The 72,089-nt window shown below is 33.1% G+C and overlaps 1 protein-coding gene across 1 annotated transcript; it reads left to right on the top strand.

The window, feature by feature from the left end:
• Window positions 1–32,579: 32,579 nt before the first annotated feature.
• Window positions 32,580–59,274, top strand: Smp_162810 (dentin phosphoryn, putative; the record flags this gene model as incomplete). Its single annotated transcript, XM_018790973.1, has 6 exons — window positions 32,580–32,675; window positions 41,790–41,881; window positions 43,769–44,123; window positions 49,557–50,183; window positions 51,972–53,050; window positions 58,965–59,274. The coding sequence occupies 6 exons, from the start codon at window positions 32,580–32,582 to the stop codon at window positions 59,272–59,274; spliced, it is 2,559 nt and encodes an 852-aa protein (XP_018645824.1).
• Between the last annotated feature and the right edge of the window lie 12,815 nt (window positions 59,275–72,089).

The following is a 72,089-nucleotide window of genomic DNA, read 5'->3' as shown; positions in this document are numbered from 1 at the left end:
CCAGTTATCTCATGTTCAGTTTTGAAGATTGTGTGGTTGGGACCAATACCACCACACGTCTGTAGTTCTTTTATTGATGTTTCATTCTATCTGTACAAAAGATTTTAAAATCTATCTGCTGAGTAAAGATTCGCTAATTTATCCCATTTCGAACCAATAAGCTTTTCTGGTAGTTGATAATCACTTGCCCTGTCTCTCCACTATTTATCTTTTTCTTAATATATCTGCAGCAGGCAGCTAGGGATCGTTTACGTAAGCTTTTGTAACATAAACTATTTTCAGCATCACCGTTTGTAAGGTAAGCCCCGTTTAGGATGCTTTGGAAAAACAGCTAACTTATGATGCAGTCCTACCACACAAATCTATTCAATGCTTCGTTCCTATATCGTCTTACATATTTAGTTGAAAGATCTCATTGATTTAGTCATGTTATTAACCATACGGAGGAAGTGTCTCAGTTGCCGAATGACGATATAAATTACAATTCATACCCGTGAAAATGACTTGGCTTGACATGTCAGAATTAAACATTATTTCATATTAACACTAGTATTTTAACTGAAAAGTTGGACACTGTTTTACATTTTAAACAACACTGAGTCCTGGTTGCTCCATTTTTCGAAACCCAGTTTAACTATAAAGCATGGACTCTACATGCTACCTCAAAGTTCACTTTTCATACAACATTTTTACTTAATTACTTACATACGCCTGATACCTATCGAGAAGGAACATAGGCCACCCACTAGCATTCTCCATCAAACTCTCTCCTGAGTAATCCTTTCTAGTTGCTACTCATTCTTTTGATGTCTGCTTCCAATTCACGACGCTGTGTATTCTTCCGCCTTCCTCTTTTCCATCTCCCGTCATGACTTCAAGTTAGGGCTTGCCTCGTGGTGCAGTTTGATGATTTCTGTAATGTATGCCCTATCCACTTACGACATCTTTTCCTAGTTTCCTCTTCACTTGGAAGCTTGTTTGTTCTCTTCTACAGTATGCAGTTTCTGATGGCATGCATCCAACGGACATTGAGTATATTACGTAGACAGTTGTTTGTACCTTTCTGATGATGGTTGTGGTAGTTCTCGAAGTTTCAGCCTCGTACATTAGAACTGTCTTGACGTTTGTACTGAAGAATGTGACTTTGTTGTTGGTTGAAAGTTGTTTTGAGTTTCATATGTTCTCCAATTGTGGAAATGTTGCCCTTACTTTGCCAATCCTTACTTGGAATGAGTCTGTCAGCTGTGCTCCATACACGAGTTTCCAGTATAGTCCATTACATGATTTCCGTATGATGTCGATGATCCTCTCGGATACTAACACCATAGTGTTGAATAAAGCTTCCATCACATTCTCCTATCCACACTATCAAATGCTTCCTCATAGTCAAGAAACTTGATGTATAGTGACGAACTCCATTCAATTGATATTTCAACAATCATCTGTTGTTAGCAGAGATGGATAGAGGCTAGCAGTGGAATCCAGGACGCGCGTTTCGTCCTATTTGGGACTCGTCAGCTGGATGTACCTGCTTTTCAGAGTTGATGTTCACTCTGGGACTCGAACCCAGTACCCTCGCTTCAAACGCCATCGCGTTATCCACTCGTCCACTGAGTCCTGATAGCCACTTGCTAGGACGAAACGCGAGTCCTGGATTTCACTGCTAGCCACTATCCATCTCTGCTAACCATGCTTGTGAATTAAGGTATATCGAGGCAATACGCACAGTATGCACATATGCCAAATAGAGACTGACCAGATGCAGTCCTAACAAAATCGATGGGAAGATCCAAACAAGTAATACGAAGTGAATCATCTGTTGTGTCTCGATTTGCACTACCGATCGTTACGGAATCTGGTCTGTTAATCTGGAAGTTGGGCAACTACAGAATCTTTCATCCGGTTCAGAAGCACTCTGCCGAAAACCTTTCCTGATGCCGATAGTAGTGTGTTGCATCTGTAATTTTCACACTAACTCAGATATCCTTTTTCTGGTATCTTGATGAAATATCCTTCTTTCTAATTTGTCTGTGACACTTGTTCTTCCTGAATAGAACGTGGAGCATTTTTGCAGCTACTTTTATGTCTGACTTCAGTGCTTTGGCTGAAATATTGTCAGGTCCTGCTGCTTTGTCACTCTTGATTGGTCTGATGGCCATCCTGATTTCTTCGATCGTTGATGGAGTGTCATCTCCGGGAAGGTCTTTGTGAGCTGCTTCGATATCCAGTGGATTCAATCGACCTGTTCTGTTCAAGAGTTCCTCGAACTATTCTACCCATCTGTTCCTCAGTTCTTGAATCTCAGTGATTGTCTTGCCTTCTTTGTTCTTGACTAGTCTCTCTGGTTCACTATATTTCCCTGCTAACTTCTTCGTCGTATCATATAGTTGTTTGATATTTTACTGACGCAATCATGATTGATCTGGTTAAGTGTAGCTGGGTCTGTTGATACCTATGTAGCTTAGTGTATGTGTTTGTGTGGGATTATTGTGCTGCCTTTAACCATTATGTTGAATCCACATAAATTTGTAAATCTGTCAACATTTTCGTTTGTTTCTCCCAGTCAGCCCATGTAGTCCCATGATATCTTCATACCCGGTGTTGTTCATTCAGATTTTGATGTTTAGGTCTCCCATCGGGATGGTCAGGTCCTTTCCTGAACATATCGATGTGATCGATTGCAGCCTCTTGTAAAGCTAATCTTTATCTTCTACACTGCTTTCATTGGTGGGTGTATGACACTAGATAACATTCATTGTGAAACCCTTCTTCTTTGTTTTGAAGGATGCTCCCATAATCCTGGATCCATGAGATTCTCATCCTACATGTGCATTTTGTGCTTCTTTGGACAGCACCAGAGCAACTCCCTGAATGTGTGGAGCATTTCGTTCTTCGTAACCAGAGTACAGCAGCATCTTTCCCGAATCTATCCCTTTCTTTCAGCTTGTGTCCGATGGTTTTCTCTGATTACGAACACAACCAATTTGTATCTCCTCATTTCCAGAGCTATTTGGTTGGTATTCACGGTCTCTTACATTTTCCAGGCATCTCATGTACCTATATTAATTGTCGTTGTGGTTGTTAGAAGGGACGTTGGTCCCATGACTTCCGAAAAATATGGGTTTTCACCATGTGGCGTCATAATCCTTCTGATCAAAGATCCTTCAACTCGGAGAACAGAGTTTAAATGGTTTAATTTGTGTCCTCTAGTTAGCATTTTTTATGAAGATTGTTTTCTACCCAATGTAGATGCTGGTTCCATACCAACCCTCCCATATTCTGTGAACTTCGAACCGTCAGTAGCCGTAGATGAGCCACAGGCGGAGTTCCAGTTTTACCAATGCTTACCCTGTTTTTACTCACCAAAACAATTTTACCTGTTTCTATAGAGATTATGTATTGCCACTTGTAAACCACTTTAAAGTTGTACGAATTCCATCCTGCCTATGAACTGGGATTTCCAACGCACGTATTTTAGTTTAAGAATACATTGTTTTTGTCACTATTATGTGACATATTGTTAGAAAGTGTGTCAGACAATTTTTGTTGGTTAAAAGCTAACCAGTAGCTTTCTATTGTCGATTGCACTTTATCGTAAAATAGTACACTTCTTCATTTTGTAGAGGTAATATAACTTTGAATTTTTCCTCGGGATCGTTCGTAAAGTCCCTCGTCATATTGGTTGAGATGGCTTCTATTTTTTTGAAGGAATAGAGGGCAGGTTGGGGAGCTTTTGTGTGTTGAGCTTTCGCTGACTAAAGGTAAGCTCGATCGGGTAGTTGAGTTAGAAGACAATGAGAGAATGGGACGCTTAATCGGTGATCTTGAAAAAGAAACATGCTTTTGGAATGATTTAAAAATAAAGGTGTTTTTTTAGCATAAGCGTGCTTGATCTTCACAAACAGAATGCAACCACAGTCAACGACAGCATAATTCAGAAATTTATTTTGAGACGTTCAAATCTTTTCTGTGACAAAACAGATCACACTTATAAGTTTCCTCTTAGTCTCAAGAATCCGATCTTTGTTGTACAGGACTATTTTTCCTATGTTGTTTAGGATACAAGTCATAACTGACAATGTTTTTTGTGGAAGAGTTGAGAGGAGAAGTTGTCAAAATGCCTTTGCCGAATGCTCATTAGCTAGTTACCTCTTCATCATTATTCTCAAGAAGCCTTCTGTAATTTACTTATGCAGGGAATTATTCAATTCATCTGTTTAGTCTTCGGTGTACATTAGAGTATTTTTGAAAGGTAGGTTAGTTTGGGGAACATCAGCATCAAGCATGGTTGATATAACTTATCTGTTTAATTTACGCTGTGACTCACAAAAAGTAGCCTAGAAATTAATTTCTTTCGAACCAACAGGTTTTAAATAAGTTTAGAATGGCTGTAGATATATTTAGTTCAAGAGTTTTGATATACAGCTAGCAATGTTTAACAGTGATTCACGGTAGATTACCTATTTAAATGAGGATAAAAATCATAAAGCTCGTATGTAAGGATTTGTAGTAGGTGTAGAGTTGCGATTGACTATGATCACCATTATAGGAATATTACGTACCAGGTACTAGGTTGGATCCCTGAGTAGGCCAAAAACCAGAAGGCAGTTGACGGCTGTAATAAGATAAATTTGTTGGTGATCTCGTGGTATCGAAAGAATACCGAGATCGTACCAAACTTTACAAGCATAACTACTAAGCGTTCGCGAGTCCGTACAAAGTCACAGACCACGGAAGAATGTGTGTGTTTTGTACACTTAATCAAAAAGGTACAGTAAAACAATCACTGATACAATCGATTATAATAATAATTGTTTCCATTATACCAATTACGTACTCGTCATAAAAGTGGGTCACCACAGGAGCCCCTACTAGAAAGGGTTCACACTTTCTATACGTAGCGGTTTCGTTCGTAGGACTGATTGGCGAAATGCCATTGTAGGACGAAGGGGTCGGCAAAACAGGAAGCGATCGTTAATCCTGGAGTTGCCACTGAAGATCTTTCACGTAAAACGGTACCACAAGAAATGTGATGGATTTGTTGCATCAGTTAGCGTGTCACACCAGAGTGGTTTGTATCCTGAGGACCTGAGCATAGCATTCGTAGGGGCTCAGATTAGAAAATGCTGCAGACGAGGGACGGAACCACATTGAGCCAAGAAACCAGAAGCGACCGAAATAAACAAGTTCTAGACCAGACGCATGTTAGACGTATTCTGAACCAGAAATATCGACTGAATGCGTTGACAAGTGTGTGTGTGATCAGGCCTGTTTTCTCCAAGATTGACCGAAGTCGACGGTACCGACCGGACGTTGGTTGGAGGCATGGGCTCAGGATAAGGAATTCAAAGTAAGAAAAACAAAGGTGTAATATGCATGAAGTATGTGGATAGAGTCCTATATCGTACCTGTTGTTGCTCGAGGGGTAAGTCCCGAAAGCGTGCGGGTAGGCGTATTCGACGACCGGAATGTGAGACGGTAGCCTCATTCGTATCTCGTGAGACTGCAATCTCATCCGGAGTCGAGGCGGCGTGGTCTGCTGATCTGGGCGTGAGACTAAAGTCTCGCCCGTAGATGGTGCAGATGACACATGCTGTTGACTGGGGCGTGAGAATGAGATCTCTGATGTATCTGGTGCAGGGTTCGAAGTAGATGCAGAGATCCCGCTAGAAGGGTTGATGGGTCTAGCATTGGGTCTCGACTCATGAGGTAGGGCGCTGTCATTGACTTGGCCATATCGATCAACCTTGAAGGTCTTTCCGTGACGGGAAGTCAAGTAGAAAAGTCCTCTGTAAGGCTGTTGCAAAAGTTCGCGTACTGCTTTTAAAATTGTTAACAAGTAGATAACTCTCGAGGGAGAGCGACCTGTCGATGCCGCATTCGATTTGACAGCGGAGGCAGTGTTCGCATGTATTGAGACAGTCATAGGGCGTAGTCTGATTTACCAAAATTTTTACTGTTCCGTGGTGTAAAAAAATTCCTCAGGCAGACTTAATGTCGTGCCGTATACAAGCTCAGCGGCGGAACATTGAATACCTGACTTTAGGCTCGTTCTGATACCTAAGAGGACGAGCGGTAAGGTTTTGTACCAATTGTCGTTTTCGTGTGCTCGAGGTGTACTTTGAATTCGGCGATGAAACCGTTCAACTAAACCATTTGATGCTGGGTGATAAGCGGTTGTGCGTATGCGTTCCATACCATGCAGCTGGACCAGCGAGGGGAATAATTCGAACTCGAATTGTTGTCCTCGGTTAGTTGTGACAGTTGAGGGACAACCGTACAGTGCTATCCATCGTTCTACGAAGCGATGAGCAACTGTCTTCGCCGTAATACAAGTGATGGGAATAGCTTCGGTCCATGTCGCTAAACGATCGATGAACGTGAGTGTGTGATCAAACACATGAGATGGTGGTAATTGTCCCAAAATTTCTACATGAATGTGATCGAAGCGAGCATCAGGCGTACCGAAAGTGCCATCAGGGGTAAATACGTGCCTGTGCACTTTTGATCTTCGACATCGTAAGCATTGCTTTACTCACATACTGTCATCTTTAGTCATGGACGGCCAGAAGTATCGTGCAGCGATTCGGCGTAATGTGACTGCGATAACTGGATGGGAAAGTCCAGGCAGGGCATGGGTTGGTGAAAACCAGTAGAAGTATCACACAGGACAGTACTTGAGCTAGTAGCTAGAGATACTTCCCAGGCACTGAAGAGATGTTGAATGTTGTGTTTTCGTACAGGAGTAATCGCTTGCTTGGGCGTTGGCCATAGCAGGGAGACCAAGCACCGGTGAAGCAACTGCATTTGTGCATGGAGAACAGCTCACTAACTTGTTCGAAGTAAAGACTGGTGTCAGGCAAAGTTGCGTACTCTCGCCTTTACTCTTTCTCTTGGTGATCGACTGGATTATGAAGACGTCAACATTTGGAGGGAAGCATGGGTTACAATGGACGGCTAGGATGCAGTCGACAGATTTAGGCTTCTTAGATGATCTGGATTTTCTATCGCACACGCAACAACAAATGCAGAAGACAACCAGTGTAACAGCAACCTCAGCAGTAGTAGGTCTCAATATACACGAAGGGAAAAGCAAGATTTTCCGATACAACGCAACATGCATCAATCGAATCACATTTGACAGAGAGGCTTTGTAGGATGTAAAAACCTTTACATATCTGGGCAGCATCATTGATGAACACAGTGGATCTGGTGCATATGTGAAGGCGGGGATCGGAAAATCAAGAGCAGCATATCTACAATTGAAGAACATCTGGAACTCGAAACAACTGTCTGTCAACCAACAGCAAGATCAGAATTTTCATTACAAATGGGTTGAAAACTTGGATTACTACAACAGCCATCATCCAGAAAATACAGGTGTTTATCAACAGTTATTACGCAAGATACATCGAATCCGCTGGCCAGACACTATCAGCAACATTCTACTGTGGGAGACAACGAACCAGATTCCAGCGGAAGAAGAAATCAACAAGAGGCGCTGGAAGTGGATAAAGCACACGTTGAGGAAATCACCCAACTACGTCACAAGACAAGCCCTCACATGGAATCCTGAAGGCCAAAAAAGAAGAGGAAGACCAAAGAACACATTATGCCGAGAAATGAAGACAGACATGAGAAGAGTGAATAAAAGTTGGACAGAACTAGAAAAGAATGCCCAGTACAGAGTGGGTTGGCGAATGCTGGTCGGCGGCCTATGCTCCATTGGGGGTAACAGGCGTAAGTAAGTAAGTAAGTACAAGTGATTGCAAGCGTTTTCATAAAGTCGGCAGATAACATTATAAATAAATGCGTCACCTACTGTATGGTTTCATCAAATAATGTGTACGAATGTACTGTACATTAAAGCTTATTTGGATAAAAATCATTGAAATATACCGTCCAACAGTCGCAAAAAATAGTCTAACTGCACTACTGAAGCACTTGATTGACCTATCAAGACCTGAGCTGGAGCACTTCAAGCTTTATTATGATTCATTTAGAGCTTCAAATTGAGTTGTCATCACTTTTCTGTTCTGTGTTCTGTTTCAAGTCACAATTTAGTATCCATTTTGAACATCTGGTAGACAGGAATATCATAATATTTGTCTTTTATTTCTAGTAATAGTAGCATCAATATAAATTGGTTTTTTCTATACATGTGAGAATACTTTGTTTACTTTTCTAACCATTTTTATAAGCATTTCACTCTACAACTAAATTTCGCAATTTACATATGTTCATTTACTGAACATTGTTTTGCTTATTTTTCATCTTAAATTATTGGTACATTCATTTTGATTTAATAACAGCTACTTATTTTTAAAACTTAAAGACTACGATGTTCTCTAAATCCTTGAAATCTATGTTTAAAATCTCACTGAAACATTACTAATCACACCAAGATTTACAATCATTACGTCCATATTCTTTTTTCCAGAACACAGTTATATCAACTACTAGTGTACTTATTATCCAAATTAAATATTTTTAGTTATTGAAAACGAATAACAGAAGAAACTTCTGTTTGTTCTCTACCCTTTCATCTCTCTAGAATTTTGAATAAAGTTGAATATATTCATAATTATGTTTTGAAATTTTTGAAAGCTCTTCGGGGTTTAAAAATTTGACCAACTTTACTATTCCATAACAACTATACCTTTAATTACATTTCGCATCATTACTAAATGAATTATGGTGATTGTGTTAAAATGGATTACTTCCAGACAATTCATGCTAGATATATGATCAATACTGTCATAATACACAACAACGAATGCTCATGATTTCAAAGCTGATCATTTGAATCTCTGATGTCTGTGTGTTTCTCATCAGTTCTATTGGAAGTGAAGCTGTATTATTTCTATTAGCTCGAACCTTTATTTTTTCTTGAGAGTGAACTATTGAAACAAGTAAAAACATTGTAGCTCTAGGTGTTCGTACGTCCATAGTAAACAGGCAAAACTAAACTTTGCTTTAAGGTAGTTGAGGGCATTTTTGATGGGCTAGCCTGACTATAAAATGATCAAATCAATAAAACTTTGATAAACCGTTTTAGAATACCTGAGTAAAGTGTGCTGAATTACTTTTTTAATCGACCACTTAAGTGAAATAGTAAAATCTTGTAAGTAATCATGAAGTTTTGGAGTAAGTAAATAGACTTGATGAAGGATATCATGTATTCAATTTAGTTTATCGACATTATTGGTTCCAGTGGCTTACTCACTTTTATGTGAAATATCTTAAAATATTTGGTATGTAAGTCTGTCTTAAAGGATAAAGTTTTGTAATTTAATTTTTTCTTTCCAATCCAGATCTGCCTCGTTTATAAGGTCTAGTCGAGGCAAACTATCCTGAAATATCCAATGGATTACGCGACACTTGTAGTATAATACTATAATTTACGTAACGCTGAAAATATTAAGTTCTCTTAATTTTATCTCTTGGTTGACAGCTTGTTTCTCCCCGGCTCATTTTTTTGCTTTGCAATCTTCATTTGGACATAATATTGATAATTTGAATTCCTCAAAGTACTTGAAACTTTGTTAGTTAGCATCAATTATTTTATTCTGACTGTTATGGAGGCGTAAAGAAATTATATAACTTTTTTCAGTACATTCTTAAGATACTTCCAGAAAAGATGTGTCTGGAACTTTTAATGTATAATTCAATAACTTAGGAACCATGCTTTTAAAAAGATTCCTGTTATGCTAAGATTCAGATTCAGATTTGTACATTGAAGACAGGCCTATGGCCTGTGTTAGTTCTTTTCTAGTAAGCTTTTGAGTGTCTAGTCTTCTATTGAATGAGTAAACTGAAAGGGTGGACAACAATTCTTTGTATGACAGGTTCAAGGAATTGATAAAGCGTTGTGATAATCTGTATGCCACATGTAATTTGTTCCTTCTTGGCTTTTGTACTCGCTTGTTATGTCTCCTGAATTTTCCTGATCTTACGGCAAGAAAAAGAAAGTATATTTCAGGCCCAAAATCATTTCTTAGTATTCTATACATCAAAATCGGGTCATGTATTAACCTGCGGTAAAACAGAGTAAAGAGGTCAAGCTTCTCATGCTTTGCTTTGTATGGTGAACCTCAGAGTTCTTGAATTGCCAACTGCCCACTATACTTTATCCAAGATATCTTAGCTACCCTTTAAACAGAGGCTTGCAGCCTGAATGCAATTATCAAGTTTAGATCTCACTAAGGTTATTTAAATGTTTTAATGTTAGAAACATTTTAATAATATGTACATAGGTAAAATGGTACACAGTACGGAACAATCGATTTTTTCTCTACATACTGATCAATAAATACGTACATTTATTAATATATTAGCAACAGCTAATATTTTACATTCATAATAATTAAGAATAGGCTAAGTATTACTTAATGTCTACTGTGTGCTTCAGTCTAGACTAATTAACTAATAGCATTTCATCTATTGCAAAATTGGATTACTGTAAACTCATATCTTCAAGCAATCAAACTACCTATTTAAAATCAATAATTAATATTTGATAACAATCAGTAAAAATATTTTCTAGCATTCACAAAAGTTTGTATACATATATCAGTTATTGATTTATTACATTGGTAAATTAATCCAGGTTTCACTAATACAAATGCAAAACACGAATACAGGCATGAAGAATGAAATAATAATTTGGAGAAATTATAATGTAATTACATAATGCATATACATCGCCTTCAATCATCCATTTTCAGCTCTCGGTGTCTTCTGCCATCTGAATTGTCTTTTCATCTGGTCTCCTGGTATTCTATCAACGTCCTACTTTTGATACATTAAAACTCTTTATTACGTCTGACGACTACTGTAACTTACATGCCACTTTTCGCTGCATATTACTCACAAAGATCTTTGTAAGTAGCATTCATTACATAAGTAAGTAAAGTCATTTTACAAATTAACCATAAATCTACAAGGTATTACTAATTCTGAAATTCACACTGATTAGTTCTAATGGTATTAATCCTTATGAAATTATCTGTGATAGGTAATACATTCGAGTTAGTTATTCGGTGCATTTTCTTGATAGTATCATCATTGTATGTAATACTAAATTAAGTTTTTAACTAAGATTCCAATTTAATATATAGGCAGTATTAAAATTTACACTATGCAAATACACAATTATGTTTTAAACAAGAGTTAATCAATCAATTTTTAATTGTTAATGGGTGCATGAATATAATTGGTATCGCTGATCAGTAGTGTGAAACTATTTCATATAAAGGTAACTTAAATAATGATGGAAAATAATAATAAAATGAATATGTTACGTTGACCGGTTCAGGAAATATTAAGAGATAACTTTAGACAAAATTATTTGAATTATCTTAACTTCAATACAATAATTCTATTTACACTGAAGTTAGTGCTACAAGCTAACCCCCATACATCTTAGGTTTAAGTGGAAAGGAACTGTCATTCAACTGACAAGTCAATCTTATAATTATAGTAAAAAGATTAAAAGCTATTAGTGGTAAATATACTATTAACTAAGTGATCATGGAATGATCAGTGATTTTATTGATTTTCCATGTACCCATAGCGGTACTGAGCAGTTTCTGAGAGGTTACATTAAATCAAAAAGAACTTTAAGCATCACATAACCGGGCGAATAAATACTAAAATAACCATGTACAAAATTGTTAACCCAATCTAAAAACTACATATACCTTAAAGATACAAGTAACTAAGTTGACGATATTGTAATTTAATCCATAAAAAGGAATACCAAAGTTACAAATAAAAATTATCAATACAGTAAAACAAACTCAGTTCTGATTTTCATAAACAATCGGAAGTTTAATATCATTTAATACATTATCAGTTGACTGGTATTGATTAGAATATTATAGTAAAATGTACAAATTAATGTAGAACTTCATTAGAAAACGTGTCGAAAATGCATATTTCTTCTTCTTCTTCCTATTTGTACTAAACAAAATTGAAAATGATTTTTTCTACATTAAATAAATTGATCTTAAGATGAATCTGATTTGGTTTTTTAGTGTAATCATCTTGGATGCATAATTTTATCTCTAGATAATAGTGAGTAGTCCACATTGCTTTTTTTTATAAATGTACACAGTTACCATTTATATTTAGTAAGATACTTTGTAACAAGAGCATATAGTAAGTTATTAAGTTTACAGTCTGATCCTTTAAACTATTCCCGACTGTTCATCATGAAATCCCAATTTTCAGTATCATGAAAGCATATTCCTGTTTTACTTTGAACTGAAAGTTATGCAATCAATAATGGAGATTATATCGAGTTTCGATGATGTTCAAATCATGCCTTTATAAGAAAGTTCAACTCAAATGGACATAGTATAAATTATCAAAATATTTAGTCATTTACCATATAACTCGTTCGATAAATTTGTCCTAAGTAAGGACAACCACTGAAGTAGAATAATAAAAATCTATAAAATTAAATAAATGTACATTCTTCTATTTTAAAATTTATTTTAATTGAATTATATCAAGGGAAGAAAATGTATATTTTGTTATCTGCCTGCTTGAACATATGAGCTACCTGTTTCTGCCCTATAGATATTTCAACAAGTTATCTAATTTTGTTTGTTTTAATACAACATTACGGCTATTAATCGTATAGCCTAATCATTTGCGTTTCTGAAAAGTGTATTACTTTTTGTTATACAGGTTACAAAAGGACCCAAACAGAGATTCATTGTTGCTGACAATATGCAGCGAAAAGAATGTACATTATGTAGATGCCCATTGACTGCACTGTTGACCTCTAACTGGCGATCACTCAATATTTATCTTCAGAATCGATCAAGATGTCAAAAAATGGAAACTTGTTGAAACACTTTGTGCTGAGAACTCTGCATTGTACCAAAAATATAATATTGAATAATGTTAATTATACAAAATAAAAGATCTGTCATAAGTGATATAGATCTAGACGACAATTTTCGGATTTTGTACTTTGAGTTCATCTGTATTCATAAAAATAATTAAAATAACAAGGAAAAGGGATGAAAGGTTAAGTACAAAACATTTATACAGTTTAAATATCAAACCATGTGGAGTATCCATTTTTTTCATACTTGACTTGAGAATATACATTTACATAAAAAGGTTGACACTGTGAAGAATAGTAATATTGGTAATCAAATCATCTCAAAGAAAGAAATGCAAAATCGTTTATTAATATGCCGTTTTCAATACCAAGGACAGATATTTTAATAGATAACGACTTGTATATATGTATGATTAAAGTAATTGATTAATGAGTTTTTTTTACCCAAAATAGCATTTAACTCTTCAAGTTTGACAATGATCTTCACACTAAGCTACAGAATTTATGTGTTGAATAATATCTTCCTATTAAGTAAACTGAACTGAAACGGATAGCGGCTAGCAGTGGAATCCAGGAAGCAAGTTTCGTCCTGTTTAGGACTCGTCGGCTGGCAATACGCACAGTATGCACATATGCCAATAAGAGACTGATCAATTGCAGTTCTGAACATCAATGGAGAGATTCAAACAAACAATACCAATTGAATTTGAACTGGAATGAGTTTCTTATGAATTCCTCTGTTTTCTATTTAGCAAGTAGTGTTGTTTTAGATAACGAACATCTATTCAACTAGTTCTACACATGAAACAAGTTTCACTAGCTTAAAATTTATAAAAGAAAAAACACAACCTTTTACAGTTTCTCGTATTATCGTTAAGTTTCTACACTACATGAAAAGTATAGTGGGTTAGAAACAAAGTTAAAAAAATGCAACTTCTTTAAAATATTAGTATTTTCAATTCTCAATTTTTGTATTTAAACCATTTTTCGGGAAAATATAAAAGTTTGATAACGATTGAAATCCAAAATACACAGAATAGGTCGCGCAACTTGGTCCGGATCCCCTGTGTTAGTGAATCCACATTACCAGGGAGTCTGATTCTTGGAGAAAATAGTTGTTTAGTGCTTTCTAGCTTTCAATGGTTGTCTAACATCGATCAATTCGTGAGCTCAGTAACTATGCCCGTAAACAACTTCTACTAACGAAGCATTTAATTCTTTTCAAAAGCGTCGAAGAAACAGTATAACAGTCGAAGAGTAATAGTTAACATAAATTAATGTAGTCACCAATAAGAGATAGAAATAAAAATGTGCATTTATACTTCAAAACTTTTTTGTCATAAAAATGAATATACTAAATCACATAAATATGAAAAGGAAGTCGGTAACGATAAATGTGTAGTTTTTTTCTGCCAAACGTTTTTTATTAATGAATCCATGGAATTTACCTATTAAGTTATTTGAATGAAATATATGCAGATATATGAATGAATAATATTCTTTCCAATAAATCCCCTCCGGATTCTACAATTATATGGGCAAATTAATATTCTATTAAGGGCCCAGATTTAAGGCAAGACACAACGTCTAAAATTATAGCATGTGATTTTAGGATTGTTTGTAATATACAATAAATCAAAATCGTTAATGTTGGGTTGACCAATATGAAGTGTTGACTTGAGTCAATTTATACGTTAAACGAAATTGTGAGATAAATGATCGGAATAAATATGGTTATCATGAAATGAGAGAGACAATAATGCAATTGCAAGTTGGAAATCACGTCATATATTTTGAATAATATAAATTAAATACGACGAATTAGTAAATAGGGGTGGTTGCTGAATAAGTTAGTCAAGGGGTTTTTTCAAGTGTTATAATGATAACAACAGTGATAATAATCATAATGGTAAGATGTATGAAGATAAGTTTCACCTATGAAAATACAAAGAAGGTAGTTGTATGAACATTAATTAAATTGTCACCAAATCATAAAGATGATCATTAACTAATAAGGCCAGAAGTTGGCTAAAGTAAAACGAGCAATTGGAGATATTTCTTCTAAACACGAAGCTCTGGCTTCCTAATTCTAATAGCTACTTCTTGGGCTATCTGATTCTTAATTTAACGGAATTAGGTAGATTGTTCTTAACACGATATAATATTGTGAATGATTGCTCCATGTTGGCTGTATGGCACATTTTTACTAAATAAGCTAGGATCGAGCATTTTACATTTTGCCGATGGTTACTCTGAGATTGAAAGATAAATTACTTTGACTAGCCACTTTGACTACCTATTAATTCAACTGCTCTCGAGGAAAGAGTTATATTAGCAGATGTTCTAGGAGCTTGTATTTACGTGATCGTGAGCACGTGCTATGCAACCATCATGGAGCAATACTTAGTACACAAACTTATTTTTACAATTATCATCATTGAAATAATGAAAAACAATATTTGTTTAATAAACTTAGTTTCCATGATCACATAATTTGTTGGATTTTTTCTTGCCAAATCTCGATTATTTATTATTAAATATGCTAATGCAAAATTTTTGTGCATGTGTTTTGGGCGTTGTTCAATTTAATTACAATATTGACTAGAGATAAATTACATGTTCTAAATAAATATCCTGTGAATATATTGTCGGTCGGTCGATATTTCCCGAAAGCATCAATCTAATGTTGAAAATCCTTTAGAAATACTCAGTTTATTCATTTCTGTGTCTGAATCAAACAGGTGAGCAGACATTTGGGGAGCTGCTACAAAGTTTTTTTATTTGTCTTAAACACGTACGATATGAACAAAATATTCGTTTTGCTATCGAGGTTAGATCAAGTTATTTATCTAAGAAATGCTTATTGAAAAATACATTGGTTATCAGATCAGTAACTGTTACAATTTCTCCATCCATTTTACTTATTCTTGCAGTAGGGGGTTGATTGATAATTCTCTGGAAATAACAGTACACAAACGAGAATATGTAATGGAAACATTACGAATATCTTTTTAACAATGATGAAGTAAAGTTTATTAATAAGTGAGCTAGTACTATATAGAAGGTTGTTTCACATTCAACTCATAAATAAAATTAAGATAAGAGGATTGATACTTAAGATTTACTCAGTAGCTAGGTGGATAACGTAATGGCGTTTGAAGTGACCGGTACTGGGTTTCGAGTTCCGGGTTAAACATCAACTCTGGAAGGCAGGTAAATCCAGATGATGAGTCATAAATTGGGCGAAACGCGCAACCTGGATTCTACTACTAACGGATTTTACCAAGTGTAGATCCATTTTTTTCTATGGTCTTGAAATCAACTTTTATTATCTGTTACGAGTATCATGGTAATAAAAATTCCGGCAATACCACAAATCACTTAATTTTCAAGCGTCAGTCCTGTTTATTTCGAACGTTTCTCATTTCGGATCACGACAATAAACGTTGAGGTATTTTAGTTCAGAGGCATTAAAGTATGCCGTACTCGACAATTAAACCAAAACAAGATAATGTGTATTCAGTTTTTGTCCAACAAACTGCTTCTGTGATAAACAACATAAGGACGGAGCTTAACAAGACTGCTTTAGGTGTACAAGGTGGGACTTAGGAAGTAGGATTTACAAATACGGATGGACGTGGCTCAGTGATTCCTATCTTGATTTTGATCTCATTATAAGTAATAAGGGGTTCTGTAGATTTTGTCCGGTGTTAGACGTAGGACTCGGATACTTCTACAACTTGTCGTTTTAAGAGCGCGCCACAATTTTTATGGTAGCGCCACACCCTTTTACAGATTTAGTTCTTTATAAAAATCCACAACAACAACTCACGTATCTTATTGTACTAAATGTTTGTTAAACAACTATTTTGTACTATAACTATATTCTAATTGGTATCAGCAGTAACGATAAAGTTAAAATGAAGTCTGTATGATTTCGCCTTACTTGCCGTTTTATTGAGTGATTGTATTCTTAAGAAAAAGTTCCAGAATAACTAGATTGGAGCTTAGTCTTTATAGAAGCGGCTTTTTGAACCAAATCTTTTTCATTAAGACAATAAAACAGTACCATTTATTTTCGAAAATGAACTGCACTTTACGAAATCGCCAAGTTGTAGCTTTCGTAGCTTGTTACCAGTAAATCAGGCGATTCATTTCAAGCCTACACATTTACACGAATGAATTTCGAAGTCTGGAACATATAATCACTTTCTATCTACGAAGTCAGTCAGCCACCATTGTATAAACGGTAGATAAAAATTATTTCTTCTAAAGCCACCTTGAAAACTCCTACACAAACGACTGTACTAAAGTCCACCAATAAAATTATATTTATGATTAATGTGTGAACACCATTCTGAATGAGTCTATGGAAACCTTGCTTGCATATGTTTATTTTATGCATTAACTTTATCATAAGCACATATTACGAAAACCTGACATAATACCTGGTTTATCGCAAATCTTACTTCTATTGTAGTGTGCTCTACTTATATCCATATAAGTAGTATATGGTGATGGTCAGACATAGAATGTATTTTGGCAGAAGACCGATAAGGAAAGAACTGAAATGAAGCGCAATTGGTAGGAAAATGCATGAAAAATGGAATTAGAGAAGATGAACTGATATTTACAGAAGAAACAGTGAAGATTGAGATAATTGGTTGTTATTTTACAAATTAACTGTTTGTTATATGGTTATCAGAATTTAGTGAGATAGTCTGTAATTTGTGTCTAAATACATTCGATTGTCCCCAGTTGTGTTTTGTTCACTACACTATCACCTACTTAGTTAATATGATGTTGTATTATAAGAACATTTATCTACGCACAGGTTTTATCACATTAGGCTTTTTTCGGCGGTAAAATACTAGAGTGTATTAAAAATCCTATATCAATTAATGTACATTTGTAAACACTGGTGTTTATTGAAAACGACATTGATAATAGAACTTCAGTTACCATAAAATTTCTGGAAAAGATTATAAGAATAATTGAAGAATGAAGTAGCTCCTTGAACCTTTTTTTTCTTCATGAAACTTAGTTACTAGTATTTCCTCTTCCACATTAAAAAAAACAAATTTTCTTCCACTTGATTGATTTTCATAATTTTATTTCTAAGCCTATTCGGAGTAATAATTATAGGGAGAAAAAAGAAAAGTTGAAAGACAAATATAAGAGAATCAATGAATCCTATTTGTAGAACAATCAATGATATGGTAAATCAATTTTGAAACTGTGAAACTTATTTCTCTTCACCGTCGTGAACTATATCTGTACATTGATTTTTTTAAGGCTCATTAGTTTTCTTCACAGTTATTTATACTGAGCTATACAATAACAAAATTACTTATCTCCCAAATGGTAATAGAAATGAATATGATAAGTCGACTTTTACTCAAGCATTCTGTCTATGAGTATTACTGTCAATAAATTATTTTTATGAACAAATAATTTAGATTTCCGTCTTCAAAGGTTTATTCCACTAGTTGGTTAAAAAAAGTAACGTCAAACCAAATAAAAATAGGATTTTCTAAAAATAAAGATAAAAGATATAGCAATATTCTATTTCGTTACTTATGGTTAGTTTAAGAAAATACAATAAGCATCTATAAAATTTATCACCAGGTACCTGAGAAAATATTTCATTATAAACTATTTTATGATTCGTTTAAAAAAATGAAATAGTTTAGCCTAAAAATATTGTTTTCACTAAAATGTAAACAATAAAATATCTGGAAGAACTGGACAGCCGTTTCGTTTTATTGTGGGACTCCTCAGAAGTGCGCATCCATGATCCCGCTAGCGGGATTCGAACCCAGGGGCTTCAGTCTCGAGCGCGAACGCAATAGGACGAAATGGCCTTCCAGTGCTTTCAGGTTTTTATTGGTTATCTAACATCAATCGGTTCATGATCTCAATCAAAAAAATAATAATATCCACAGTCTCATATTGATAATAAAATATCCCTCTAATAACAAGCAACATCTACGTTATAATAGCAGTAGGTAAATTCATGGTTAACAAATAAACTTGGACTATCATCTATGAATGGATGATTGTATTGTCATTATGAAAGTCAAAGGAAATGTCATTTTATTATTCATATTCATTGTATAACAATTAAAGTTAGCTAGTTGAAAGTAATTTTTTGTACTACCTAATGTTTTTGTTTTTAACGGCTGTAGTCAGGTGAATAACAATCATTTCTATAATGGAAATTTAACTTTTTTATTGCTTTACTTTAATTCTATTTTAGTCGAAAAATCGAGAATGGATGTTTTAGATTGTCAGCTAAAATAATTCCCATGACAAACTAGGTCAATGATAGTGGAAAATTACATAACTAAACAAAACTGGAACTGGGTAGCTTGAGAGACAGGCTGATCAATTGCAGTCCAAAATAACAATGGAGAGATATAAGTAAACAAGAACAAGGGAATATAACTTCACCCTATTGCACAAGCAAGTGGATATCAGGACTCAGTAGCTAAGTGGATAACGCGATGGCGTTTGAAGCGAACGGTACCGGAGTGAAAATCAACTCAGATGCAGGTACATCAAGCTGACGAGTCCCAAATAGGATAAAACGCGTGTCCTGAATTCCACTGTTAGCCACTATCCATCTTTGCCTATAGTGTTTGTGATTTCAGGCAATATCGAGGCAGTTCGCATAGGAATGATAAGTTGTAGTCCAAAATAATAATGAGAAGATACAAGTAAACAACAACAAGTGAAAATGTAATGTTTGTTTGAAATAATAATGTAGTGAGTTTTGATCAGTCAATTCTATATACTTTGACTGAGTATTTTATTATAACATTTGAATGTGATAGTTATGAGTGTTACCAACCCTAAAGTCAAAACTAAGAGTTTCAGGTAAAATAATTATAGAAAGAAATATGAGCACAAATTTCAAGTATTACTTTAAGGTGAAAACTAAGGTTATGAACCAAGAGAAGGAAATCTAAAACATTGTCCTTTTGTATGTTTAACCGTAGTCTTAAATTTCAGATAACTAACTCATTATCAATCTAACATGTTTAGGAGAAAATTTTAATGTATAATGAATGAGATTTCATTGCTTATTCTGAAAGAAATAACTATAAATGAATGTTAAGGAACAGCAATTGTCAGTTTGACAAAGTCTTGCACTATAATTTACAGTTAGGATAATGGTTAAATTAAATACCAGTGATTATATGCATGTGGCTTTATTAAAAAAAAAACAAAAAAAATTATAAAAGCCAAATGTTTGTTATGTCTTTTTGCACTGAACTACTGCACAAAATCTTTTGATTACATTTAAATACCAAAAAGATATTCATAAAAGAATAAAGTGAAATTTGAAAAGATACTTGAAGTTTCATTTCATTGTGAAGTTCTGAAGTCAAATGTTAACTAAAGCATAGTGTATGTCAGTTATTTGAACAATATCAATAATTATAATAATCGAACTTGGGACAGATTAAAAGATGTCAATTCATTTGTTCCACAGAAATTATTCAAATGCTAACCAGTAATCAAGTAAGTGAATTGGAAGCACTTACAGTGATGAGTGGTTTTCTAATGAAAGAATCATAACCAGTTAAAGAAAAAAAGAATAATATTCACAAATACAAATACATACTTTTGAAAGTGTTAGGATGGCTCGTTGGCAAACTCAAAGAAGCCCAGAAAGAGCCGAAGACATTCCATCAAATCACCCGCTAGGGGAACAATCTAGAATGTTGACGTGTAGCTCTCCTATTGATTGAATAAGAAGGACCCCCTATGTGCCTATTGGCTGTCCAAAACGACGATTTACTTTCAGCCAAGAACTATAGATACATGAGATTTTCTACTATATTTGACACTGTTTTGGGAATAACATTCCTTCTACTTGTCTTCTGTCTTCTCATTTTGAGACTTGCGAAGGTTCTAGCGTTCGAGTGCCCAAGTATTACGCTACATACTAAGAGTCCAAGTTCGAGATATAACAGAAAGCTCATAGGAAGACAATATAATGATAGGTAATTGGCAAATCAGGTGACCTGAATACTTTAATATGTTATCTAGATTGTCTATTCTTCCTTATCTTCATGTTGTCTAATCTGTCCTGAATTATAAGTATTAGTTTAGAGAAAAAAAAGCGATATTTTTGTTTTAAGGATACACTTTTGTAAGAAGCATAATTTATTAAAAGGATCTTTTCATAATATTTCTATCTTACAAGATCTTTAACAAAAAAATTATATTGTACACAGTGTTTTTAAAAGTTATCAACTATTCATCATGAATGTATAGTAGCTAGCAGTGGAAGCCAGGACGCGCGTTTTGTCCAATTTATGACTCGTCAGCTGGATATAGCTGCATCTCAGAGTTGATGTTCACTCTGAGACTCGAACTGGATTACATTTTTGCAGTATATTTTTAGTGAGAAAAAACAAACTTTTGATCTAAATGTAGATGTCATTCACCGTCTAAAGTTCAAATAACAGAATGAACATTCGTTTCACATGTAAATCAATTTGATGTAATGAAATAAGAAAAATGAAATAAATAGGTTCTATGTATTTTATTTAAATGTAAATATTTACATATCAAAATGTTACATAGCTCGTGTTACAATGAATTCTAAAATTGGAAATAAATGATATCCATACTATATAGGCTCCACAATTTCTTCAGTAATATTAGTATGTAAACAACCGACTTGACAGTTTTATGGATTAAATCAAGAAATGAATATTTAGTTGGATTTTGAAAAAATATATGAACTCTCTACTTTTACGATAAAGTCACCACGATTTAAGCTATTTAAGCAAATTACAGTGCTTCTTGAAACACAGAATCAATGTAACTCTTGACTTGTTTATTTGTCCTGTATTATACTGATAAATTTGAGATCAAAATAAAAATAATGTACAGGCTAATTAGTGTACACTGTTTTAACAAAAACATTCTATATGCCTTTGTCATTTTATTCGAACAATAAGAAACTTTCATATTGGATTAAATTATTTTACTGGGTTTGAGTCCCAGAGTGAACATCAACTCTGGGAGGCAGGTAAATCCAGCTGACGAGTCTCAAATAGGACGAAATGCGCGTCCTGGATTTCACTGTTAGCCATTATCCATCTCTGCTTATAAAGCTTGTGAATTAAGGCTATATGCAGGCTATACGCACAGTATGCACATATACTAATAGGAGACTGATCAATTGCAGTTCTAAGTAACTATGGTAAGACACAAGTAAACAACACCAAGTGAATTCATCATGAAGCTTCCATTTTCAACCTTATTTCTTGAACGAATAAAAAAAGAAAACGAAGGTCGTTTTACAATTTGGTACATTTTTTAAAATTGCATCAAAAACATTTATAGTTTTAGCATATTAGAATTTTTAAATATCTCTAAAACTATGTCAACCTCTTTTACTATTTAAAGAAAGTACGTTTTATTTCCTTGTTTGAATATTTTCCTCTCTCACATAAAATTGAACGTTATTATAAAAATGAAAAAAAAAAAGTTTTTAGTGAATGAATTCACTTTGTTCAATGAACTGATATCTCATTAGGTTGATGATTTGTAAGTTAATCATAGGAAATATGAAAATTGTTTAGAACTATTTGACTGAAGGGTTAAATTCTGTAGATAGTCAAATTAAGTTAATGGGTTATAAAAAGATATAAAAATATAATCGCTAAATAATGGAGAAAAATATAAAAAAAAAGGGAAAAATGATGATATTAATATATAGAATATAACATTATTCTTCACTATCTTAGTTAATAGATGTATATTGTCGAGTAGTGCTTCTGATCTATTAATGTTTCCTTTGTCTACATCTGTTTTAATACTATCAATTTTTTACTCTATTTGATTAAAATCTATGTGAAATTGTGGAATAATTTACAAAAAACAACGAAGAAGTCCTATTTGATAAGGCGATTGGAAACTATATTAGTAAGCAAGACTGTTGTAGAGCCGATGAACTCAGGTTCAGATGATCAAGTAAACGTTTGAACACTTATCAGCATGCGACTAACAACTTAATAAGTTAGTCCTCTATAACAAACGGACGTAAGGAATGTCTTCGTCGTTTAGTATTGTATTTAAATATTTCAACATAATTGTGTAGATTTATACTTCAGTATTATCCCCTTATTTGATACTCAATCTACATTTTCCTTGTTTCTTCTTGATCATATATGAAAAAAATGTGAAAAGTACACAAAGTTGCATGTTTCTGATAAATTTTTGTCTTAAAGGGTAACCTTAAATAATCCGGATTTCAATGATACATTTAATTTACGATCTAATCCGGATACGAATGATATAATAACATATTTTAGGGATAATCTAAATGAATGCATTTACAGCAATATTAAATAAGAACTTAAAGAGAATATAAGACTTTAAAATTACTTATACTAAGTTAATAATATTTAAACAGAAATCTTTCAGTGAAATTAATGGTTGTATTATTCTGTTAGTCTATAATGGCCCCAAATGCCCTGGTACGGTCCAGGGTGAGGAGATTCTGCTGTCTTCGAAATGCCCTCATATGGCCACGCGTATATAGACTCTAGCAGAGAAGTCCTACTCACTGCCTTCTCGTGGCGGAGGTATTGTTAACGAAAATGAGAGGATGAAAAGCGAATATGCGGCTCTGTAACCGACTTGGTGGATACGGAGGATTTACCTAGAGGAGTTGGAAAACGCTAATTCCAAACCAATGGTGCACATGGGTTCCAGTATTCCGAGGGAACAAATGGCGTATGAACTAATTATTGGTCATCGTCTATCATGGGACTGCATCTCCTAAATTTGGTCCACTGCTTTTTGAATTGGACCTTTAGGTCAAAGGCTCCGAGTATGACCCCCTAAGAAAACCACCCGGACAGTTACCCAGCCCTCACACAAATCAAATGAGATTTGTGCGGCGCATAAGTATCTGGTGCCCCCTTGTACTAATATTTATGTGTTTAAATAAAATAGAAAAATGGCAAAAGAGAAATTAAAAAAACGTCATATCGTTTATTCATTCTAGAATAAACGATTAATTATTTCCTCAATGTAACTGATTGTTTTTAATCATTTTGTTTTAACTAATTAAAAAAGGCGTTCGCTATTCAGATGACCTAGAAAAGTAACTTACATTATTTACTATATTCGTTTTAAAACAAAGGGATTTCCTAATAGAATCATTAACAAGTTGATGTTAATTACTTAATTATTGATAAAAAGAGATAGAGGAATCGCTAAGACAATTCAAGAACATTGTATAATGAAAATTTTAATGGTTAAAAGAAAAGAACATTTTATTCAAAGAGCTATAGTTCATTAATAAAATATTTCTAAACAAGTGAATGAAGGACAAATATCGAACAAAATGGATACATTCAACGAAAAATTTTTTTCAGTCTAACGACATTCTATGCAGTTAGCTCCCTTTTTGAATTTAAATAAAGCCAGAACAAATATTGATGCAGAATAATATGAATTCATTATATTTAGTGGTTTCTCATCAGCTGCTTACAGACATTCACTGAATAAATTCAGAAATTTACGTCTATTACAAATCAGTTAGGTGATGTGAAGTAATAGTTAATTGACTTTCGAACTTTCTAAAACATAATTATAACAGGCTACATGTGGCGGATTGATGTTTTATTTATTATTTTAACGTCAGTTTAAAATATGTTTCTTTGGCATAGTTACGCAATAGGTTGATCCATTAGAATTAAAAATGATCCAGCTTATATTTAGAAAGAAAATTATCCCCGTTTGGAGGTCTTATTATTGAGAGAACCTGTTTCTTTCGTTAGACTTATTTAAATAACTCAATTATTTCATTACAGGATAGTAAACCAAATGAATTTCATTCGATATCCATTAGTGTTTGAATAAGTGATTTATTGAATCAAACTGATCAAACAGCTATTTACAATTAATGTTTCAGAGTTTTATATAATAAATGAAAAAACGAAGCAACGAATTTTTTACTATTGTATCATTCATATGTAAATGTAATGGATTTAGTGTTTCTATATACTTTATTGTAGAAACAAGCTTATTTCAATCTTTTGAAATGTTTACAGGTCTTACCACAATGGATTTGAGATGTATTTTACTTTTAAACATCTAAAATTGTTTTTTTAAATAAATGGTTTACAATTTGTAAAAAGAAGACCAAAGTTTTACAATACACTTACAAAATACTCTGTTTTGTTGAAAAATTCACATTGAGTTTTAAGCCTTATGAAGCCGGATAAGACTCATAAGCTTTAAGTAATGTTCACTATTTCAATTCTAGCGAAATTCCTTCTGTTGAAAGCCCCAGAGTGAAAGAGTGAATTTTCATGTGGTTGTATAAAAACCTTGAGAAAATTGTACGATTGTGAGGAATAAAAATATCTTTTGATTGTATAGTAAACGCAGGATTTCAAGGTATACTTATAGTTCATAATGTGCTGTAGTTATTTTCAGTAGCATATTTTGAAAATGCATCAAGTTAAAAGATATAATTTTATTAATTTAACTGGTGATATTTTTTTCCGAAATATGGTAGATATTTTATGTATCACCAAATACATAAGTAAGTTTAATAGTTGAGATCATGAGTCAATTGAAGCTAGACCACCATGGAAAACCTGGAAGCACTTGACGACCGTTTCGTTCTATTGTCGGGACTCCTCAGCAGTGCGCATCCACGATCCCACCTCGCGCAATTCAAACCCAAAACGTATCGGTCACGCGCGCGAACGCTTAACCTCTAAATCCAAAGGTGTTAGTATCTAACTTCAACCAATCCACGAAATTGAGCGACACATCCACCATTGTCTTCAGATAGTTACTATCTCACAACACACCCGGTTGAAATTCACTGGTCATTGCTTCTCACTAGAACTCCAGAAAATACATCTTGAAGCCAGTCACTAGTGAGTATATGATTATTATCAGAAGGGGTTTTTGAAGATATTATAGTAATTATAGTAATTTTCGATTGACTCATGATATGAACTATTAAAATTACTACATTATCCACAGAAACCCCTTCTGACATAAGTAAGTCCTTAAATTAGTTTACTGTTTTAACAATTTAAATATCTTCTTCTCTTATAACGAAATTCATTAAAATATATTCCCATGGTGAGAATTATTTTTATTACTGAGTAAAAGATCAATAATTATAGGTATTTATCGTGTAAATTATCAGAGTGGAACGTAATTTTAGTTGATAGATTGCAATAAGAGGCATTTTTATAAAAAAAATCAGACATTGTTCTAACAATACTAATCAAGGTTAATTAAATAATGAGTGAAGGGATAATTGAGAAACTAGAAAACCTAAAAAAAATCTACACGAAACGTCCTTTAAAGTATGGAAATAGCAAATTAGACATATATATATATATATATATATATATATATATATTCAACTTTATATTTATCGCCATAACAACCATTGCAATGTTAAAAATTTAACAGGAATTGTAATAAATACAGTTTGATATTTCTTATGATAGATTATTTATAGAATTATACAAACTTATGACGTTCACATTGTTTCAAGATAGTGAAAATTTACATATTTGTAGACATGTCTATTTAGCATTCTTTATTTTTCAATACGATATCAACGAAGATCGAAATTGTAACATGAAATATTTCTTACTACCAGATTATCTTGAAATAGTTTAAAAAAATGATTCGATTATATATTCTCTTGCAATTCTAAGTATGATGTAAACATTCGAGGCTGGATTTGGTTACTTATTATAATGAGACCCATCTCTGGTTGAATGTCGAAATATCTCTCATTTGTTTCCATTTCGATTCTTATAATTGTAACATATATAGTGGTATGCAAACATTAAATTTGAATACTGTGTGTTAAATGAAATCGTACAAAATGAAAATATCTAGTTGGTTGTTGTAACAATGAAAGTGAGTGGATATATTTGAACCTAAATTCATCGTTCATTTGCAAAAGTCATACCATAGTTCTGTAATAGTAACCTTGCACTAGCTTTAGAACTTTGCAATTATAGTTTAGAATAACAATATATACGAGATAAAGTTAACGTTTATTTATTACGGATATTACTGGTTATAAAGCTTTCAGCTTCTCAATTTCCAAAACAAAATAACTATCAATGCTTATATTTTGATCAAAATTTTAAAAAAAAGAAATTTTCATTTTATATAGTTGAGATAATGAGTCAATTAAAGCTGGAACACCATGGAAAACCTGGAAGCACTGGATGGCCGTTTCGTCCTATTATGGGACTCCTCAGCAGTGCGCATCCACGATCCCGCACTCGCGAGATTCGAACCCAAGACCTACCAGTCTCACTCCAGAGCACTTAAACGATAGACCACTAAGCCGGAATCCAACGGTGTTAATGTCTAACTTCAACCAATCCACGAAGTTTGAGCAAGCGTTCACCAATTGTCTTCAGTGAGTTGATATCTCCTGACAGACCTGGTTGAACTCCACTGGTCACTGCTTCACACTAGAACTCCAGGACATATATCTTGAAGTCATTCACTGGTGAGCCGGCATCCAACGGCCGTCCAGTGCTTCGAGGTTTTCCACGGTGGTCTAGCTTCAATTGACTCATGATTTCAACTATGAAAAGAACTAAAACTCTCATCATACGGTATCACATTTATTACTCACAAATGTGGTCCTCGGCTGACCTCTATTATGAATGATTTATACAAAGGAATCTATCAGTCAAATAGTATCACAATCATAGAACAACTGACCCAGTTCTAATGTTACTGAGAATGACATTAAATGAGTTATTAATGAAATTCCATTATGAACTATACTTAGTTCAAAAGTTCAAGTATGTCTTCTAGAGAACAATATGTGAACATAAATATATCTTCGAAAGGAATAAAGGAAATGATTTCAACCAATTAACAGTTAATAACAATTAAATTATTAAGGAATATTTAATAAAGTTTAACAAAAAATGAGGTAATTCCTAGAGTTCTAGTGAGAAGTCGTAACCAGTGGAGCTAATCCATGTCAGGTAGTATCTACCTCAGTACAATGGAAGTTGGTCGCGCAATTTCGTGGATTGGTTGAAGTTAGACATCAACACCGTTGGATTCCGGCCGGCTCGGTGGTATATCGATTAAGCGCTCACGAGCGAGACTGATAGGTCCTGAGCTCGAATCTCGCGAGGCGGGATCGTGGATGCGCACTGCTGAGGAGTCCCACAATAGGACGAAAGGGCCGTCCAGTGTTTCCAAGTTTTCCATAGTGGTCTAGCTTTAATTGACTCATGATCTCAACTATATAAAATGAAAATTTCAGTTTTTTTTAATAATCTCGATCAAAATATAATCATTGGTAGTTAATTTGTTTTGGAAATTAAGAAGTTGAAACCATGTGTTTTATTGATTGTATTACTTCATTTCCTAATTGAATAGTAAAAACTCTGTTTTATAAGGATTGGTTGGTCAAAAAAAGGTCAAATGGAATAATAAATCTAGTTAATTACTGTAAATGGTAACATTCAAATTAGTATATGAACTTTAATTCCATACATCCAATCAGAGCGAAAGTTTTTCCGGTTATTCAAAAGAGATAATACAGAAAGGAGAGTAGATTATAATGAATATTTTTGATTGAGATCATAAACCGATGAATGTTAGATCAACATTGAAAACCTGGAAGCACTGGATGACCGTTCTGTTCGCTCACAAGACCGAAAGTCCTGTGTTCGAATCCTTCATGCAGGACCGTGGATGTGCACTGCTGAAGAGTCTCATACTAAGAAGAAACGGTCATCCAATGGTTTCAGGATTTCAGTGATGGTCTAACATTCATGATCTTAATCAAAAGCTCAGCAATCACCACAATCCCAAACTGATAATAAATATTTTGCCATTTTATAATTTTTTTACAAATTTCATAAAAAGGTATTACTAGATAATAAATCGATTGAAATATGCATTGGTACATTAGTTTTACCTCTGTGGTACGACAGAAAAGCTATTGTAATTCTTAAAATCACAAGTCATCGAAGCATTCTGTAAAATAAATTACATTCCTGGAAATGCATTCATTCGAATAAACGATGAAATCCTCTTCATATCAACATAGAATTACGTCTACATATAATTTTTTCAACCGTGATGGTTTCTATATTGGAGAACCTTTTCACTGAATCTTAATTTTTATCAAGGAGCATTAACATCACACAAAAAGACTTAATAAACGTGGGGAAGTCGAGGATTTATGAATTAAATCGGCAATGGTAGCACATGTTATTATTTATTCAAATTGATGATGAAAATAATTTGAGAATGTTTTCCAACTATAAAGGCGATTGGCTGAAACTTTCCACATACTGTTTAGCCTTTAAAAAGAAAGGCTTAACCATGCATCCAAATAAAACCATTTTTTTCAAACCACGACATTTGATCTGTTTTAATCTCTCTGTAATACCACATTTTTAATTATCATTACTTTATGATTTGAAATATTATATTTCAGTTCATTAAGTATTTCTACTAAGACATTAAAAACACAGGTAAGGCGAAAACTTTTTCATTTTCAACAGGTTCCACGTTGAGACCCTACACCAATAATATAGGTTGTCAAAATAAGTATAACATCAATAATAAATAAATGGTAGTGAGTCAGTTTAACAGCCCAGTAGTCAGTTTATAACTCTGTTTGACATGTTTAAATTCGAACTGTTAAGTTTCATAATCGCTTAATTATCACAACTGATTACATAAGAATGAATAATTGCTGAAGAATCTAAAATCGAAATTTCACAGTTTCAACAATCTTTTCGTAGAAATTATTCTCTCAGGTTCCAACGAAATAGACAACATCTATTTCATACATATTAGACAATGTGTAACATTTGTTAGTTTGTTTTAGAGAATATTTGTCATAGAATGTGGAGGTCTCGAAAGATTCCGTCATATTTTTCCAACACTTTAAAAATCATGGTTTACCCAGCAAGTTGTTTTGATCTAATGCTAAACAAAAAAACTATGATTTTCCGAACTAATGAGTAAATGTTTATCATATCATTTGCGTGTAAACAAGTTAAGTCGACAATTTTTATGAATATGGCCATTAGTAAACCATGATATCTTACATAATTTTGAGTGATCATAAGTGAATTGCTAACAGTAACTGAAATAAGATAAAACACTGTAAGAACTATTCACATAGATTTAAAGTATTCATTGGATGATACTAAGAGCTGAACTTTGATCAGTCTTTACTAATAAATGTGCGTCCTGTAAATATTGCCTAAACATAATCATATTTCCAAACATATTTGTTGGGTTCGAGTCCCAATGAGAACATCATAAGTGAACTAGCGACACACACAGTTGATGAATGACAAAAAGGATGAAACGCTCTTCTGTAATTTCACTTTTAACCGTAATGTATCTAATCTGTTTATTAAAAGCAAATTTCAGTTCATCAAACGGATTTATTTTTACATGTTCATTATAAACAAACAATTTGTCTTATGTAAACACTCAAATAAAATGCTCTCATTCTTCTAACAATTAAACTTGTTTCGATTTCTACAAAGATATTAATGGAACTATATACTTATTAAGAAAAATAATTTTAATGAATTTAATGATCAGATATCAATGAATAAAGCAATTTTATGATCTACATATTAATGGAACAAGTCACATTCTAGGTCGTATAAATTCCTTATTAAGAAAGTGGGTCAATATATCAACGTAGATAAAGAAATAAAGTTTAGTGACATTAAAACAACAACAAAAAAGAAATTCATGTTGCCTCAAAGTTTTTTTTCTGAGTAGAAATAAGGTAAGAATTAACCTTGTTTGTAATTAATTCAACGTTGCAATGATGATGATTTGAATATAACTATCTATCAATCTATCCATCTATCTACCTATCTATATCTATATCTATATATTTATCTATCTATCTGTATATCTATCTATCTATCTATATCTATATCTATATATTTATCTATCTATCTATATATCTATCTATCCATCTATCTATCTATCTATCTATCTATCTATATCTATATATTTATCTATCTATCTATCTATATATCTATCTATTCATCTCTCTCTCTCTCTCTCTCTCTCTATATATATATATATATATATATATATATATATATGAATTAAAAGAACATATATATATATATATATATATATATATATATGAATTAAAAGAACGTGCTTCTCAACTATATAATTATAGTGATGTACCATTTTCTTCATAGCTGTTTTGTTTCTGTAAACAGATGTAAAATCTATGTCTTGAAAATCACATACGACACTTCACATTCACGCATAAATTAAAGCAAATACTTTTTTAATGAATAAAATGTGTCATTATTATGTTGTTAATCAAAATAATCTAGCTGAATTCAATAACTATTTATAAAGATGTTAATGTATCAAGATCATGGGTCAATTGAAGCTAGACCATCATGGAAAACCTGGAAGGACTGGTATAGCTTCAATTGACTCATGATCTCTACTATATAAAATTAGTAAAAATCTCCGCAAAACCCTTCCTGGTATCAAGATCAATTAAAACGTTGTTGTAGATTTGCCACTGGTAATACATTTAATACAAATAGTAAATTTAATGTATGTTAATAAATACATTTTATAATTTAAATGTCAAAATACATAATATGGATAAAAGTTCTTCTTGTCAATTAATGAATGACACCTGAAGTGTTTAATATTAGAATATAGAAAGCGTATTTTATGCTGTTAAAAATTAGTCGAAAAAATTTATCTTAATGTTGATTTTTATTATGACTCAAATTCAGTGCCTTTTGCTCTAAATGGACAGTTCGTTATACACTGACCTACTAAGTTTAGATATGGGTTAACTCGTACAATGTATGTGACAGGATTGGTACGGGCTTGTTACACACGGTTATCGCTGTTCATGATTGTCATGGTTCAGTCTATACATGAATAACTATGTCTACAAGTACTAGTCAATGCACAAATAAATCTATAAAGTGTAATAAGGCCCAAAGCAAACACATATTATAGCAGTTGGTTTTTCAGTAGACTGAATAGAATTACCCCTTAAAAAAATATTCTCCGAGTACTGTTTTGCAGCTACCCAGCAATAAAATTATTTAATGGATATATAACGGAATATGGTACTAAGCTGTAACGGTATTTCTTAAGATACCTCAGGTTTTTTTATCTCTGGAAGAAATCTATTTTACTAAGAAAGAAGTCACTATATCGAAATATTAAATCGAAAACATTTTCCTGTGTTCCTAATAAGTAGGATTTAATTACAGACAATAAAATATACGTGCCTCAAATAAATCTGACCAAATATGCAATTTATACACGTAATAAAAGTGGTTAGTGACTGAATATTTTTATTATATAACAGAAGTTAATGTATTTTGTTCGCTATACATATTTTAATAAAAATTTCTCATTCGTTAGGATAATTGTGACCTTCACAATTGGACAAATCAAAAATACAGGAATAAAAATGTCCTGGTATAAATGTTATTACTCCAAAATTTGTATAATTACCGATTCAAGTATACAAGTAATGAAAAGGAACTTTATCTAGGAGATATTCCTTTAACAGTCTTCTTTTATAACAGAATGGTTATGAATAGAGATTTCATTAAATTCCGACGGATTATTACACATTTTTTATGATATTTAAATTGAGTAATTTTCGGGTCAAAATATGAAAACTGCTAAATGTACTTGTCGTTGTACATGTAAATCTGAACAAAATTCAGATATGGATAATTCACTACGAAATCAACATTGTTCATTACAGGTGAGGTACTTGTGAAAGTATATTTTCATATGTTTATTTATCAACTAATATAAATAAAGTTATTGAACCATAATATCATTTCTAGAAGCATAATTCATGATAACATTTCGGGTTTTAAAATTGTGAAAATTCAAGATTAATTCGATCAAATCCAGTCCTTGAACAAATATTCAGCAGTAGAACAGATTTTCTAAGTCCACTATCTTTTGATTAGTTTTAAACAATTGAAGCCAAAATATGAATTTTGTTTTATACAAACTTTTTTATTAATATTATCACATAGCTGCTGAACAAGATGCCTTGTAGCTAAAATTTAGGCATTGCAGGCATTGAGTAATCAGTTTTAATTCAGACTTGTAAATACTTTCCACCATATTTAGATAATCTACTTGGAATGTAACAAAACAGGAGTTATAGATTTTTCACAGTAAAGTTTGTCAACTTCGGATTGGTAATTAAATAATCAATATTTCGTGGATCGGTTGAAGTTAGACATTAACACCGTTGGATGCCGGTCAGCTCAGTGGTCTATCGGTTAAGTGCTCTGATGCGAGACTGGTAGGTCCTGAGTTCGAATCTCGCGAGTGCGGGATCGTGGATGCGCACTGCTGAGGAGTCCCATAATAGGACGAAACGGCCATCCAGTGCTTCTAGGTTTTCGATGATGATCTAGCCTCAGTTGACTCATGATCTCAACTCTATAAAATTACTAAAATCTCCACCGAACTCCTTCTGATAATTAAATAATCACTAACAAGCATGTGCAGAAACGTTCATGGACTCAGTAGTTCAAAGTAAATGATCAATAAATAATACGCTCTTGCATAATTTCATTAGTGAAACGGAAGTTATTTAGCTGTATGCATATACATAAATATATATTATGTATTGTGTTCATATGAGTTATGAAACAAATTATCTTAGCTAGCGAAATAACATGTAAACCATTCAAAGTTGCTAATTGTACAGAAAGCTTGATTATAAAAGTTGTCATTATACAGAAATATGTTCGTTTAACTTTAAGTAATTCCGATTAAAATTTATATTAGTCTGATATACTTCGGACATCTGTTTTTTCAGTGTATCCCTTTCTTATATGGCAGTTATCCAGAATTTATTCAACATTTATGTTGTGTAATTATGTTCTGTAAAGACTATTACTAGGAATCATCTGATTCAGTGGAACAGTTGATAATTCATTGAAACCATTTTATGCCCCCGAATTCCCTGCTATGGCCGAGGATGGACAGAGTCCGCTATCTTCCTTGACATGCTTTCACATGGCCACGAGTATGCAACCACTGCCATCTCACGGCATTACTGTTGTTTACGAAATTGAAAGGACGAAAAGCGAATGTCCTGCACTTTAACCGGGTTTTAAGGATACGGAGTATCCACCTGGGGGAAATAGAAAACCCTAATACCAAATCAATGATGCACATGGGCTCCAGTATCCTGAGGGAACAAACGACGTTTGAACCAATTATTGGTCATCGTTTATCATGGAACTGCATCTCCTAAAGTTGGTCCACTGCTTTGTGGATTGGACCTTTAGGTCAAAGGCTCCGGGTATGACCCCCTAAGAAAACCACCCGGTTCCGTTTGGGCACCTGGACAGTATCCTAGCCCTCACACAAATCGATTGATTTATGTGGGGCATATCTATTTGGTGCCTGCTTGTCCCATTGTTTATGTGTTTAAATAATAATAATAATAAGTGACCATTTTACAATCACATTTTGAAGGCAGTCACTTTATATACTTCTGTACATTAGGTAATCATAAGCAAATAAATGAAATTGTGTATGATTGGTATGTTAAATTTAACAATGCGCATGGTCGACATACATTCAGTACTATTCAGGAACAGTTACCGACTTATATTATTATAAACTCACTTTTTTCACCTATCATTGACTATTTTAATACCATCATTAAAAAGGATATTAGGTATAATTTAGCTATAAGACTAAGTATTTTAACATAACAAGATAATGGCATTTTTTCAGTCATAACTTCAGTTTGTTTAAAGAAAACAACCATGTTCACTGATATTCTTTTATTTATAATGTGGATTTAAGTAGTGGACAATCTCAATATTTTAATAAAAATCAAATGTAACAAATTCTATCATCATATATACTCCCATTTAGTAAAGATATTATAAGTTAGTTAAAGTGTTTTACCATCTCAAAATTAATAAACTATTTGAAATCAAAACAGTTTATTATTTCTATTATAGATTTTAATCGAAGCATTTCAACGTGGATACAAAATATGGATTAATTGTAATAGACTTATGTCCACTTACAAGAAGGGGCTTTTGCGGAGATCTGAGTAATTTTAAAGTTTGAATCATCAGTCAGTTGAAGCTAGAACATCATGGAAAACCTGGAAGCACTGGACGGCCGTTTTATCCTATTGTCGAACTCCTCAGCAGTGCGCATCTACGAACCTGCCTCGCGAGACTCTAACCCGGGACCTATTAGTCTCACGCGCGAGCGCTTCACCACTAGACCATTGAGCCGTCATCTAACAGTGTTAATGTCCAACCTCAACCGATCCACGAAATTGATAGGTCCTGGGTTCGAGTGTTGCGAGGCGGGATCATGGATACGCGCTGCTGAGGAGTTCGCCAATAGGATAAAACGGCCGTCCAGTGCTTCCAGGTTTACCATTATGGTCTAGCTTCAATTGAATCATAATTTGATGTACAAAATTATGTCCAGTTATTAAGTTAAAAGCACACATTCAATTGTTTCTTAATAACACAATAATAAATTAACAGATCTATACATTGAATGATACTTTAGGTACAATCTGTTAGCAAAAGATAAAAATGTTATTGTTTGGGTAAATTATGTTAATAAATTTCTATGATAAATCCCTAAAATATGAATAATGGATAGTTTTATCAGTTTCACAGGCACAAACTATGGAAGTGAGATATTTCACTTGATGATATTCAAAGAGTGAAGGTTGCAATTTTTATCCTAAAGTAAACTAAAAACCATTATTATTAATGAAATATTCATACTAAGCTAAATTTTGGTCCTTTCAATATCGTCTAAGACAACTACTTATAGATGCATACGGTTTTTCATATGCCTTTTAAAAATTCAAAAATATTCACATTAATTTCTTATTTTGCCTTTAGGGAATTTTCATAATGCTAAATTTAGCATAGAAAATAAATTGAAGACTCATGGTTCAATTCAAAGATATAAGTTTTAAGAGTATGTAAGGGCTATAGACGAAAGTGAAAAGAAAATAGAATCCAAATTTGATTGATAGACGTTTAATTGATACTGAAACAAGTTAGTGTTATAAAACCAAATACCTTATCTTAGAGTTCTAACTACATTACTTGATACTGTGATGTGGGTTACTTATATCCACGTAAGTAATATATAACAATGGTTGGGCATTGAATATATTTCAGTAGAAGATCGATAAGGAAAGAACGAGAACGAAACGCCATTGGTATGAAAATGCATGAACAATGAAATCAGAGTCCATGGACTGATATTTGCAGAAGAAACAGTCAAGATTGAGACAATTAATTCAAAGTTTGCAAGTTAAACGTTTATTGTATGGTTGTCAGATTTCATTGAAATATTCTGTAATTTCGTTTCAAACGCATTTCAATGCCCAACTCGTGTTCTCGTTCACTACAGTGTTACGGTCAAACATTTTACCAAATGTACTAGTCAGTGAGAATACATTTTTACTAGAACGTTAACTTACTAAGATTTAAAAAAAGGCATATCACAGTCTATAATTATCAAAATATAAATGTCATTGTAACATTATTTAATTTATAATCAACAAGTCTTCAAAGGAAATATAAACGTTTTATCCACTTGACTTCATAAATCTATTTGAAGTTTTACAATTTTAGTGATAAACAAAACATAACTTAAATTCACTTGAGATTGTTTGGTTGAATCTTCCCATTGATGTTTAGGACTGCAATTGATCAGTTTCCTATTGGCATATGTGTATACTGTGCGGACTGCCTTGATATAGCCATAATTCACAAGCATTATAAGCAGAGATGCATAGTGGCGCGTTTTGTCCTGTCTGGGGCTCGTCAGCTGGATTTACCTGCCTCCCAGAGTTGATGATCACTCTGGAATTCGTACACAGTAACATAATCTAATCAAATATGAAATTTCCTTATTGTTTGATTAAAATGACAAAGGCATGTATAATATTTTTGTTAAAACAGTGTACACTAATTAGCCTGTACATTATTTTTATTTTGATCTCAAATTTATCAGTATAATGCAGGACAAATAAACAAGTCAAGAGTTACATTGAGTCTGTGTTTCAAGAAGCATTGTAGTTTGTTTAAGTCGCTTAAATCCTGGGTGGCTTTATCGTAGAAGTAGAGAGTTCATGTGTTTTTCAAAATCCAACAAAATATTATGTCTTGATTTAATCCATAAAACTGTCAAGTCGGTTGTTTTCATACTAATATTACTCAAGAAGATGTGTAGCCTACATAGTATGGATATCATTTATTTCTAATTTCAGAATCCAATGTAGGACTTAGGTTATGTTACATTCTGATACGTAAATATTCACAATTAAATAAATTGCATAGAACCCATTTATTTCATTTTTATTATTTCATTACATCAAACTGATTTACATGTGAAACGAATGTTAATTCTGTTACTTGAATTTTGGACGGTGAACGACATCTACATTTAGATCAAAGGTCTGTTTTGTCTCACTAAAAATATACTGCAAAAATTCAATCTGCATCACTCGATATCACATTTAAGAAGATAGATTTTATCTCATTCAGTTGATTTTATTCGAAGACGATTGAAATAATATAATCCATTGTTTTAATTCAATAATTATCAATGATAATTTTTCCTCACATCATGTCTAAATCTAAATTTTCTCATTTTAAAAATAATGATATTAAGTGCTTATATGTAGTCCACAAGGAATCTTTAACCTAGGTTTCGTACTATTCATTGTTCATGATAGATGTGTATCTGTGATTATAAGGTAACTACCGCTTTCTGAAGGATTCGATCGATAATTACCCAGTTTCACTGGGCAATATAAGCCGCGACTAACTTCCTGTCTAATAAGCGACAGCTGACAAGATTTACATAAATATGTGATGAAAAAACAATAATTTAAATTTCATTAGTAGAAAAAATTACTTATCATAGTGAATAACGTGTTCATTTCCGCTGTAACACCTCTAGTTTGAATACTATCATTTGCTAACTGATGTTACATATAAATGTACAAATAAACAACACATTAATGTTCCGACAACACTAAGATTCTGTGGATGTATTATTCTATGAGCCAGAGATCAAATCTGAGGTGGAAGCATTCGAAAAAACGTGCAAGCAACGTTCACACACCTATGAGAAATATACAACCAAACTCTAGGTTCCCAAAATAGGGAGATAGCTAATTGTAAGGCAATTTAATGACTCACTTCTTATTGAAGAGTGTGCTGATGATATCGTCGAAAAAGAAAATGAAGGTTTTATGATTAAACTATCCAGCTGAGAGAACAAAACATCCTAAAAATCTTGTGTCCAAGCTACAAGTATATTTTACCATCTTAAGTAAATTTATCATCACAGAGTCTCAATAATGATTCTGTAACATACAAATGAAAATAATGAATGAATGGTAAAAAAAATAGCTTTTCATTAGTATCTTTTTATCAGTATGGGACATATGTGGGGATTGTAGCATTTTTATAGTTAAATTTACGAGTCAATATAAATTAGACAACCATCGAAATCTGGGAGCAGTAGACGGCTGATTCGATTTATTGTGAGACTCCTCAGCAGTGCGAATCCGCAATCCTGTGTTTGAGTCCCTCGTGCGGGATCGCAAATGCGCACCGATGGGCAGTCTCACAAGAGGTTAAATCGGCAGTCCAATGTTTCTGTGTTTTCAATGGTGGTCTAGCTTAGATTGATTCATCATGGGAACCAGTAGGTTCTTAGTGGAAGGATCTATACTTTTTGTTCAATGATGATTAATGTAACGAAGAGGATTCCTGTGGCTTTAATTATGAGGCTAAACCGTAAAAAAGTTTTTAGAACAATTCTTATACGAAATAAGCTCCTTTTTGTTGAAATAATATATGAATACATAACTCATCTATCATCAAGAGCGAAACCAATCGGTATCATACCCACATACCCATAATAAGAATGATAAACTGACACAACCGGAGTACACACAAACAATATTGAAGCTATGTGGTCGAGGCTGAGAGGGTTTTTGTAACCTTATCATGGTTCCAGAGACCAACTATTATGGAGCCATGTGGATGACTTCCTCTACCTTATGCATTAAGATTTTGGAACCTTTGAAACTTTTCCTAACCTTGACAAGTTTTTGGACCATATAAAAGGATGTATCCACTTTAATTGTTTAGTTTTGTATAATATATTTTTACTCTATGCTGACTGTTTACTGATTGGCTAACATTTCTCAAGGTCGCTTAAAATGAGTTCAAAGGTCGTCCATAAATTATAGTCTCGCTAATAAATTTAAGTACTCTCAAGTATTTTGTTTCAAAGTAACTGATGACAACTATGCACAGATTTCTTTTACTATATAAAACTTCTCTTAATTAGAAGCCTTTGATAATTTGCGATAAATGATAAAGGACGTCGTTTTTGAATAACAAGATAAAAAAAATTAATTTTTTCAACATGATTGTAAACTCGAAGTTTGTTACCTTGATTTGTAATAATTCGGATTATCCCAATGTTGATATTTCGACTGCATTGTGATCAGTCTTAGTGAATGACTATATGAATCCAGTAGCTAAGTGAATAACACATTGATACTTTGAACAAAAGGTACTAGGTTCGAATCCCAGAGTAAGTTTCTAACCCGGGATGGAAGTACATCCAGATAAATAGTGCTGAATGAAACGAAACACAAGTCCTAGATTCCACATTCCATCTTTTCAAATCTTGTTGCATGATTTAGTTTTATATAGAGTAAAATAGCTACACATTCGTTTTTATCATCAATTTTTCGCTCTTAAACACTGAGAATCGTAAAGACTTTATAAAATGTGAAGATAGATTATTAAAAATATTAACACTAGTTCTATCGGAATAGCACAGAGAAGAATAATAATATCTTCAGTTAGAACTCCATCAGGCTTAACTCTAGTGTGCCCAAATATTTATATAAATATTAGACAACTGCAAAACCAAAGATTGAAAGTTATCAATCAATGATTGCAATGGAATATACTGTATAACCAATCGTAATGAGTAGTAAGTGAACATTACAAACTGATAGGAAGTGATGACGAGATAAGATATTCTTTGATTTAGCGGACAATGGGCATTGGCAATGTCGCCGCTGGATTTTGGTGGTTCTCTAAAAAAAGGTTCATGTTAATGACTAAACATTTACTTCTCACATGCTTCTATTGGAAACCCCTTATCACCAACCTATGTAATAGGTTTGGTTCTTCTAGCTCTTGTGGTTATGAATATAACCAGATTAATTTTATAAATATAGGGTACACAGCTAAAAGCAGTTGTACTAATACGTAGATAAAAGTCCTCTGTACATACTTTTGTTGTTTAACCTAACTTTTGTTCACCGAATAAAACGTAAGAAGTAGTGATTTACTGATACAGATTTGTTAAATGTACATTGTTATATTAGATAAAAAAATTCTTATTCATTACTATTCTAACCGATAATAATCAATGCGTCATTATAAATATAAATAATACATAATAAGAGACTGACCAGTTGCGGTCCTAAACATGGATGGCCAGCAGGGGAATCCGGGACGCGCGTTTCGTTCTACTTGGGACTCGTCAGCTGGCAATACGCACAGTATGCACATTTGCCAATAAGAGACTGATCAATTGCAGTCCTAAACATCAATGGAAAGTAAATAAATAATATATTTGTGATATCCAAATGATATATCACAAAAATATTATATATATATATATATATATATGTAGCGAAAGGAAATAAAGTGCAGTTGGGAAGGCGTGTGATCCAGCTCAATTTAATCGAGCGTGAATCTATATTTATGGTCACATAAAAATACATTACGGACATGTGATGAGTAAGGTAATAAATGCACACACATACACTTACAAAAACACGACAATGTTGATAAGCGAATAATTAACAAGGTCAAAAAGTAGCTTGAGAGGAATCAATAAACTCACTTGTCCGGAAGCTAGAATAAGCTATGTGTGGGCTTAACATAACAAAAGACACTACAAGACATTAAAAGAGCTGGATCAGTACTAGTGATTTCTGACGGAAAGACTACCTGACCTAAGTTAGTACCTTCAAAGTCATCTTTATGATGCAGAAAAGAAATTCAATAAACATCAATGATAAACTAAACGTTGATAAATTATGATCTTAGGAGCAAACGGCTGCCAGATCAAATTTATTGATTTTTCATCAGAAACCCTTATTGTTGTTTGAAAAATAATTGGTGTGAGAAGGTCAGATCTGATATTATGAACTCATTTATAACCCCCCCCCCATGTTATAGTTCCATGAAAGTGAAGATGAAAAACTAAAAGTGTATTCAAATTTCATTAATGTATGATTTCTGAAATTTGATGGCATTATAGAAATTTCAACAAAGAATTTGTATGAATATATCACATTATTTATACTTTTTAGTTACTCATAACCTTAAACTCGGATTCAAACGTTGATTCACACTCCCTATTTTCTTATTATTATCCAGATGTCTTATATTTACTTTCGTAGTATCTTATACACCAAAAAATAACGTACTACATGTCAAATAAAGATTTTACAATTATAATTCGTGAAAAACTAATCATGATTTTTTATCAGAAGGGGTTTTGTGAATGTTATAGTAATTTTAATAGTTGAGATCATGAATCAATTGAAGCTAGACCACCATGTAAAACCTGATTTGTTTTGGTTGCGTTAACCAAACTTTGAAGGAAAAATACATCCAGTATAATTGTTTGAACTGCCCATATGATTATTATTATTATCGATTGAAGAATACAATTAGTGTTTTGTTGAAATTACATTCTTTAATAAATATAAATATAATTCATTTCATTTTAGATCTCCAATAATGATACAACTGATGGTGTCACTTCAACAAATTTCACAGAGGAACAAAAGAATATGATACTTAAAATAGAAGCCTATAACAGGTAGTGTATTCATTAAACTCTATTAGATCGTTTGGTTATTTATTGTAAAAAAAATTATCCGTTTCGTAAATTGAATGTTTATGATTTCAACCAGAGAACTAGGTATGTTGACTTGATACTCCGAAAAGAATTTATGAACTAAGTGTTAACCAATAATCAAATTAGCGGCAAAAGTCTCTGCTCAGTTGAAATAAGTAAAGATTATACGTAGAGATTAATAATTTGCGGCATACATTTTCAAGTCAGTCACGTCTTTGTCATTCATAATAACTTTAGTTCAGATTTACAGAAGCTACAAATCGTCTTCTGAAGGATATTTATAAGAATGTGTATTATTTAAAAAAATACATCAAGGTAAACGACAGATATATCATTTTTAAGCCCAAAACTGTAATCACTGAATATAGATAGTATGTTACTTGTTCAACGTTTGAACTATATTGATTTATATAATTTGATATCCCAGTACATGTAGACAATAAATATGAAATAAGATAACCTAAAAATTGAAACTATGTATAGTAACATAAGTTATACCGAACATGCCCTTTAACTAATAATCACTTACGTGTATTCTATTAATGTTCTAAGTATTCATATACTACCTACACTATATATATACTACTCTGGCTAAAACAAAACCTGAGTGCTTACTGTGTTTTCACTCACATTATTAATTTTTCAAATATCTTTTTATAATGCTAATGATCTGTAGTTCGTCCCAAATCATTGTAAAACTGTTTGTATTATTACCATAGTAGTGAACTAGAACATACTAGTGAACTAGAACACACTATTAGTAAAGATGATATTTTATGCACTGATTTTAACTGTATTACACCTCATCGCGTTTATCTCATTATTTCAAACTGCATTCCATCAAGACGAAGGCATATTATGGTAATTAGTTTTTTTTAAAAAAGGTAATGATAGCTGGTAAAGTGAACTCAAGCATTCATAGCCTGTTTAGTAAATTTGCAATATACATTTCATTCATTAATTGTATTTATTTCATCAACTTTAAAAACTTTCCACTACTAAATTGTGTAATGTTCTTAGCCAAGTATAATTGTAGTGGCTATTTGAAAAACAAATATCAGTCATGAAATCTGTTTTATCAATTTGTCTTATCAACCCCACAAAATCGCAAATCAAATTCACAAAGAACAGTCACGTTACTTCTTTGTCAGAAAGAAAAATTACTTTATATTATTACTTTTCGCTATCTAATGTTCATAGCCCAGAGAATATATGCTGGTAGACTCTACACAAAATGGTGTTATATCAAAGCATTTACCAACAAAAATCTAAAGATTTGTATTGTTCCATACAGAAACATTATGTGTCAGGAAGCTATTGATTTTGTTAATTCTAGTATCCACACTTATACACGTAAGATATTAAACAATACTTTATGGCAATATCATAGATAGTAACACTGCTGCATATAAAATGTAGGTCATAACGAACAAAAATATATCTTTGTTAATGTGAAATCAAGGGGTTCTAAACTAGTGTATGAATGGTATAGCCACAGTTACTAAGCTGATGAGCAATCCATGAATTTTTATGAACCTTCATATTTGATGTATCACGTTAAGTAGTTTGTTTTACGTTTTCCTTCGCTAATTACTTCAATATTAAACACCCATAACATATCAAGTGGTCTGACTACTAAAATCTTATTGAGAAAAATAATTTTATTCTTATATTGAAAACTGCTTGAACAGTTTATTGACATGGAGTTTTAAATTTTCATTAATTTGGCTAAAGTACCAAATGTCAAAATTGAGGAATAATTATTCCTTTTTCTTCATTTAAATGAAATGGTTTTGTATTTTGTTTCAGTTATCTGATAGAATATATAAATTAATTTTCAAATTTCAGGGAAATTATAAAAGAGATAGAAAGACTGCAAACGGAAAGTGTGAAAACTAATGATGCTATAAGTCTTTTAAAAGAACACTTAAATATTTCACAAAGTTCCTTCAAATCGCCTCAGGCTTTTCAAAGAAAAATAGCTTCATGTAGTAGTGTTCATCATCATAACTCTAGTATATCTGGTTCTAGCACTTCTTCATCTAGTATGCACAATAACAGTTCCTTGTGTAAAAATGACTGTGATCCATCATTCGAAGGCTCTCAACAAATGTACCAACTGAATAATGTTCAGTTAACAGAACGCTTGGAATTTCTCAGAAATCGACAATTGCAATTGATGTCAAGGATACAAAGTTTGAAGGTAATTGATTATGTTGTGATGGTTCTTTGTATTTTCAGTAATTAAATGGCCCTTTCATCTGTTGCAGTTTGATTTATTTGTTAATGATTCAAGTTAATTGAACATCAATCAATTAGAAATCTTTATTCTTTTTTGAATGAATAAATACAAATCCCACAACTTCATAGATTGAATTTTCGTGTTAAGCAAAGCTTAATGGCGAACTCTGAGTAGACGATCTAGTTTAATATTTCCTCTGTCAGTCGTTTGAAGATGCTTGAATTCCGAAAATTCCAGCGATATGGAGAATAAGATAGAAAGCTATAAAAGAGACTTCTTTGGAAATGATTTTGTGGGCTGAAACTTCGTACATGAATACAGAAATTGTATGTTCCACTGTTGTGTATCAATACTTGTCTGTCTTTAATTATGATAATACATTAGAAACCGTAAACAGTATTAAAAGTTTAGATGGTATTCATCAAAGATCAATATCATTTTGAGTGTGATTGACAATCGCGTAGTACATGACAGCTGCTTCATCCTGGTATAGGACTGACTGTTTAGGGATATACACTGAGCACCATTTATCAAAGATCAAGCAAATATTTATCTGACGAATAAAAAGTGAACCGGTTATCACACCCTATAACACATACTAATTGAAATTATAGTTGTGCTTAATACCAAAAACATTTTGAACCAAATAGAAATTACTTTGTAAATTCTGACAAGTTAAAACAATTAACGGAAATCATAAAAAATTAATTTCAGATATTCTCGCCATTTTGTAAAACAGAGTGCACGATCCAGAATATGACAAAATTAGATACCCTTCTTTTGTACACAGAGCCGGGAGAGTATAGATAAACGTTTTCAATAATAATATGTAGTTTCACTAAGTTTTCAGTATTATTTTGTCTACGGGAGAAACAATATTTAACCAGTTTTCGTTGACTTTTATATTTTATTACGCATCGATGGTTTGTGTGATTTAGTTAGCTTCATTCAAGCAGATGAAGTGAAATATACTCATGAAGTCCTATAGACCATAAATATTCATTTCAGATGTACACTACTTTTATTATATATATAGTTCAACTGATGTTTAACTTCATAACAATGTAGATCAATTGAAGGTTTTCAAATCAACAGTTATATCAACTATTTTGCCAAAGTATTTAAGCATCAGTAAAAAACTGCATTAATTAAACAACCCAAACGTATCATTCGCTGGTTATGTGGAAACTGTTTCAGAAATTAGATATGAGTACAGCACTGATATTACTACACATTACTAATTTTTAACTTTGAAAAACCTGCTTAATAGACAACTACTTAATTATCTAACGTTTTAAGATCCTATGGTATATTATTGAAATATACTAAAGCAATCTAAGAAGCTTAGAGATTACAATGAAAGTGTTTCACTTATCTTGATTAGTAAATTATGACTATTATTATCAAACCTCCTTTATCTTAAATCTTTGAAAGAATTCTGATTTGAAAACTATATTCTTTTTACAAGAAGTTCATGACCATTATTTTATATTATGAAAGTAAACTTGGATTGTTGGATCGAATTCTTATAGCTTCTGCTATGTGTAAGAGACGAGATAGAACCCCATAAAGAAAACTAGTAGGAATACGATAAATAACTTTAAATGACTGATTTCTGTCAATTATATGTGACCGCTATCGATCAAGTGTGAAAGAACCCAGCTCCATATTGACTTGACAATACCTTTTCCTAACCACGAAGGGAGGTGTTCACTAACTCTTTGGTTCAGTTGTCTAGTAGTGCGCCCAATATAGCTTTCTCCACAGGAGCAGATGAATTCGTAGATGCACACAGAAGTGGCATAACCAGTAACTTATTCTTTAGTCGGGGGATCACCATAGATCGGGTCGAGTAGGATAGACAGAGGTTGGCTGCATCAAACGTTCTCTTCACTGCTCTAGTCAGTCTATCACGTAGTACATCATCAGCTAAACTTATTTATCGTATTCCTACTAGTTTTCCTTATGGGGTTCTATCTCGTCTCTTACATATAACAGAAGCTATAAGAATTCGATCCAACAATCCAAGCCTTTGTGTTCATAAGAAATTTGTAACATCCTTTCCTCTCCCTTGACCTTAATAAATAATTTTATTTTCCATACTCTTTCTTCGTTTATTTTTCTTCACCCCCTCTACCAATGATTTATTTATTTTTTCAAATATTCGCTTCACGATCTAATTATCTGAACACTTCTTGTTACGTAATCTTATATTAATTTTATGAATGGTATTTCAGTGTCTATATTTTCTAATCGTTGACCTATTTCCTATTATGTAACATTGATTCAAGCCTTTATTATTCTTATCACAACTAGTACACCTGTCATCACACTACCAATTTGTACTTTTCACCTATTATTATTTTTAGTTATCTAATCTATTCTACTGTTATCATTGACTCATAAACTGACTTGATTGGTTTAATATTTCGTATATGCTTATAAATATTACTGTATATTAAAGTGCACACAGCTGAGGAGTCCCATAATAAGACGAAACGGCCGTCCAGTGCTTACAGGTTTCCCTTGGTGGTCTAGCTTCAATTGACTTATGATTTCAACTATGAAACTAAACTTGTCAGAAAAATTACTGCTAAATTTGTTTTGTGTAGTTTAGTAAATCAGAAAGACGATCATACTGAATATTTATAATCAAACAAATTTGACCAGTGTCTTTTGTAAAACGTTAGTGTTAATAAAATATAAGAAAAAAAACGAAAAAACAAAATTGTAAATTTTTGACTGAAATACAAAATAAGGTTTGTTCTCTTTTTTTTATTTTTATCCATCCTATTTCGATTTTTCGTTGGTTAAATAAGAATGGAAAATAAATATTTACCATAAATTGTACATCACATGCAATAGACTAGTTGATACAAGTATATATATCATTCAGTCTAACTAGTAAACTGTATTAAACCCGACTCAAGTTATAATGTAGTGCCGTGCCTCAATAATAGTTCGCTTCGATAACCGTTATTATACCAGTCCTTAACGGTGTATAAAATCTGAAGGCAAAAGGAAGCGGCAACTACATTTTTATTGATGAATGATGCAGACCAGAAAGCTGTGGGCACATGAGCAAATGTAAGCGAGAGAAGCAAAGATGATGCATAGTGGAGATGGCTGGGAAGCCAACTCATTTTAAGCAAGCATTAATCAACATTTATAGTCAGACAAAAATGAATGACAGACATATGATGAATAAGATACAATGTGTGCACATACATACGCTCATATAAAAAGTAGTCAAGGTTAACAAGCGAACAATGAACAAGATCAAAATATGACTCATAATGTATAGGTGAATTGGCTTGGCCAGTAGCTAGAATAAAGTATATGGGCTTAACATAACAACCGATACCACAATAACTTTCTATAATGCCGTGAGAAAACGAAAGTTATCTCATTGTATTATCAAAATTTATCAAAGGGACTAAGTGTTTTAAACAGTTATAATTAATAGTGTACTCAATCGATTTGTTCAGGTGTTGTTTTCATAATAATAATAATAAACTTTAATCTGGTAGTTGTTACATTAGAAACATTAGATTAATATTAATATAGTGTTAAAATATATTACCATTTGGTTTACCATCAATATAAAATTAAGTAAAGAATACAACAGTGTCATCATATAGAAGTCCGTGAAATATAGAATACAACGATACCATCATATAGAAGTCCGTGAAATATAGAATACAACGATACCATCATATAGAAGTCCGTGAAAATTTCAACCATAATAAATTTTGAACTTAATATAAAAGATATATTTTTGTTTTCACTTCAACTAAGAAAAAAAAGAAAAGCGATTCTTTCAGTTTTGCAATTATTTATTTATTTGAACACATCAATATTGGTACAAGGGGGCACCAGATATATATGCGCGACACAAAAATGTCATCTCATTTAATTGTGTGAGGGCTATGATACTGCCCGGGTGACCAGACCCGACGCAAGTGGTTTTCTTGAGGGCTACACCTGGAGCCTTTGACCTAAAGGTACATTCCACAAAGAAGTGGACGAACTTTAGGAGATGCAGTCCCATGGTAGACGGTGAACAACGATAGGTTCATAGGCCATTTGTTCCCTCGGAATACTGGAGCCCATGTGCACCATTAGTTTGGAATCAGTGTTTTCCAACTCCCATAGGTGGACTTTCCGTGTGCACCAACCCGGCTAAAGCGACGGACATTCGTTTTTCGTCCTCTCAATTTCGTAAACAACATCCCTGCTACGAGAAGTCGGTTAGTAGGATTTCCCTGGTAGAGGCTATATACGCGTGGCCGTGTGAGAGCATTTTGAAAGAGAGGGCGGCCCCTCTCCATTCCCGGGCGTACCAGGGCATTTGGGGGCAGTTTTGAATCATATCCATAAATGATATGAAAAGTACTTCTACATATAATTTGGCCATCTTTCATTCATTTACTGAATAATAAAATTAAAAAAAATTTTTCATTAAAGAGAGAATTTAATAATCAAGGGTGTGATTGACAAATAACTTATTATTTTTTGCAAAAAAAATATCTTGATAATTGTATTATTGTTTATTAGTTGGGCGTGATTTACATCAACTATCCAATTCGTTAGATATAAGAAATTTATTTGTCTTGATTGATATTTACTTTAAGGTATTTAAAAATACGAAAGCCTTCCATTAGATTTTAGATAGTTTCTTCTGAGTAACGTGGTAAGAATGAGAATAATAAGCACATATGAAGTCAACCTTTACCTTTTAGTTACAATGAAGAAATAGTTCTAGAAGGAATGTATGTAAATGAAGACAATGTATATGCATTAGCTATCGTTAATAGTAAAAATTCATTATACACGTGATCAATGTGGAAATTATGTAAATTTCGAAGCTTATAATGTTTTTATTTAAGAACTTATCTTGTTAACATTCATCTAAAGTTATCAAAAGAAGCAGTGACCAGTGGAGTTCAAACCACGTCTGTTGTGAGATATCAACTCACTGAAGACAATTGGTGAACGGTTGCTCAACTTCGTGGATCAGTTGAAATTAGACATTAACACCGTTGGATGCCGGCTCAGTGGTGTATCGGTGCTCCGGCGCGAAGCTGGTAGATCCTGGGTTCGAATGTCGCGAGGCAGGATCGTGGATGCGCACTGCTGAGGAGTCCCACAGTAGCGCGAAACGGCCGTCCAGTCCTTCCATGTTTTCCATGGTGGTGTAGCTTCAATTGACTCACGCCTTCAATATATAGTTTCCTTTTAAGATAGGTTTAGTGAAATAAGTAACAAACTTATTTTTTACCACAAATTAGATAGAACGAATACAGCTCAGGTTAAATATGCTAAAGCAAATTTGTAATTTTACTTTTTTCAAAAATCTGTCTTAAAATTATTTATTTACATTTTCATATTCAGCAATCGAGATTGGTACTTATGCATCATATGCAACAGCTATATGAAACACAGAAGATGAAATCAAAAAATGAAAACCTTTATCAAGAGACTGACAATCAAGGTTGCTATGAATGTCGTGAAAATATTTCACATCCTCTCGTTGATAAAACACCAGATCTTCATACATCTTCATGGTTATCACATACAATAAAACATCGTTCTGACAATTTCCCATTAAATTCAAACATGATGAGATCATTGGTTGATCGTGAATGTCAAACCAGTTTCAATGCAGAATCACAGGAAAAACTGAGTAATAATAGACTAGATCATGAGTTTTGTTTATCAACATTCATGAAACATAATTCATTACCTATTTATTCTAATAACGATAGTTGTAATTACGCTGATAATGTAATTTCAAATACTACATCCAATATTTCAGCATTGGCAATGATAGCAGCAATGACAGCAGCTACAATCTTTAAACGAACATTTCAGCAATCTGTCTGCCAAGTACCTAACACAAATTCAGATAATTTATATAAAAAGGACTTTGAACCAAAAAATGATTCTGCAGTTAATTATTCAATATTACCTATGGAATCACAGTATTGGTCAGAGTTACACAATCGACCCTCTGTCAAGGTTAGTTATGGTCTGCCTTAATACGTAACAAGAATATATTATTTAGAAAATCAGCCTTTTATCACATCAAAGAAATTGCAGCCAAATTATTGGCAATTGTAAGATACTTCGTTGGGGGTAATAAACTAACTAGAATATACATTAATGTGTATACTACCCATTTACCACTTTTTCTGTTTAACATTATTTTAATAATCCTTTGTTAAGTGATATGTATAGTAGCAACCTACTTTCTTCTTAATGACTTGTAATTAAAAAAGATACTACGAAGGTAGTATTCAATAAAGTACATTTACTTTTATATGGTTCATGTGACTGAATCAATTACATACCTTTGATTTCATGTATAGTAAATGGAATCGACAATATCATTTTTATTCATTAAGATAAATATTATTACTAATTCACCTGCAAGTATATCTGTAATAAAAGGCTTTTTTGGAGAAAAACAATAATGAATCTGAAGTGAAATAGTTTTCTTTCGGATTATTACTTTTTAAATGGCAAATAAATACACACCTATTGTAGTGAATAAGAACACGGGTGGGGACAATCTAATGCATGTAAGTATAAATTACAGACCATCTCACTAAATTCTGATAACCATACAGTAAACAGTTAATTTGCTAAATAACAATCAATTGTCTCAATCTTAACTGTTCCTTCTGCAAATCTCAGTCTGTCTTCTCTGATTTCATTGTTCATGCATTTTCGTACCGATCTCGCTTCATTCCTGTTTGTTCTCTATTAATCTTCTGCCAAAATACATTCTATGTCTGACCATCACCATATACTACTTATGTGTATATAAGTAGACCACACCACACTATCAGTAATGTAATATTAACGAAATATGTCACATCTGTGAAAGAAAATTCCTATAATTTCTCTAAATAAATCCAAAGGCGTATTTGTCCAACTTTAATGTAGTAGAATTGATCATAAGCTAATAATTATACTAGTATTTCCTTAATAAACATATACATTATTTAGTATTTCAGTAGTCAGATTATCTGATACGATGAATATTGTTATGGTTCCAAGGCATAAGAAAGTATTATATATAATATATGTAATATGATAAGCTTAATTAAGCTGAACGAAATTACTTGGTTGTTCTAGGCTAGTTTGATTTACTGGGATTTCTCACTAGTAGATATCACAATTTGGATGGCAGCATTTTTGACGTTGCTAATGGTGTTGAGTAAAGCATAATCGTCACGTGTATTTTCAAAGTTAATTTCTTATTGTGATTTATCATACAGTGCAAATAGGATTATTCCTATATTCTCTTTATTTTACGTGTTCAATTTTAAACGTGTCATTCCTAAGCAAATGCACTTTACAGATGAAAACATCGGTAATATTTAAGCCGAAAAGTCAACTCCTTTGAAATGTAGTAGCAGACGATGTTTAAAAAGTCAATAACGTGAAACGATATCCAAGTAAACATGTTATCATTGTTATTTCATTCGTAAAGTTATTCTATATGAGATTCAGTTACATTTAAGTCAAAATACGAAATGTTATTTCTTTCACAGATGCTGTTTGTAAGTATTTTGCATGCACATGAGTTTAAATGTGTGACTATCTAAAGAAAGAAAGAGTAAATTGTGTAGTTTATTATTGTCTCCAGCAACCACTAAAAAACTCCTTCCACCCTAGAAAAAACATATTTACCGCGTATCTAATTAGTCTTGACATTATAAAGTACATTTTTTCTATCCAACAAAGCTAATAAATAGTTTTAATTTTTTATACTTTATTGGATAACAACCTCATCATTAGAAAAATGATCCAAATGAATGTCTAAAAGATGACTATCAATTCTACAATCACACTACTTTCAGCAAGCCTCCCTGCATCAGTAATAGAACAGATCTACTTCCACCTCCTCAGCCTGCATCAAGTTCTTCTTCATACTACTTAGATAATAAAAATCTATTTCCATCTATCTCTTCTTCAGATACGAGCAAATTACTGAACAGCGGCTTACTAATTCCAGCTATATCACGTGAAACAGAACTGATAAATCCATTAGAATCTGCTTATTTTCATAATATACCAAAAAGTATGAAAATACCTAACCTTGATTCATCTAACACTTGTGAAACAGAACAAACGAAAGGTTATGAACGGAAAGAATCAAAGTTAAAAAACTCCCTAGATAATAATGAAATGCACAATAACCCTCGATTGGCAACTTCCAGCAGGACACGTGACAGATTTTCTGATCGTTTATTACAAGCTCGTCAAGCGATTGATGAATGGAATTTTCAAAAACTTTATGAGGTAAGCGACAAGGTAAACCAACGGGAAAGTCTGGCCACTGAAATAAACAATCAATTAAACGTAGTGAATGAAAAATTAGTTAATGATCAGTCATATTCCCAACAAAGTCCTCTGGTAAATAAATTAAATTTTTGCAAAGAATGTTGCTTAGCTCCCGATTTTGTGCCTTCAACAGTTGCTTCAAGGACTAATACTTCCAACGACTGTTCTATCCAATGTGCAGAAACTATTACAAAAAATATATATTCAGATAGGAGTCATCCTAAAGCTACATTCACAAACTCACAACCTAATTTATCAAAACCAATGCCAATTCAAATTGTCAAACCGGCAATTAGAAATCATGAACATATTACAAAAGCTAATGACAATATTAAACAAATAGACGTAAAAACCGAGAACCAAGGTGTAGATAATAAAGGAATTCAGACACATCGTTCACAGCAACATGAAAATCGTAGCATTTGCAAATACAAGGACAAGAAAGAAATCAGTGACAAACGACAAATTAAAGGTGTGCTAATAAATGAAAGTTCAAAGTCTGAAAGAAGTAATAGAACAAATAGAAATTCTAGGTACGTTAACAGTTAGTTTTATAAACAGTTGAATTATTATGTAATTCCTATTGGATAAAGAGCCTAGAAAGTATTGTTAATATTATAGTTGAATTCATGAGTCAATTGCAGCTAGACCATCACAGATAACCCTCAAGCATTGGACGGCCTTTTCGTCCTAGTGTGGGACTCCTGAGCATCAACGATCTCGCCCCGCGAATTTGAACCCAGGACCTATCATTCTCACACGTGAGCGCTTAACCTTTAGACCACTGAACCGGCTTTCAAAGGTGTTATTGCCTAACTTCAACGGCTGCTCAATTTCGTGGATTGGTTGAAGTTAGACATTAACACCGTTGGATGCTGGATCAGTGGTCTAAAGGTTAAGCATTCGCACGCGAGACTGACAGGTCTTGGGTTCGAATCTCGCGGAGGGGGATCGTGGATGCGCACTGCTGAGGAGTCCCATACTAGTACGAAACGACCATCCAGTGCTTCCAGGTTTTCTACGTTGGTCTAGTTTCAATCGACTCATGAATTAAACCATAAAATTACTAGAATCTCCACAAAACTCCTGTTGATATTGGTAATATATCAAAGTTTTTTGTTAAAAAAAGTTACTGAACAACGATGCTGAAGATGATCGTAAGACGAAAAATGTCTTATAAATGTAAAATTTGTAGTAGTATAATCTCCTGAGTAATTTAAATAATTTAAATGTTTACTACAAGTAAACTTAACTTACAACACTCAAACGTTTGTTCATACAAGAAATGAATTGGATTAGTGCAAACAGTCGTATTTTATCGAATCAACTGTGTAATTTGATATTTTGGTTTCATATCTTCTAAAGTTGGTTGCACCGATCGATTGGTTACCCTTAATTTATTACACAAGAAAAAAGTATTATTTGACAGTATTACTGTCAAATTATTGAATCTTCAACTAAATTTAGGGAACTTGTAGTTCGGCAACAGCTTTGATTTTGTTAATTCAATGAAATCGTTCTTATATAATGTACAGTCAGGTGTATACATATTGGATAACTAATCTATTTGAACGTTTTTAATTAAAACACCATATAAATAGAAACTTTGTCATTAAATGTTTGGCAATATACATACATTATGGCTTCTCTTATCATTGTCATCAGTAATGAAAAGTGTAACCATGTTTTAGTTTACTGAGTATAAATTAAGGAGTTAGTGTTTAGGATCCGTAAATCTTTTAGCATTAGAGACTATCTGGCGTAACATACTTCTGTGAAGTAAATAATTTCCTTTTAGGGAGGTTATTTAACATACATAAAATGAACTAAAATAAAAATTATTCCATTGGAAAGCCCTATATAACACCGTTAAAACTACTAATACTCGAGTCCAATGTATTACAAACGTCTATATGTACTCAGTTTGACATTGTTAGATATCTGGAGGTAGTCAGAAGAAAGCCATGTACCTAGTTCACGAATGAGTCAATTACACCAACATTAAGTGATCATAAACTTGAAGAGACTGAATCTCCCCTTTGTGTATATCTAGTTGTAGACTGTAAACTAGGACGCGTCGTATGTATACAGAATCCTGTCAACTACTCTCAATCGTTTTACTCTAAGACTTATTGCAAGAGGTTTCATGTCACTCAGACATTTGATCATACAATAACTTGAACAATAAAATTTGATCATCACTGAGGATTATACAAACATGATGTTAAACACTGATTAGTGATCCATTTTTCTATTTTCCATCACCAAGATACTTTTCAGATTCCAATTTACAATTCGCCAAAAAAAAATGGTAATATGCTTTAAAAAGGAAACCAGTTATGGCAAAATTTGTCATGATGGAATTATTTTAACTTTGAGAGAATACAGGCTTAAGAGAAATGAATTTTAGTCGGTCTACATATCAAATGCTTAAATCTAGAGCTATAACAGTTTGTACAGTATATTCAATAGATCAACCGATTACGGTATATAAACTCCGCCTTAGTCAGTAACTTTCTAGTAATTAATCTCATGTTGTTTTTTGTCCTGATTGAATTTACAGATTACGGTAAAATTGTAATTATTTGGACAGCAATTTGAAATCAGAGTAACTCTGTATCATAAATTAAATAAGCCAAATACGAGAATGGATTTTGAATACGTATATTTCGTGCACTAACTCCGCCTGTAGCTCCACCAGGGGCTACTGCCGGTCCCAAGCCCGGGTAAAGGAGGAGGGTTGGGCATGGGGTTAGCGACCCCATCCCGTAGAAAATCAACTCGCTAAAAAAACGCTAACCAGAAAAAATCATTCAAACCATTCAAACTCTGCCCTGGGAGTAGAAGGAAAAATGACGTCTCATGATGAAAGCCGAGTTCCTTCGGAAGTCATGAGGCCGATGCACCTTCTTACAACCAGAGCGACAATTTTTATAGGTACATGGAATGTCCGGACAATGTGGGAGACCGGTAGAGTCTTCCAAATTTCTGCGGAAATGAGGAAATACAACCTGGAAGTGCTTGGAATCAGTGAAACACATTGGACGCAGGTTGGACAACAACGACTGTCTTCAGGAGAACTTCTGTTATACTCCGGTCATGAAGAAGAAAATGCCCCACATACACAAGGAGTGGCACTGATGCTGTCTAGAAAAGCACAAAATGCACTTATAGGATGGGAATCTCATGGACCGAGGATCATCAAAGCCTCCTTCAAAACAAAGAGAGAGGGCATTACAATGAACATCATCCAATGCTATGCGCCGACCAACGACTACGATGAAGACGCTAAAAATCAATTCTACGATAGGCTGCAGTCAATCTTCGAGAAGTGCCCAACCAAGGACCTGACCATTCTAATGGGAGATTTCAATGCCAAGGTTGGAAAGGACAATACTGGATACGAAGACGTCATGGGACAACATGGACTGGGAGGAAGGAACGAAAACGGTGAGAGATTTGCAAACCTATGTGCCTTCAATAAACTGGTCATAGGTGGCACCATATTCACACACAAAAACATACACAAAGCCACTTGGATTTCACCGGATCACACTACACAAAATCAAATCGACCATGTCTGCATCAACAAAAAGTTCAGGAGGACGATGGAGGATGTGAGAACCAGAAGAGGAGCTGATATAGCATCCGATCACCATTTGCTGGTCGCTAAGATGAAACTAAAACTCAAGAAGCACTGGACAATGGCGCGGACAACATCACAAAAGTTTAACACGGCCTTTCTTCGAGATGCTGACAAACTCAACGAATTTAACATAGCCCTCAGCAACAGGTTCGAGGCCTTTCATGACCTACTCAATGGAGAGGGAACCACCATAGAGAGCAGCTGGAAAGGTATCAAGGAGGCAATCGTTTCAACATGTCAGGAGGTTCTGGGCCAAAAGAAGCACCATCACAAGGAATGGATCACTGTTGGTACACTGGATAAAATTGAAGCAAGGAGGAACAAGAAGGTAGCAATCAATATCAGCCGAACAAGAGCAGAAAAAGCCAAGGCACAAGCCGAATACACAGAGGCAAACAAGCAAGTGAAGAGGAGCATCAGGACCGACAAACGTAAATATGTGGAAGATTTAGCGATGACAGCGGAAAAGGCTGCAAGAGAGGGAAACATGAGACAACTGTATGATACAACCAAGAAACTTGCTGGAAATTACCGTCAACCAGAAAGACCAGTGAAAAGCAAGGAAGGCAAAGTAATCACCAACATTGAAGAACAACGAAACAGGTGGGTAGAACACTTCAAGGAACTCTTGAATCGACCAGCTCCACTGAACCCACCCAACATCGAAGCAGCACCCACAGACCTCCCAATCGATATTGGCCCACCAACAATTGAAGAGATAAGCATGGCCATTAGACAAATCAAGAGTGGCAAAGCAGCGGGACCAGACAACATCCCGGCAGAGGCACTGAAAGCAAATGTAACAGCAACTGCCAAGATACTCCACATCCTCTTCAGTAAGATTTGGGATGAAGAACATGTACCAACAGACTGGAAAGAAGGACTTCTCATCAAGATACCAAAGAAAGGCGATCTGAGCAAGTGCGACAACTACAGGGGCATCACTCTCCTCTCAATACCAGGAAAAGTCTTCAACAGAGTATTGTTAAACAGGATGAAGGATTCCGTGGACGCTCAACTTCGAGATCAACAAGCTGGATTTCGTAAGGATAGATCATGCACAGATCAAATCGCAACTCTACGTATCATTGTGGAACAATCAATCGAATGGAATTCATCACTGTACATCAAATTCATCGACTACGAGAAGGCATTTGATAGCGTGGACAGGACGACACTATGGAAGCTTCTTCGACACTACGGCGTGCCTGAGAAGATAGTCAACATCATACGGAACTCCTATGATGGACTAAACTGCCAAATCGTCCATGGAGGACAACTCACCGACTCGTTCGAGGTAAAGACCGGTGTTAGGCAAGGTTGCCTACTCTCACCCTTTCTCTTTCTCCTGGTGATCGACTGGATTATGAAGACGTCAACATCTGGAGGAATGCACGGGATACAGTGGACAGGCAGGATGCAGCCTGACGATTTAGACTTCGCGGATGATCTGGCTCTTCTATCACAAACGCAACAACAAATGCAGGAGAAAACGACCAGTGTAGCAGCAGCCTCAGCAGCAGTAGATCTCAATATAAACAAAGGGAAAAGCAAGACTCTCCGATACAATACAATATGCACCAATCCAATTACACTTGACGGAGAAGCTTTGGAGGATGTGGAAATCTTTACATATCTGGGCAGCATCATTGATGAACACGGTGGATCAGATGCAGATGTGAGGGCGCGGATCGGCAAAGCAAGAGCAGCATACCTACAGCTGAAAAACATCTGGAGCTCAAAACAATTGTCAACCAACACCAAGGTTAGAATTTTCAATACAAATGTCAAGACAGTTCTTCTGTATGGGGCAGAGACGTGGAGAACTACGAAAGCCATTATCCAGAAGATACAAGTGTTTATTAACAGCTGTCTACGCAAGATACTTCGGATCCGATGGCCAGACACTATCAGCAACAAGTTACTGTGGGAGACAACAAACCAGATTCCAGCGGAGGAAGAAATCAGGAAGAAGCGCTGGAAGTGGATTGGGCACACTTTGAGGAAATCACCCAATTGTGTCACAAGACAAGCCCTCACATGGAATCCTGAAGGTCGAAGGAGAAGAGGAAGACCAAAGAACACATTACGCCGAGAAATAGAGACAGACATGAGAAGAATGAACAAGAACTGGAAAGAACTAGAAAAGAAGGCCCAGGACAGAGTGGGTTGGAGAAAGCTGGTCGGCGGCCTATGCTCCATTGGGAGTAACAGGCGTAAGTAAGTAAGTAAGTATATAATAAGTAGACAAGTAAATGAGTAGGTAAAGTGTGGTAGTAAAGTGAACATTATCATAGTTAAAAACTGAATAAAAATATTGAAGTTTGTGAATACAGAAGATATAAATGACCTTCACATTCATTCAAATCTTGATAATAATAAACTGTTGCCTGATTTACCATTAAGCAGATTCAAAACAGCTTTGGGCATGTCATATTTGATAACAGAATAATACCACCATTTTCTCATTTTAGTCCCCTTGATTATGAGTGTATAATTGACTCATCAGCAAATAGCTATTTTCGTAGGAGCTTTATTTAACCGGTAAGTAAGTGGCAAACTTCTTTGAATCAGACATCGAAATAAATTCTTGTATTAATGTTCCAATACAATGAAGACTGTTAAAGAGATAAATAGTGAACTACTTCTTAAATACTGACTTTGATAACAAAAAAATGTTATTATAGCAATCATAATCACAGCATCTATTTTAGGATAAAGTATCTATCCTTAATTGTAAAATTCAAATAATAGAAGGAAACTAACATCTTGCTTTGTTTTTGTTTTTTTTTTAATTTTAGTACACAGCGCAGTGTGGCATGGGTTGACGAAGTCTTGTCACATCCATTGTCTAACAGTGCTAAATCTGATAGTTTTGTATCTAACACAAATGCTGATTTGGTGCTTAAAAATGATGTATCTAACAGTTCTAGTAACAACTGTAGTGAAAGACTTAACAAATATTCCAACCACTATAATGATAAGAATATAACTGTATCAAAACATATTGAAACACATCAACCAATCAAAACAATACCATCAACTGTAGTGACAACTGTATCGCGTCGACTGCTTCCAACTCCAAATAACAATATAATGAACACTAATTAATTGGTCAGATAAAATTCAAAAAACTTTATTTTTGATAACTTAACTTATTTAATTAATCAGATAAATGGGAATCACTACAAAGTTATTTTACATTTACCGATTTGTTCATTTTGAGTTGTAGTATTCAGATTTAATCATATAATTTGATACAAATAGTATTATTATTCACTGTACTGGTATGAAGTATGTTTTTAAAAAATATACATAATAGTCAACTTTGTGTTAGTCTACTGTATTTTGAGATATATTTATAATACATCTTTTTTATTAGCATATATAATCCATTAACCTCCTTAGTTTAGATAATATAAGGTAGATGAACAATTTCACCCTAACTGTTGAAGGTACCTGTTATATTCGCTACTTGATTAACTCAGAATACGGTAAACAGCTACGAAACTCGAACGTAGACAACCCTACAGTAGCAAATCAGAAGATAGATGAAGATTGGGAAAGTGATTGTTGGGTAAGAATTTAAATGTACAGAAAATTACGGGTATTTATAGATATTAGAGTTTGTTATATCAACATTATAATTCAGCCAGTCCACAAAGAGGCGTGTTATGCTACTGTCCAGTAGTAGCATGCCACGTTGACATACTAGAAAGCTCTATTATGTTCTGGTTGGATGGAAACTCTTCGGCTCCTTCAAGACCTCTAGAGGCCGTCCCAACAGTATCAATATCTATATAAGACGTTTTTGAGAGAGAAGAACTATTAGCAGACATTTTCTCAACAAATAGTAACATTGTGATAAATGTATTTATATTTTAGAGATAACATTATAACTTTGCCCTAGTTTGGAACAAGCCTTTTTTAGTTTTCAAGTGTTTTTTCCCGCGTGTATAATTTTATATAGGATATATATATTTATAATCTTGCGGTCGTCCTATTCATGATATGGCTTAAGTTAGCCATTCATTGTAATTGCATATATGTTCTTTTAATGTTTATTGAATCAGGACAAAACAGCTGTTAAATAATTATTTATTTTTCAGTGATTCACTAGACTAAGTTATTCCAAATTATATCTTCGACATTCGATTTTAATAAAGATATAATCAACTAATCATGTGTACATTACAAATAAATATGAAAAAATAACTTATTTAAAAACTAAGGAGAACTTGCTGATAAGAAGTCTCCTGAGAAAGTGTTTTCTCTATATATCAAAGGAAATAGTAAACAATCATTAAGCATTTCAGTTGATAAATAATTTACTATTCATTCATCTCTAATCGTTAGATATATGTATTAATCACTTGTTTCTAATGAAGGTTTCATAGCATCCACTTCTTCAAAAGGACTTCGAATCCTAGATTTTGGAGACTATTCCTAATTGACTGAAGGGATTATTTTTTTGTTTATATTTGGACTATTAAAATGTAATTTTCAAATTAATTATTTAACTGACCTAATTGATAGTAAAAGAGCTGTGGATACGATGATTTATTCCATATAAAAAATAAATTCAAACTGTTACTCAACACAGTGAAAATAAGCAAACATATGTGACAAGATTAAAAGTCTTATAATCAACCAATGTATATTCGACACGTTCCATTTTAACAGTTCTAACTACTTTCTTATAGTTGAAATCATGAATCAAATGAAGCTAGACCATCATGGAAATCCTGTAAGCACTGTACGGCCGTGTCGTCTTGAGCAGTGCGCATTCACGATCTCGCCTCGCGAGATTCGAACCCAAGACCTATCAGTCTGAATAAAATCGGTTTTACAGTTAAATTGTCGAATGTATTATTGTCATTAATTCATGAATTCTAATAAAAATATGTAACTTTAATTTGGATACATAATCATTGATTTAAATGTGAATAATTAACATCTTTGGTTCACATTAGTAAACTTTGTCTTCATTTGTTTTAATCCATTGAATTCTTAGCACCAGAATTTCCTAGTGAGATTAGTTGGGTGACAATGTTTGTTGTTTATGTATAGTTTTTTAAGTAGCTATAATGTTAGTCGAAAAGTGAATGTTATATCCTTGCTTTTATAATGCATTAGCTTATTAAACAAATAAATATGGTTTAGTAATTATTCCATTGAAATAGTTATAACGAGTTTGTTCTTGATAGGTATTGATAAACACTAGTTTCTGGTAATGCCACAAAGTTCAAATAATGATAATCGTTTATTTGAATGATTATTTAACTAAATGTTTTGGAAATTATTACATGTCATATAAAAGCTAGTGTTTCATCTTATAGGCACTTGACAAAGAAACTGAAGTTACGTTAATAGTGAGAAAAAAGATAACTCAAATAACCATGTACTTGATAAGCTTATTCTTAGTTCATTATTGAAATATACGAGAAATGGTCGTTTGCAGCTTGAAAAAAAAAGAATATAAGATCATTAATTTAAAAAAACATCTATATAAATGTCAACTGTATCCAAACGCTCTGTATTAATAAAAATGCACTCCCAAATTGTTATAGTAGGTTTCCTTTGTAATTTTCGCCGCAAAATGTAGTATAATAAGTTATTGTTTAAAAAGTAACGATTACAAAGATATCAAATGATGAATAGATGTATACAATGGCAATCTATGACATTGCATTTTCTTATACACAACAGGATATATCATAACCAGCCATTTATTTATATAATTGGATTTTATGAAAATGTAAATGTATATATTACAAATTGTATATTTTTCTTATAAATTCACCTATAAGAGACAATATATGGTGTGAATCAAATTTCTCTTCTCACCATTTACGTTTCTATACAATATGTTATATTAACACATCATTTCACATCACAAATCTCTTACACACTAATATATATATACCCAGTGTAGACATTATTAACGTTGATTGGATGACCTACTCACCTATTCAGTGTACAATGAAACGAAGAACCATGTACCTATTTATATTCGATAATTTTGATGTTTGATTATAATTCCTTGAAAAAGCTTGAACCAGATTGTCAGGCGAAACGTTGGATTTACTACAAATTCATTCGCTGAGATTTTACAAATATATATTATTCCTATTTAATGTCTTACATCAACTCGGCGCTCAAATACTGTGAAACTATTCGCTCTAATTTAAACGAGAGTTCTTATATATGTAACTGTATCAGTTCAATTAGTCGGCTTTTTCAATCACATTACTTGGTTTGACTTATTATTTAAAGTATATTTCATTTCATATGATATCTATAATTATCTAATTTTAGTTTACATTTTTAACACAATCTTAATTAAGTTCCCTAATGAACTGATATCAGTTGAATATCGAATTCATGCAATGATGAAATTGAAATTTAAAATAAACAAGCCTCACTGATTAACTTTAATAAACCAATAATCAGTTACTTATTAAAGTATATCACTTCGAAAGACAAGAACAAGTTCATTCGGTGTCCATCATGTAAAAATAGTCGTTGAAATCTGAAAACAAATGATATATTTTAAAACAGACAACAGTTCTTATCCATAAATGTCTCAAAATAGTCGTTTGATTAATTATCCAACATCATTTTACAGAGATAAGGATCAAAAACATTTCAAGAAGTAGTTTATGATGTTCACTGATTGAAAACTATTTGATTAGATCCCTTAATTCATTGTATGTATAATATCAAATATTCAGAAATACACTATATTAACTTTCTATATTAGATCTTTTTCTGATCTGAATTAAGGAGAATACTTTTCATGAAAAAGTTCTTACTTATACTGATTAAATGATAGGTCTTGAAAAAGTATGAATTTCCGGTTTAAGAAACCAAAAATAGAAATTTCATAAATCATAGATAGATATAATTTGGTAATAAAACATTCAGTCATTACATGAATTCAAAAGTTTCTGTCTAGTTATAATTTGGATATGGATTGCTAAAAATCTCAATTGAAATTCTTGAAATTTCTTTAGTGTAACATGAAAGGGGGTAGTCAACATCTATTGATTATTTTGATGCTTTCTAACTGTAAATTTCCATTTATTTCTCTAGTTTAATGTCGTTGTGCTACAATTCAAGGTACCTTTTGGAAATTCATACATGCATGTTTGTGATAGTACAATTGTGTACATACTTAGATCTTTTAATGAATTCAATATAACTATTAACATCAAACAAACTGTAGTTGATTATATTATTTCCATAAGTTTTTATTCTTATCTCGTACACATGAACAAATACAGACAAAGACAGCAAATGTAGCAGTAGCCTCTGTATCAATAGGCCTCAACATGCATAAAGGAAAAAGCAAGATTCTCAAATACAACACAGAGAACACCAACCCAATCACACTTGATGGCGAAACTTTGGAAAAGGTGGAAACATTGACGTACCTGGGAAGCATCGTTGATAAACAAGGAGGATCGGATGCAGATGTAAAGACGAGGATTGGTAACGCAAGTTTGGCATTTCTACAATTAAAAAAATATGGAACTTGAAACAACTATCGACTAACTTCAGAGAGAGAATCTTCAATACGAACATCAAGACAGTCCTACTGTACGGAGCTGAAACGTGAAGAACTACTACGACCATCATCAGGAAGGTACAAGTATTTTTAAACAGTTGTCTACGCAAAATACTCAACATCCATTGGCCGGATACTATCAGCAACATCCTTTTATGGGATAGGACAAACCAGCTTCTATCTGAAGAGGAATTCAGGAAAAGACGTTGGAAGTGGATCGGACATACATTAAGGAAATCACCAAACTGCATCACAAGGCAATCCCTAACTTGGAATGGTGAAGGGAAGCGGAAAAGAGGAAGGCCAAAGAACACACTACGCCGGGAAATAGAAGCCGATATGAAAAGGATGAATAACAACTGGAAAGAATTGGAAAGGATTGTTTGGGACAGAGTTGGATGTGGAACGCTGTTGTACAGCTCATGCTCTTCCACGAGGGGTATCAGGCGTAAGTCAGTAATAAGTTATGAAATGATAACCAAGACCAAGGCCTAAAATATGCAATGTAGCTAGAATATTAACTATTTCCAGGATTGATGAAATTACTCATATTTCTTTTGAAGCTGATTTAATACGGAAATAGACTATATCTTTTTATATTTTTTGAAAACGCTCAAGCTATTCACTATATGTAATAATTATTATATTTGATGCATTTATTAACGTCCGAAAAACGGTTGTTTTCCTCAATCACACTAGACTCCTCGTTGTTAAGCTGAAGCTTTGTGAATTTTATTCATTTTGACGTACATCTTTATAAAGAAATAATCTAAACTAAATGATTAATGAAGACTAGTGAGTGATGAAAGCAAGTCTGAAAACAGATGTATAATGTAAATTTACGCTTCGACATGAAGTCGAATTTAAAACCTTCTATGAGTCTTGAGACCTCTAGAAACCTCATCATAAATAAAATTTATCTTATGCAGAATCGAAAAGTAACAGATCATATTATTTTACTATCTTTGTCTATAATATAATGTACTTTTAAAACATATTGGTTTTTAGAAACATAACCACGTGTGGAAATTCTAAGTGCAGTCAACATTATTTTGTGCCCTTGATTAATAGCCTCCTTCAATCATTGTAATCCATAACGTTGATAATAGTAAAAATAATAACCTTGATTGCCACCATACATTGTGTTACAGCATATAATTCTCGTCATCACTTGTGGAATGTAGCAATAAGTTTCTTTAGAATATACATTGGAGTTATAATTATCAGGCAATAATATTCTATAAATGCTTTTTCGATGTTTGATATTTTCGTTCATCACTAATGAACGCTCACTATCTAGTCAAGTAGTATAAGTTTTTGTCAACTGTATATTAAATGCATGAATTACAATCAATTTGTCTCCCCTTTTGTTCAATGAATGTAATATTTTGGTTTGAAATTTCCAATGTTTGGGATTTCGAAAAATAATAAACTATTTACAATATCATGTGAGTTAGATTCAAAGAAATCTAGAACAGTAACGGGATTTGTGGGGATTGTAGTATTTTACATTGAATTCACGGGTTGATCTGAGCTAGACCACCATGAAAAACCTGGAAGCATTGGACAGCTATTTCGTCCTGGTGTAAGACTCTTCAACAGTGCACATCAACGATTCTACACACAGGACTCGAATCCAGAAACTTCAGTCTCACGTGCGAACGCTCAACCTCAAGACCACCGAGCTAGGTATGGGTGAGAGATTAGTCATTAGGCATTAGAGGAGTCTCAGACTGAAGAAAATGATCTTCCAGTGCTTCCAGGTTTTCCATGGTGGTCTAGCTTAGATCAACCCGTAAATTCAACTGTTATAGGGTCTAGAACAGTAAGGTTGATCAGAATGTCTGTACAGTTTAAGTAAAGGTGGCCGAAACGTTCGATCATCATCTAGTGAATAACCGATCAAGGATTTAGAATAGTAATAACAACATGCTTAACAATGTTATGAAATTTGAATGTTCATAATGACAGACCATTGCAAAAATGGAAATAGACTAAGATTTAATGTGACGTTTCAATTCATTATAAAGCAATACAGACCTAGCCGAAAGATCCGAAGACAAAAGACTCTTTAGATATATTGAATGAAACAGATATGAGAGGAGTACCTAGGTCAAAAAAATAATAAACCATTATCTCTGGCTGAGAACGAAGGCCATGATTAAATTAAAACTAAGGACATTCTGTTTGAGTGAATGCTTTCAAAGAACTTGTCTGCCTACATTAGATAGTTGAATTGTTATGAAAAATGTTTTGATGATTTTGTATGTACGGGTGCTTAAATGTGTAGAATAACAATACAAATTGTTTTAATAGGAAAATAATGTAATTGGGAATATTTTATAAAACCTAGTTTGTTTTGATTTATATATCGACGAAGCTAGAAGAAAATAATGAATGAATAATTTATTTGTATTGAAACAAAGTTTTCATTGATCCAAGAGTAACGTACTCACCACAAATCCAAAATGTCTTTAGTATGATGCTTGGGAAAGCATTGTGTACACACTGTTCTAAAGTCAAAAGATTGAACCAAATAGCTGTTGAATCCTGCTTTGTATTGACTTGTTAGTTCAAAAGTTGTGAAAAAAACGATGAAAGAGCATATTGTTTAGTTAAATGGTACATGAAAAAAAATCGGAAGATACGATTGAAAATGTCCTAGAGAAATGAGATTAATAAGCAAACGTAGAATGATGTAAATAATTATTTCGGCAGCTGTAAAAGTACTTACTGAGTCGTTTTCACTGACTAGATCTAGTTGAAAATAAACATTATATATATATATATATATATGATTGTACAGTTCGATAATAAATTTGTTGAAAAGAAATCTCTTCGCTGAACTTCGTGTTTTTAATTTTTAATGTTTAAATAGGAATTATCTGTCAATCAGTTGAATCGTTTAATGGACTTCTTTAACCGATAACATCGAATCATTTAAGTGATTGACGGACTTTGAATTACTGTTGTGAGCACTGTTACCTTATAATTAAGGGTTTTAAAAAATATACTTACAAAACTAACTTTAAGGCGGTTTTTTAAGTAGCTAATTACTTAATTTTTGTAAATAAACTTGGTAAATGTTAAAAAATTCCTCACTATAATTTCTGAGAATTCAGTGGTTTTTCAAAGGCAGGAAGACAGATTACTGATTTCTTTCTTCATGAAACAGCCTACTTACTTACCCCTGTTACCCCTCATGGAGGAGCATAGATCTCTCACCAGCATTCTCCATCCAACTCTGTCCTGGGCAATACCTTCCAGTTTTTTCAAGTTGCTAATCAACCTTTACATGTCTGCTTCCGATTCCCGACGCACTGTGTTCATCGGCCTTCCTCTTTTCCGTTTCCATTCTGGATTCCAAGTTAGCGCTTGCTTCATGATGCAGTTTGGTGATTTATTCAATGTGTGTCCTATCCACTTCCAACGTCTTTTCCTAATTTCCTCTTCATTTTGAAGCTGATTTGTTCTCTCCCACATCAGGCTGTTACTGATGATATTCGGCCAACGGATATTTACTATCTTAAGTAGACATTTGTCTGTAAATATTTAAATGTTTTTGATGATGGTTGTGGTAGTTCTTCAAGTTTTAGCTCCATACATTAGAACTGTCTTGATGTTCGTATTGGAGATTCTCACTTTGAAGTTAGTTGACAGTTGTTTTGAGTTCCATATGTTCTCCGATTGTAGGAATGCTGTCTCCACTTTGACAATCTTCGCCTTTACGTCTGCACCGAATCTTCCATGTTCATCGATGATGCTGTCCAGGTAAGTGAATTTTTCCACCTCCTCCAGAGCTTCTCCGTCAAATGTGATTGCATTGGTGATCTCGGTGTTGTATTAAAAGACTTTGCTTTTCCCCTTGTGTATATTGAGGCCTACTAATGCAGGTCATTTGTGAAATCCATGCTATCCATTGTATTCTGTTCCTCCCCTCAGATATCGAGGTCTTCATAATCCAGTCAGTCATCAGAGGGAAGAGAACAGGAGAGAGTACGCAGCCTTATCTGACTTTGATCCTCTAGTTTAATGCGTTTTTGTTCATATTGAGCTGTTATTAATATCTTCCAGTTGCAGATTTTTAAGACACTTTCAATATGAAAATAACTTCCGTCACACACAGTCTTATTTATTTCATTCATCAAAATATTGATGACTTCATTCGATTTTGTAAATTTGTGAAGAAACAGATAACAGTTTGATTAAATTGTTTTTATCAGGAAGAGGTATTGTGGGTATTGTAGTAATTTAATAGTTGACTCCATGAGTCATTTCAAGCTAGATGATCATGGAAAACCTGGAAACACTGGATAGCCGTTTCGTACTAGTATGGGACTCCTCAGCAGTGTGCATCCACGATCCCCCCCGCGAGAATGGAATCCAGGATCTATCAGTCTCGCGTTAGAATGCTTAACTTCTAGGCTACTGAGCCGGCATCCAACGGTGTTAATGTCTAATTTCAACAAATCCACAAAATTGAAGCACCGTCCATCATTGTCTTCAGTGAGTTAGCACCTCACAACAGAGCGTTTAAAATGCATAATGTTTCAAACAGTCCAAATAATATTTGTACGCAAATAATTCATAATTTATTTTATGATTCTCTAGAATTATTGGCAGCCCTTATAATGAAAGTTCATTGATATCCTTTGTAAATAGTTTATCACTGAAAGTTTATTAAAATTTTCGAATTTGTTTATTTAAAAATATTTTTTATCTACTGAATGATCTAGGATTGGAAGAACGGTGGAAATTATTCGATTTTGCATTTTGTCTAAAAATGACAGGTAGGCTACCTAATGATAAGCACTTACTTTGAACAAGTTATTAGAATTTAAAAAGATGAATAGTCAATTTTTCTGGATCTAATTTCAAGTTTGAAGGTTTATGTACTTCGACAAACTAATTTAGATTGTTCCCTTTTGATATTTCTAACAAAATTGGGGCTTCACTTTCTGAAATCCATGATTTTATAATCAAGATCAGCACTAGCCAACAACCTTTTATGTACGATACACTTAATCTTGCATCTAAGTCAATATTTAACTAGCTTGGAAACAGTAAAAATGAGATGACATGTAAATATGAGTCTGATGGTTTTACTACTGGGTAAACCACTTATTCAATAAGAAGATTAATAGGTTTGCGTGATATTATATCAGAACGAATTTTAACTGATAATAAACGAAAAATAAATGATTGATTTACGTGATCAAAGCAACTAAATCATACAGAAATTTACAGATACTTCAACAATTTACCGAGTTAGTATTCATTGGAATTTCTGATATCCAACCATCTTTTTTGTCTGGAAAAGCGAATTCCTTCCTAATTAATGTTCCTGACAAGATAAAGTGAACTATGAAAACGAATAATTTGAAAATGATTGAGCATATTTGCGATTTTTCGAGAACCAAATCAAATAGGAAAAATTCTCACTGGTACTTTAGGTTGCAGTTTTACGTTAATTCATGTTTTTTACTCATTTTTGATGGTTTGCTAAAGTTGATCTTACAATGGAATTTCACTGAACATTCTGATAATTTTCAGACGACAGTCGGTGACACGGTAACAGATAAGCCAGCCATATAATCACATAAACATCATCAGTTTTTCAAAAATCACAGAAATTTGGGAGATTATCACGTCATTTTTTCATTAGCTTCTGTATATTAAGTCATGAAACATGTTTATGCATGAAGTATTTTTTCAGGCCAAAAATAAGAGAAACAGACTATCGTTGAAATCCACTATGGAATTTCCATACACTTCCTTTTGACATGTAATACATTTAAAAACACTAGCTTCAAAAACAGATTATCTGTGCGAAACGACATTGTCAACATCTAAGCATTTGAATGAAACAACCACTTTTTCTTAACTCTTAGTTCAATACACATGAGAGACGAGGAACGAAATAGAAATCTTATTTACTTTGAACTTATTCTAATGACTGATCTCGTTATAAACAGTAGGAAGCATAAAGTCGAATACAGGTAGTGTTTCAGATGTCTATTTTATGTATTTAAATATTAAGTGAAAGATGAACAATAAGAGGTCCAGCGAGTAAATGGAGCCTTGAAGTACGTAGCGTCTCGGGGTGATAATAAACTTCCCTCTCCTTTGAGATTCGATCTTGTACCGGGCAACCAAACAAATTTTAGCGGGAATTATAATTTACACTATCGTGATACATGATGAAGGGCATGTTACTTTCTCTCATTTCTGCTGACTTACACGAAGAAGTTTTGTATGGCGAAAATTCCGCTCCATCGTGCTACGGACATCAAATGTGGCACGATCAGTCATTAGAGAAGAAAAAACAAAACAGTATAAAACATAATCCCTTCTTAATTTCATAATAAGAATTATTCCAAAATATCAACAATTAAGCAGCTGCATGAATAAAAGAATAATCGTTATTACTGACTACGATACACTTAGATGACTTGATAGCGTTGAGTCTATCCCCAGTCACATACCGACTTAGAGAGCAATAAGGGTGCCTCAGTCTTTATAAACAATGAGTAGATAAACATATGTATACAAGCACGCACATATGTATATAAACGCTCAAGGTCGCTAGTAAATAATTAACAAAGCCAAATAGAGGGTGTATAGAGTAAGAAACAAGTTCAACATAATTTTTTCGTGCAGAAACTATGGTAAGTTCATTTAGGCCTATGATAAAGTCATTACATTTTAGTCTTCAAAATTTTTAATGTTCATAACACGAAGTTTCCTTAGTTGTAATATATTTACGTGTATGATGAAACACACATTAGTTTGTCATTAACTCCATTAGTTAACACAAATTACTTTAAAATTTGATCATCTTCGACAGGTTTGACCAGTTGGCATGAGATGGAACCTGAAGTATATAAATCCTTTAATGAGCATCAAACTTGGATTATAATAGTTCGTGTAATTTATCGATGTATGACTAAACTAAGTATTACTAATTGAAAACAGATGCTAATCATTTGTAAACCGTAAATATATTCTTTATGTATTGAGTACTTTGAGCTACAGCAAAATTTCTTAGCTAACCTAAATTCTAGTTGATTGTTATCGGTGGATTCACTGAGTGATTTATTCAGATTTCCTGTAAAGTAACAGAAAACTGATATATCAGGCATAATCATGACATCATAATATAATGTCAAGTCCTTGTTTTGGATCATGTATCATATGTGATGATAATTGAAATAAGCACTCCTCTTTTCTTTTTCTTTCAACAACCAAACGTGTTGCCCCACAACGTTTTAATCTCAGAAGTCATATATTTTACCCAGTATATGAACTCATGAACGAATTAGGATTTTATTAGGATGAAAATAAATATAGAGTCAGTTGATAGTTCATTTTTCTTCGAAATAAAACCTTTCGTTTGATATTTTATTGCGTGCTAACCTAATATTAAGTATTGTTCATTAAATTCAGTATGACCTTTATATTCATATATAATTCGATGTGACATTTAATTTTGTATCAACGTGATATAATATTAACCAATAACCAATGAATTCAATTTCATATGAAAAACGAATTTACTGTAGCATAGATGCTCTCATCCTCATCTTCGTGGCGTTTGTTTTCTTGCTTGCATCAAGCAATGTCAATATTCGATTCCAATTGCATTTCAGTTCTAGTATTAAGTTGTAGTTCCATTTGTGTTAGTTTCTTATCAATCTCATATCGAATTTCCTTTTCAAGACTCTAGTTCATGTATTTTCAACAATGTTCCAAATATGATATCAATGAACTAAGCAATACCAAATATAGATTTGTTTTTTCAACCTAAGAGTATTCAACTCAGATTGTCAAAAACTAACAATATTATAACACAATTAACTTAGACTAATTCAATTCAAAAACTTCATTTGACGAAGTGTATCTGTTGTCTGTTGCGTTAAATTCAAACCATTCCCCTACTGTATTCAATAAAATAAGATGAAATAGTTCAAAGTTGTATTATATTTATTGAAATCTTGTTCACTTGAACAAATTACTACAATTACTAAACAATAATTGTTTTTTCCGCTCATTAAATTAACAGAACCTTTTTTATGTTAAATATTAACTAATTTTAACCAAATCGATTATTCTTTCATTGTTACTTGGCAACTGTTTAGTTCATTAGAAGTTTTGTTATTTTGTTTTTTTTCTTTATTGTTTTATATTATAAAATTTGAAAAAAAATTATTGATCTGTGATGTACCACGTTTGATCATTTGTTCAATTACACATTTAGGGTAATCTTTTTGGTGAAATATGGGACTTCAATGATAAATAACAATTTAATGATGTATAAATGTTATATCTTAACTAATACATAGAATCAAAAGTCATT

Source organism: Schistosoma mansoni, assembly GCF_000237925.1.
Source record: "Schistosoma mansoni, WGS project CABG00000000 data, chromosome W unplaced supercontig 0185, strain Puerto Rico, whole genome shotgun sequence".
NCBI lineage: Eukaryota > Metazoa > Platyhelminthes > Trematoda > Strigeidida > Schistosomatidae > Schistosoma > Schistosoma mansoni.
The sequence above is the reverse complement of the archived record's forward strand: the minus strand, read 5'-3'. Positions and strand labels throughout refer to the sequence as shown.